The sequence below is a fragment of the Chenopodium album genome, chromosome 19 (assembly GCF_948465745.1).
Source record: "Chenopodium album chromosome 19, dcCheAlbu1.1, whole genome shotgun sequence".
Taxonomy (NCBI): domain Eukaryota; kingdom Viridiplantae; phylum Streptophyta; class Magnoliopsida; order Caryophyllales; family Amaranthaceae; genus Chenopodium; species Chenopodium album.
This window is the reverse complement of record NC_137852.1, coordinates 19,240,842-19,312,930: the sequence shown is the minus strand read 5'-3', so window position 1 is coordinate 19,312,930 and position 72,089 is coordinate 19,240,842. Positions and strand designations below refer to the sequence as shown.

General features: G+C 34.9%; 4 protein-coding genes and 1 non-coding gene across 8 annotated transcripts; all 5 read right to left on the bottom strand.

The window, feature by feature from the left end:
• Positions 1–459: 459 nt before the first annotated feature.
• Positions 460–4,789, bottom strand: LOC145595055 (uncharacterized). Its single transcript, XM_081651411.1, has 3 exons — positions 4,643–4,789; positions 1,513–1,882; positions 460–875 (listed from the first exon to the last, which is right to left on the bottom strand). The coding sequence occupies exons 1-3, from the start codon at positions 4,703–4,705 to the stop codon at positions 691–693; spliced, it is 618 nt and encodes a 205-aa protein (XP_081507537.1). The 5' UTR covers positions 4,706–4,789; the 3' UTR covers positions 460–690.
• Positions 4,790–19,521: 14,732 nt separating this feature from the next.
• LOC145596239 (small nucleolar RNA R71) lies at positions 19,522–19,627 on the bottom strand. Its single transcript, XR_014103103.1, has one exon. It is a non-coding gene; the product is annotated as a small nucleolar RNA R71 (small nucleolar RNA).
• A 12,321-nt stretch (positions 19,628–31,948) lies between these two features.
• LOC145593509 (uncharacterized) lies at positions 31,949–38,586 on the bottom strand. Its single transcript, XM_081649763.1, has 4 exons — positions 38,184–38,586; positions 36,436–36,489; positions 32,668–32,727; positions 31,949–32,226 (listed from the first exon to the last, which is right to left on the bottom strand). The coding sequence occupies exons 1-4, from the start codon at positions 38,490–38,492 to the stop codon at positions 32,095–32,097; spliced, it is 555 nt and encodes a 184-aa protein (XP_081505889.1). The 5' UTR covers positions 38,493–38,586; the 3' UTR covers positions 31,949–32,094.
• A 12,325-nt stretch (positions 38,587–50,911) lies between these two features.
• Positions 50,912–61,895, bottom strand: LOC145595044 (uncharacterized). Of its 4 annotated transcripts, none has more exons than XM_081651396.1 (12): positions 61,758–61,895; positions 61,557–61,674; positions 59,557–59,715; positions 58,641–58,778; positions 58,326–58,463; positions 58,134–58,226; positions 57,397–57,495; positions 54,468–54,560; positions 53,867–54,010; positions 53,592–53,699; positions 51,367–51,418; positions 50,912–51,286 (listed from the first exon to the last, which is right to left on the bottom strand). In XM_081651396.1, the coding sequence occupies exons 2-12, from the start codon at positions 61,653–61,655 to the stop codon at positions 51,249–51,251; spliced, it is 1,161 nt and encodes a 386-aa protein (XP_081507522.1). In that variant the 5' UTR covers positions 61,656–61,674; positions 61,758–61,895; the 3' UTR covers positions 50,912–51,248. The 4 variants fall into 4 exon arrangements, with proteins under 4 accessions (XP_081507522.1, XP_081507523.1, XP_081507525.1 ...); XM_081651397.1 differs by having other exon boundaries at positions 58,380–58,463; XM_081651399.1 differs by having other exon boundaries at positions 50,913–51,286; positions 58,380–58,463; positions 58,695–58,778.
• A 3,823-nt stretch (positions 61,896–65,718) lies between these two features.
• LOC145594148 (uncharacterized) lies at positions 65,719–68,130 on the bottom strand. Its single transcript, XM_081650483.1, has 3 exons — positions 67,523–68,130; positions 66,550–67,059; positions 65,719–65,947 (listed from the first exon to the last, which is right to left on the bottom strand). The coding sequence occupies exons 1-3, from the start codon at positions 68,128–68,130 to the stop codon at positions 65,719–65,721; spliced, it is 1,347 nt and encodes a 448-aa protein (XP_081506609.1).
• Between the last annotated feature and the right edge of the window lie 3,959 nt (positions 68,131–72,089).

Sequence of the window (72,089 nt, the reverse complement as noted above, 5' to 3'; positions counted from 1 at the left end):
TTACATGCTACCCCATTTATCTTTTCATTCTCTATCACTCTCTCTCCTCTCCTTAATATATGTGCTTAAATCAAACGTGTCAACTAAATAAAAACAGAGGAAGTAACATATAATCCGTACTTCATTTTTTAACTTACAAATAGGACATTTGATGATTATCTAAGGATTATACATTTAATGCAAAATAAGGTATATAAAATCTTATTACAACATTTTTTTTTTCCTAGTAAAAGTAAGCTTGAGATATTAACCATCAAATTTTCGATTTTTTGACATAGTATCAAATTAAATCTAATGCAATAAAAAGGTCATGAATTCAATCTTCATCCATTCCACCCATCAAAACTAATCTTGGGAATTTAATCATCAGAGAATAGAAAACGTAATATAAATCTATCGTCTTGAATAATAAAACTAATAATTTTTCATCGCAATGCGAATCTAAGATCACAACCGACATACAAGAATAATTTCCTAGTACATCTTTTACAGTAAGATGGACCATACTGCTATTATATAGTAAGAGCAAAATAAAATCCAACCCACAATTATGCCTTGAAAATCATGCTAACATTAAATTATTTAAACCTTCTAGATTACTACTATATAATACTTATGTCTTATAATACTATATATAATATGATATGACACAACTATTAAGGGAAGATGTAACATCGACTGGCTTTCCATTTAAGGGCACTTAGGCTTGCCTCCATGGGTGGTCATATCTGTGTAACACCTACCACATTGTTCTTTGTTGCCGTACGTGCCCGGTGGTACGCATTTGCATCTTGAACAACAAGTCGAGCAAGCCCTCACACATAACCTCTTCCTCGAGTGCAATGAACACCTTTTCTCGCACAAGGGTACACAATCTGGACCACACACGATAAGAAAGAGTATGTTAAGACACGAATGTATAAGCAATGATAAAACTATCTCCGAGATTAGATGAATTTTTCAATCTCGTGGGGGCCCATATATTTGGATATGATGAGATTGATAACGTGACAAGTATATAAATGTATCCCAACGTGTTTCGAACTAGGTCTTTGCTCTAGATGTATTATTAATTAGCCCTGAGGGAGACATTTATACTAGACCCACACCCCAATACTAGATCTACACAAATCTGTCCATTTCATAATGTTTGTGTACTACTACCTTCAAGCTAATTAATTTGTGGTAAATGTTGCGAGATTACTTGGTAAAGAGCTAAACATTTAGTACTGTCGTGAAGTATTGAATTGAATTGAATACTACAGAAGAAATAATTAAGTATATTAAAGGCAACTAATTAAATAACTTGAAGAGTTTAAGACTTTTTCAGATTTTACTTGGTATATAAGAGGGAATGGAAGAAAAAGAAGAAAAAAAAAAAGTTGTTCAATTTCGGCCACGTCTAAGATGGGATTATCATGACTAAACAAAAACATTAGTGCAAATTAAGCAACTAAAAAATATGCAAGAGTAGTAAAGGTGTGGGAGATAGAAAATATGGGAAAATAGTACCTTCTTTTTTAACTGGTGGCAGACTGCCATAGTAAGGTGAAGGGGAAGGTGGCTTGACAAGTGGGGGAGTAGGAGCAACGACGGGTGCCTTTGGTGGGTATGGAGCAACGACGGGTGCCTTAGGTGGGTTTGGTGCAACGACGGGTGCCTTAGGTGGTGCAACTATGGGTGCCTTAGGTGGTGCAACGACAGGTGCCTTAGGTGGTGCAACCACGGGTGCCTTAGGTGGGTATGGAGCAACCACAGGTGCCTTTGGAGAAGGCGCTGTAGATGGGTATGGGGCAATAACCGTTACTGGTGGCGACGCCTTTGGGGCAGCAGCTGGTGTTGGTGTTGCTGAACCCGGGAGTGGTGCAACATACACCGCATCCTAAAAACCAAACCAAACAAAAGACACATACATAAATCATCCAGAATTCAAAGATTAATAAGTACATTAGTCATAACATTCTGTTTTTTCTATTAACTAAAGTAATTCTAACGTATCTAATGTACTACGGAGTACAAAAGTTACTCCATCTTTAAAACCAAAGTTGCGTCTATTTCGGCATGCCATTACATTATACGCCTGCTGTTACTCCATTCTGAATTATCCTTACAGAAAAATAAATTTAAGAAATCAATTACCTATGATTTCTTTTCAAATTTCTGCACAGATACTCACTTGTTAAAAAGCTACTGTAATAGAGTTGTTAACTTGTTACTCCGTATTAAAGCGATCAATGTAAAATAATACGGAGTAAATGTGAAATTAGTACAGATAATTGTAAATGTATTTTCACTAAAAAGGAAACTGATTACAGGTGAACCCATACTTGTACATTAATTATCAAATCTAATATCTTGATAGGTGGTACCAAAAAACTCGAATTAATTCCATTTATGCATTACTAAAATAATGTTATGCATCTTTCGTCTAGCAATTATCAAACACTTGAAACAGAAACTAAAGTTCCTTTTAAATTTCACAAATCTAGATGCCTTTTCATTTTTAGACAACAGAGATTAAAAAACTTGACAAACTTTTAAATAAAACGGGTGTTCAGTATACTGACCATTCGTTATAAAGTGACAATAAAATGCAAGTTACACAAAAATGCACAAAAGTTATTCTGACATATATTCTGACATATATAAGAGTTATTTTATGCTTAATTGATAAATTTGATAAAAGTGACACTAAATTTGACAGAAGTAAACCCGTTATTCAGTATATTACTGAAAATCGGTGTATACAAAACTTTTCCATAAAACTTTCACTACGGAGTAACATTTTGCGTAACGAATACTCCATAGACCATAGTTATGTGTCGAAACACTGAATTTAAACACACTAAAAAATTAGCTTATGTAGGTGCACAAGATATTCTGTTTTAGTACGATCTCGTTATAAATTATTACAGTAAAATGTAAGAGAATACAATATACATGAAGCTAATTACCCCGCACAAGTCTTCTATTCTTTGTACGAGTTCGATGCATAAATCAAGTACCATGTCTCTTAATTTAAATCACAATCTAAGTCAACTTACAACAACGTACCATTTTTCTAACCTTTTGTGTCTTGTTATGAGAATACTCGTAAAACTATACTTCGACAAAATAAAAGGATAACTATAAGGAAGTACTCCTCCCGAGGGGAATTCTTATTGAATTGTCGATAAGGCAACTAAAAAGTGAATATACAAAGTATGTAATAATGTATTTTAAATTAGTAGAGTCATAGATTATAGATATATTCATACAAAAGGAAAATGGAATAATTGCACTCACAAGTTACTTTCATTTTTTTGATAACATGTGAAGTACATACCGATAATAACTTGATTATTTACCATCATTCTCTTTTTTTTCCAGCCTATTATTACATTCGTGACTCAAGTATTACTATCCTATATTCCTATTATACTTTATAAAGTTGTCTTAAGTTTCATTTGATTAATTAAACTAACTAAAACTCTAAAAGCAATTAGTAATCGATTAATAATTAAGCCAAATGTCACCAAGACTTACATGTGTTATAATATTTGGAGTGACACATCAAAGTTTGATGATGCACTATCACCTTACACCAGGGAATGTTGCTCACCGACTAGCTTAATGAGCAATAAATAAAAAGTCCTACTTAAATCACCGACTTGGTTCTATCAAATTAATTCCCCAATTAACTTCAAAGCTTAAACTCACATTTCTAAAAAAAAAAAAAAAGAAAAAAGCTACTCCGTAATAAGCAACTTTTAGTTTTGATTTATTTCTACCTACTCCCTCCATTTTTTTATTACTTGACCCGCTTTGACTTTTACACTATTCTGCATCATTTGACCGTCTTTTGTGAATATTAGGTAAGAAAAAATATATTCACGTAGGATATTTTTGAATTCGTCCTAATAAGTACTATCATAATATATATCTTTTATAATTATTACTTATAGAGAATTAAAATTATTTATCGTTAAAGTTTTGTGTTGACAAACATGATAAAAGAAACAGGTCATAGGAAGTACTATCCATGAAAATGGCCACAATAATTTGTAGATCTAACTTATTTTTTCACTACTTTGGTTTATTTTTATTACAGCAACTCCAATTTCACACTTGTCAATTCACATTTTATACTATTATAATACTTTAAAGAAAAAAAGGGTTGACTATTACGCAGTAAAAAAATACGGAGTATGTCAAGACTATTTTACCAAAATCTCACCTGACTGTTTTTTCGGAGTTCATAAATCACAAAAAATACTTTGTAATTGACTAAGGAATACTCCTATGTGTGAATGTGTTTTAACCACGGTGATAAAAAAGAGTGGAGGAAGAATACTCCATACTTTTTTTTTTTTTTGGTTAATGTATACTCCATACTAAACAAACAAAAAGACAATAATCTAGGAGTTAGATTCTTGTAAATATAATACGCCAAAAAAAGAGGCCACAATTCAAAAAAAAAAAACATATCTAAACCAAATCACATATTTTTGATAATCTTTTTTATTAAGAAGCAAATTTGTCATTTACTCCGTACCAATTAATCCAAAAAAACAGTCAAAACAAGGTAATAACACAAACACAAAAAAATCAAACGAACATACAAAAACTAAATAAAGAGAGAATAAGAGAGAAAATGACATACTGTGGTAGCAAATACAAGGAGGGAGATGAGGAGGAAACAATAAGCATGGTTTGAAGTTCCCATAATTTAAGCTAAAAAGAGAGAGAGTAACAGTAGAAGAAAACAAAGGCAACTCCAAAGGAGTTGGGAGAAAGTGAAGTTAAGAGTGTTATGTGTGTGGAGTAATGGATGAATCCTAGTGACAACACAAGGTATAAATAGAAGGAATAGGTGGGAAGATATAAGGGATGACAGTAAATTGCAAGCTGTAAGTTTGTCAGACGTCTATAGTACTACAAGTTACTAGTAATATCTCCACATTTTTAAAATTAGTGAACTCTTACGTTGAAATTCAGTTCACTTCAATTCAGCTGAGTTTAGTTATGTTCTGTTCAGTTTAGCTCCTAATTTCCTTTTCTTATAAAATATTCATTTCTGTTCTGTTCAGTTCCGTTCAGTTTAATTTAGTTCAGTTCCGTTCAGTTCAGTTCAGCTGAGTTCAATTCAGTTCAGCTGAGTTCAGTCAATGAAAACAGGCCCTACGTACTACTCCTTCCGTCCCTAATTTGTTGTTTCATACGAATACTTTATTTGCATTTTGTTACTTGTTTTATTTTTTATTAAGAAATATGATAAATATAGTTTTAAGGGTTGTGTATAAGAAGTTAAAAAAGGAAATGTTGAGGAAAAATTGACATTGATTACACTGATTTACGCGTGATTTTTTCATATATTCCTTATTTGATTTCATTTTAAAAAGTATATATTTAATACTTATATATATCGCTAAAGGTTACATATATTATTACCCTTTTATTAATTAACTAGATTGATAAATAAAAAAGACTCATAGCGATAATTTAATAAAATATTAAAAAAAAAAATTTAAAAAACCTTGTCAGAAATCACCTTTAATAACATTTTTTTTGTGAAAAATCACCTTAGAAAAATTTTCTTGAAAAAGCACATCTAAAACCAGATTTTATTTGCAAGGTAACACTTTAGACCGATTTCAGAGCATTGAACTTATTTTCCGATTTTGACCCTCACGTGAGGGTCATGTGCTCAACCCTTCCCTGACTCCCTCCACAAAACACCAAAGCCATAGCCTAGCCAACCATAGTCGCCGACACCACCACCTAGCTGCCACTAGAATCACCTCTCAGTCGCTGACACCACCACCCATCAACCTAGCGGACATCACTGCCCACCCAAATCATTTTAGACCCCGCCCGCAAAAATCCTCACCCACATCCAAAACCACCCATGTCCCACTCAAATCCACCTAGAAAACTGTACTCTCCCTTAAAAACTAAAAGGGAGGAGAGAAGGGGGTAGGTAGTAGTTTCCTCGCCCCCCCCCCCCCCCCCTCCCTCCTTTTCTCCCGAATCAAAAACTCTAGATCTAAGGTAAATAAAAAAAATTTAAAAAAAAAACTAATGAAATTAACAACAATAATAAATAAATTTTATTAACTTTTACAACTTACCTACCTCAAAAGTAGATTAACTGAGGTTGTTCATATCATTGCAGCACTTCGAGCATAGCAATGGAATTTTCCCACTCAATTACAAAATTCGAGGTTGCTAGGAAGAATAGAGGAGTGTGAAAGTCTAATTGAAGGGATAAAAGGGGAAAAAAGAAAGAAAATAGATTTTTTTCGAGTGGGTTCAAAGTGATTGGTAAGCAGTGATAGCGGCTATGTTGATGGGTGGTGGTGCCGACGGCTGGAAGGTGGTTCTAGTGGCGTCTAGGCGGTGTCGGTGGTGGTTAAGGTTGCTAGGCTATACATGGTTCTGGTGGTTTTTAATATTTACCTTATAATGTAGAATTATCTCTCCTTAATCTTCAATGTAGAACAATCACAAGTGGGTTTACAATGGGCTTATTCCCCTTACTTTAGAGTGTCCTTAGAAATTCAAAACTAACTTGAAAAGCTAGATATATATTTCGCTTGGGGGCTAGTCATCCTATCGAGGTAAATCCTTATCTAGTAGCGATTATAAAGTACCCAATTCAGAAGAGACCCGCAACCCGAGCTTTGATACTATACCATGTTAAATAAAATTTTGAAAAATACGAAACTAAGCCTGGTCAACCCGAACGAGGAGGAGGAGAGTTTAGTCAACAAATAAGCCCGAGGAGATTCCATACTAAAACCAATTGACGATTCGTGGGTAGGTCTGGTGTTGTCAACGCCGAAAAACATAGTCAACACCAATTTTTTAGCATAAGGTATGACTTCGTAAACAAAATTGTTTAAGGTATGACTGAAGGATTTATGTCTTTGTCAAGTGCAATTACTAGATATATGATGGATCAAATTATGGAGATAATCAAGTTCGTTCTTTTGGGTCGTCATATTATCATAGCTAGAGGTACTTACGATCTTTAATTTAGGCTAGTAAAATAGCCAAAAGCCCAATTGAATATAATTGATCCTATAAGGTAACACAAAGGGCCTAAATTGAGAGAAAATTTAAAGATGCACCATGGTGCACCTAGAAATAGATGCACCATGCCCATACTTTTATACTTTTAGTAAAAAAATCTGAAAATTGCAAATTTTGAACATACAGTAAAAACATCTAAACATCGCAAATTTTGAACATTTAGTTTAAAAATCTGAACAATCGCAATGCATCACGCCTATACTTTTGAACATTTAATAAAAAAAAATCTGAACAATTGCGAATTTCGAACATTTAGTTAAAAAATCTGAACATCGTAAATTTTGAACATTTAGTAAAAAAAAAATATGAACAATCGCAATGCACCATGCCTATAATTTTGAACATTTAGTTAAAAAAAAAAAAACATGAACAATAACAAATTTTGAACATTTAGTAAAAAAAATCCGAACAATCGCAAATTTTGAATTATTACGAGTTAGAAAAATTTTGAAAGAAGTTTGACTGACTCGTATAATTCAACAATTTTGTAATATAAAATGAACATTTATTGGATACAAAATCGACATTTGTTTATAAAATATGAACATAAAAATTGCATGTTTATGTTCAGTGTTTGTGACGTGTTCATATTTTTTTACTAAACGTTCATTTTTTGTAAAATGTTCAATCTTTTTTACTAAATGTTCAAAATTATAGACAGATGCACCATGGTGCACATAATACTAATTGTAGATTGAGCATAAGAGGAAGAGGCCCATGATGGACCTTCTCTCTCTAGTGGCCAGCCATATGGAGGATTTTAGGTGGATTGGGCTTGCTTCCTAAATAAACTAGGTGCCTAGGGTTGAACATTAAAATCAGTGATCATAGATCAAAACCCTAATTAGCAAATACAAGCCAACCCCTCACTAACTCTCATTCACTCTCGTCTGTCCTCCTTGGTGTGCACCGATGGTGTGTGCATGGTGGTAGTGGTTTGTGGTGGTGGCTGGTTATCCGCAAAGGTGGTCATCGTGGTTTTCCTCTTTCACTTAACCAATCTAGTAATTGTGGACGACTCATTCGAATCTCGTGGACTAAGTAGAGGAGCAACGCTTGAGGCTCTATTCTCTCCCTTATTGATAGTCAATCGCATTGTGGAAATCACGCATCAAAGGTATGAATTATGTGATTCTTTATGTATTATGCTTGTAGATCTTTTTTAGGTGTGAACGAATATGATTCGTGAAATTCCACTTAGAGTACCTAAAGTCCTACAGTGGTATCAGTAAGCCTCTTGTATTCACACATATTAATCATAATTCTTTGATATCCACAAATTTAAATTCAGTTAAGAGGTAGAATAATCTAATTATGGTTCAATCTTTATTTTAAATGGAGATTTAAAGGTTTGAAATTTGTTTAAATGTGATTTAATTGCTTGAAAAGAGAACCAATGCCAGGTGGGCCACTGCGGCTGTCCAGGTGGTCGAAAAGAGAGGAAGGAAGGGTGGCGGCTAGTAGACAGGCGGCGACAGCAAAGTGCAACCGTGGCACTGCCGCCTGCTGTAGCCAGCATTCTGCTGGTGGCTGACCTTCGGCCTAGCTGTTACGGTAGCCCTCAGATGACGAAAGGAGGTTTAGGCGAGGAAGAAGGTGGCTTCGGCGATTAGAGCCCACAGAGAGTTGGCGGGATCTGTTCTGGTCAGGCTGCTTGTGCTGTGGATGGGTTCGTTTCCTAGCTGCGGTTAGGGGGCTGATGTTGCTACGTTGGTTGGGGGTTTTTATCCTGGCTAACGTGGCAACAAATGAAAAAAATAAATAAATTAATTGTTTTATTTTAATTATTTGTTTTATTTTAAGTTTAGATAAAATATGATTTTATCTAAGATAATTTCAAATTTTGAAAATTGTTTTAATATTTGAAAATTTTAAGGATTGTTGAGCAAGATCCAAAAGGATAAAGATTGACTTGGTAATGTGATTATCCATAATTAGTTAGGTAATTGATTTATAATTTTGAGATTGACTAGTAATTAGGATTTATCTTTTAAGATTAAAATAAGATTTGATTCTATCTCATGACTAAGTTAAAATATGTGATATTTTATTGATGGTCATGAATAATATATGATATTATTTACAGATTAAAATATGAGTTATTTTGGTACCGTGTTTCCTTAATTATGAACATTTTATGTTGTAGTTTAGGCAAACATGTTTACGTGATATTTATTACGTGGCAATTTTATAATATATGTTGCTATATAATGACAAGTATGGCCTAATAGATTACTAAATACGATATGCGCATCGTAATGTATTTTTGTAATCTAAGTACGGTCTGCGTACTGATAAAATTTTTTTATAATTTGATTAAATTATTTAAGTAGTAAATAGAATAGAGTAGAATTACAGATTACAGTTAATCCAAGAGGCTCATGAAGTAAAAGCCCAAAGGAGCGAGGTGGATGAGATCCATGAAGGTTCAAGTGGGAGCGTTTGCTTTATTAGTTTTCTTAGGATTAGAGGTCATGCTATGTCTTATTTATGCATTTAGTATATTATGCATGTTCCCGCTAAAAAAAAAACAAAAATTATTATGCATGTTAGATTTTATTGATGTTTTGTGATGATGCGCTAAGTTCACTAAATTAATCACACCATAATAAATCTAGATCCCATTAATATTGAGATTGCTTTTCCAATTGAAAACCCAACAATTCTATGATAATTATGATAGGTCATGCCAAAGCTGGGTGTCATTTTATATCTAAGGTGAGTTGGGGTAAATCAAGTTTTACAATTTTAATTGGTTTTACTCAACAGGGTAGAGTTTAGAAACTTGAAGCAAAGAGTAATAATTACACATGAGATGGTTAATTATTCAACCAAGAATTGCAATCTGTAAAGAGTTTACTCACCTTGAAAATGTAATTAATGGTTAGGGCCAAATTCCAGTCAGTTATTATATGAATAAAGGTTCTTGGAATCACTTAACTCGATCAATTGGGACAAATCAATATTGAATAAAGAGTTAAAGTAACCAATCATTTTTAATTTAGGTGCTTTAAAGATAAATATAATTGAATTTTGCGTTTATTTATAAGTAATATTTTGTTCTAATTTTTTAAAATATATATAATCTCCTCGAATGAAAATAAAGTTGAGAAACGCGCTCAAAAGTATTAAAAAATTATCCATAAACAAGATTCTTAGTGTATGGAGATGAATATAATTATAAAATTTAGAAGTTGCAAGATCCATGTTATGAGAATGTCTTACCAAATCTCTTCCATGACCAAGGTATAAGAGTCATCATACTAAGGTTCTTGGATTGAAGCAAGTTATGTAATTTTGAGTTGTATATATTTTAAAAATAAATATCACACAAGTAATACATCAATTTGCAAAATTATGCTTAATCAGAAATTATTATTTCTGTTAATTAATTATGGTTTTTGATGAAATTATATAAAATGTCCGAAGTAATTATGAACAGGTGAACAAAATTCATACATTATTTTAGTTCCTAGTTTGAAATCATTAAATTAGACATAAATGATTTCAATGAGTGGAGTGACATGTAAGATTGATTGAATATTGTAGACACCTAAAAATGTCTGCCCAAAACCAAACCCGATGATGAACTACCTTTCACCGCCATTATTCGTCAGGTTGAGTATTTAATCTTTGTAGTGCTTAAATCCATGTTCAATCTCAATACATTTCATAAACCAACGCAATTCCTAGCCCATTTTCCCCAAACCATAACTTATTGTCCTCTTTTCGTGCCTTTAAACCCAAAATAATTCATTTCGTGTCCTTTAAAATCATTCTTTTCGTGTCCTTAATATAACAACGTTTAGATCAGTTTATTTTGGTCCATAATCTGGGTCCAATTATTGAATATTTGAATGGGGTTTGAAAACAACTTTCCAACGATATATTATAAGCCCAAATCGAAGTTATAACGAATAAGTTATGGCCAAAATACTAAACTGAATCCAAACCGAACCTAAGTCCACCTTACCTACAACCCAATGATCATGAGGAGGGTCCAAAGGATTTAATCCCACTCCTAATACAATTAGGATTAATTAGATTCTTCTATAAGTTATTAAAATATCTTAATTATTCTTTTTGAAAAGATAATATAAAAGAGTTTAAAATTGAATAAAACTTTTCTTTTTGAAAGTCCTAATTCTATTTGAATTGAAAGACGCTCAAAGATAGTCAGATATTATTTTCGTGATTCATATTTTTTTATCTAAATCTTATATGGTTGGATAGCCCTTGAAATTATCTTTCCAATGATATATTATAATATTAATTCCGAGCTATAACGAAAAAGATATGAGCGAAATACGAAACTTTATCCAAAACTGTTATCGTTTCACTATTTCGGCCATATCTTTAATTCTACAATATATTTTAATCTTATTTTAATTGGTTTAGAAAGTAGACTTCAAGTTCTTTCCAACGATATCTTATTTATCTTATTTCGATTTCTAGATCAAAAAATATGATAAAAACAAAAACCGTAAAAACTGTTGTCTATCGCAAGAGTTTTATTCCGATTCGAACTCTATCTTTTCTTGATTTTTCGACCCTCTTTTTTCCTTATAAATAGAGGTCATATCACCCCTTTTTTAATCATTAACAAGCTTGATCACCAAATCATTCTCTCTTCCTCTCTTTTACACCAAAAATCATTCTCTTCCATCTCTCTCTCATATTCTAAGCCTTAAACCTATATTCTTAATCACACCATTCTTCCCCTAAGAACTCCAAGGAGTTTGTACTTAACCAGAGATTCCGTCCTTAAACCAAGGCATGAAAGGTAAAATTAACTGAGGGTTTGGACCAAATTAAATCTACATTTATTTAATTTAATTTTAATTTGATTTATATTTATTGAAGTTACTAACAATTTATTCATGATGTAGCAATTTAAAGGAACGCGCGGAATGTGAGTAATTATTAATCACTAAATTTCTCTTATTTTTTTTATTGCTTTTATCATGATTAGGGTTATTATTATTTGATTGGACTAGCTAACGTTATTATTGTTGAATTGCTTCCAATATTAATGTTGATTCTATTATTATTTATGATCACGATATTGCATGTTTAAAGAGAATATGTAATTGAAATTCACGACTAATAAGATAATTTGGACGACCGGTTTAGGTTCTTTTAATCTTGTTATTAAATCAAGTGGTCACGATATTATAGAATTATATGTTGCATTAATATTCAACCAATTTAGCTTAATGATAGTTTGGAGCAAATTGAATCTTTGTTTGCATGCCTTTGAGATCACAGGAATACTTTTCATAATAAAAATCGAGTAGAGACCATTACGGGCGAATGTGACTCCATGACTCATTTCGTACCATCATCCCCGATCCTCCTTTCGTGGTTCCGAACCATATGGATTTAGTAATCTCATTGATTATGAATAGGGTGTAACCTTCACGAGTCAATCGTTGCTGCTTTTCGTTGTCTCTTTTCGTGGTTGACTTTTATGATCCGTGAACAGTTTACAAGTTCCTTAAAAACTTGTTAGCGGCTCCCTAATTTCCTTTTTACTAATCGTATATGTCAATTTCCACTTCCTATGAGTGCCAAGCATATTCACACATGCTTTTACGTAGGCGCACTTCAAACGACGCCTATAGATATATAGCACAGTTTCATGGGCTATAGGGGCATAAAGATGCTCGGTCAATCACATGGGTATGCATAAATGATGCATGATCGAATTATTGACCTATTTTGAAGTTCAAGTATAGAGTTTTCGGTTATATAAGTGGATTCCTTGACATGAGTGGAACATTGATTTTATTCAATGATTGATTTAAATGTGGTACACCCAAACGTCATGCCGTAAAAGGTGGCTATAAAAGGTGTTTCCCGATTACTTCAAAAGTTGAGTGGGAGCTTTAGTTGCCACAAGATTGGATTGAGTCTACCTCTTTTTTAAGGATTGTGTCATGACCCCTTGAAAAGGGATAATTAAGAGAATGCGTGGCCGCGCTCAAATGTTTGCTCAAATGTTTGATCATTTGTTTTGTGACTCTAACTTAGATTTCAAGAAATGATTTGTAGATTAATATGATCTTAACATGTGATGCAATCATATTGTCAAATCGACACACATTGACTTAGGGTATATGAATAATATTGCACACTTGTCTTGGACAAGTGGGAGATTGAAGGATTTATGTCTTTGTCAAGTGAAATTACTAAATTAATATATATGATGGATCAAATTATAGAGATAATTAAGTTCGTTATTTTGAATCGTCGTACTATCATAGCTAGAGGTACTTATGATCTTTGGCTAGTAAAATAGCCTAAAACCCAATTGAACAGATCCTAGGTCACACAAAAGCCCTAGATTGAGCATAAGAGGAAGAGGCTCATGATGGACCTTCTTCCTCTAAATAGCCGACCATATGGAGGAGTTTAGGTGGATTTGGCTTGCTTCCTAGTCTAGTTATACTATGATTATAGATAGACTAGGTGCCTAGGGTTGAACATAACATTCAGTGATCATAAATCAAACCCTAATTAACAAACACAAGCCAACCCCTCACAAACTCTCTCACACTCTCGTCCATCCTTCTTGGTGTGTGCACGGTGGTGGTGGTTCGTGGTGGTGGCTGGTTGTCTGTAGAGGTGGTGATCGTGGCTTTTCTCTTTCACTAAACCAATCTAGTATTGATGGACGACTCATTGGAATCCCGTGGACTAAATAGAGGAGCAACGCTTGGGGCTCTATTCTCTCCCTAATTAATAGTCAATCGCATCATGAAAATCACACGCGTCAAAGGTATGAATTATGTGATTTTTTACGTGTTATGCTTGTAGATCCTGTTTAGGTGCGTAAGAATATGATTCGTGAGATCCCGCTTAAAGTACCTAAAGTCCTACAATGACCTCACATAAAAAATAAAAAATTATAAGGATGTTTCTTGCAAAAAAGTGATGTTATTAGGAAGTTTTTTCCTATTATGCTTCTTTAAAATTACTAATATTTATTGAAATGAAATTATCGCAAATTCTATGCTACTCCTGGTGTACCGTGTGCATGGTACTCCAGGTTTATAAATTTTATGTTATTTTAAGATGAACTTCTTGTTATTTCAATTTATATATATACTCCCTCCGTACCCTTTTGATAGTCCCTTATGGGCATTTTTCACGGGAACTAATAAACGCAAATAAGAATAGTAAAAGTAAATTGACATTGGGTATGCAATAAAGTAGAGAGAGAAAGTGATAAAAGTACATGGGAAAACAAAATTTACTTGGGAAATTTAAATTTGCACAAATGTTGTTGCAAATTGGAGGGAATTTTGGTAAAAAATTAATATTAATGGTTGTTGGAAAAAACAAATGGGGTGAACATTTTGGGACTAAAATTTGCCCATAAGGGACTATCAAAAGAGGACGGAGGGAGTATTATTTTAAAATAAGTACATGTTATTTTATATTTGCAAGTTGTTTTTTCCAACATTGATCCTTTCGCTGTTCTCCACATTTATAAAATTCTGTTATTTTGATGTGAACCTCGTATTATTTCAATTTATATATATGTTATTTTTTTACATAAATACATGTTATTTTAATAAATGCAATTTTTTTTATACATGATTTTAGTGTATAGTAGATAAGTGAATATCATATTATTTTAGCAAAATAACACAAGATTTTAAGCAAAATAACATAAGACTTAGGCAAAATAACTCAAGTATATTGGGTATGGAGTAGTGGAGTACCGTGATCCAGGAGTATATAATACTAATTGGAAATTATTAGTGAACAAGGTCTAATCTTAATTCTTTTTTGAAAGAAAAAAAGAAACTTAATTCTCATATACTCTGATATTTTATTTTAATTTATTTTTATGGTAAGGAGAATTCGTTTGCAAGTCGGACAGATTTAGGGATTCCACTTGATTGGAATGTGAATTGAACCCCTCTTACATGGATGGAATGAGGGTCTCTAACCACTAGACTAGGCTAACCTTAATTCTCCATATACTATAATAATGGTACCAACGAGACAATATATACTCTTATAGGTATACAAGTAGTCTGTATAATACATTCCTAATTTTTTTTTTTGGTGTTTAGAGAGCCACAAGGGTGGGGGTGAGAATCGATCCCAGGATCTCCTGGAATCGGGAAGGAAGCTCTAACCACTTGAGCTATCCCTCACTCTCATAATACATTCCTAAGGGTACACAAACAAACTTCCTCCGTTTTTGTTTTTTTTTTCTTTTCAGTTTGAATATTACAATGTGTCAATGTTCATGTGTTTCGCTTTGACTTATTTTGATGATTTATAGCTATACAAAAATATAGTCATATGAGATCTTGTTACTTTGTTAGATAATTCGTTTTGATTTATACTATTTTAATAATAAATGGTTATAAAAATTATAATTCTTACTTATTGATAATCAAAGATATTAATGATTGAAATCATACATTGACAAGCGTGAAAAAAGAAGTATTGCAACTATAAAGAAAAAGAGAAAGTATATGATTATAATCCTAAAATGACCATTAACTGGTGCACAAAGCCACAAATGACTAAAATGTCCCATTAAAATGAGTTGGGAAAGTATTGACAGGTGCAGATGTAAAATGGATATAAGACCCTCTCCAATGGTGAGACTTGAGTGAGTTTTTTTTAGGAGAAAGAGAGAGTATTTTTTTGCAAAGGATACCAGTAAGTTGGTATCTAAACTAACTTAGCAACTCCAAAAGAAAGTTGCTAAGTTTCGATATATACTTAACTTTGAGTCTCATTTGACAAAAAGTGTGGGCCGTTATCAATACTATAATATGCTTTGTAATTTATTTAAGTTTTAATTATATTTTTTTTTTATATTAAACTTAAAATATGATTTGGTGGGCCAGAAATTGAAAGCGACATTAGTATACTTTAGAAAGTCTCAACATTGGGAAATTAGATTTCATATGAGTTGTTAATTTGAGAAGTGGGTTGGGTATCACCATTGAAGATAGTAAACAACTCATTTTGTATTTCAATACTCAAAGTTGAGTCTCACCATTGAAGATTTGGAGATGGTCTAACATATAAATCGGGACGCGGTTTCACTAATTGGAAGCTGACCCCGCCACTGAAACACTGGCTTTGGTCGAAATGCGTTCCCCGATGCCTATCTATTTTCCTCAGAAACTGTGTTGTTTATGAACTGATCTTCTTGTCCAATTCCCATCTTTCTTTTCCTTGCTTGTTTTTCACTTCTCCCAGTAATTTTATCATATTCATATTCCTTCCAACAAAATGAGGACGCTTGGTAGATCATATCGTGTTGTCTACAACTCTACATGACTACATAATTACATTGTCTTTTAACGATGAAAGTGATAATGTACATTTTAAGAAACCTCTAACATTGGTTGTGTTTACACTCTTTTCCACCACAAAGAATTTTAGTTGTGTAGTACTTCCTCCGTTTTTTTGTACTTACAACACACTTTTTAGGCACGCAATTTTAGGAGATGATTAGTGAGGGTAAACAAGCGATTTTATCAATATAATGTTTACACGAAGATTAAAATAGGGTTAAGTATCATTTGTAAAAATTATAATGAATAATTTATCTGTTTACATTACATAAACCCGACCTCAAAACACGTGCCACAAGGCTGTGTTGCAAATAAAAAGAAACGAAGGAAGTATGTATTTTGCTATGAACAATAAATATAACAAAGTTAATCACATTTAAACATAAATTAGGCCATGTTTGTGAGAGTATCTGACTGTCTGTTATTTGCAAGCTGTGAGAGTTGGTATTAATTGTCAAATAAATACTCCATACTTCGTATTAGGTATGTAAGGCACTAAGGCGTGTTCAACGCTAACTTTTAAGTAGCTTTTAATGGTTTGACCAAATCAAACCACTACTTAACAAAAATATGAGTGTTTGACAATGTAATTGTTGGAGTAGCTTTTAATGGTTATTAGCTTTTGAAAATAGAGATAGCTGTTGAAAATTTAATCTCTAATATTTTTTTACAACAAGTGATTTTTATACGAAGTATGTAACAGATAGTCAATCGCTAATTTACCAAACAATTATACCAAATACTCATACAGATAGCTAACAACTATCTTCACAATTAACAGCTACATTCATAGTTATATTTTGGCAAACACGCCCGTAAATAGATAATTAAAAATATGGGTGTGATGAGTGACATTTTTGGCACTCATTTGGTTTCTTTTTGGATGATTTTTATTTCATTTTATCTCTCTTTTCTTTAGTTTTCCTTAGTTTTATTCTTGTTTTCCTCATTTTATGCCTTTTGTAGTTTATTTCTCTTTTTCATGTCTTTTTCTAGTTTACTTGTTATTTTTCTCTTTTACTTGCTTTTTATCTTTTGCTTTTAGGTGGTAATTGATTGTCCAAGAATTCCCGAGCCTCCTCTCTACGAGTTTTCATTGCTTTTATGCCTAAAGAAGGTGCAAGAAGTTTCAAGTCAAAGGTGGATCCAAGGGGCAAGCTTCAAGGCTTTGTTTATGCCTTATTCATGGCTTTCATTCTTCAAGAAGTTCAAGAAAGTTTCTGCCCACTTTGTCCTCCATCATCATCATCCTGGATGCGTGCACCACTTGAGCTAGGACGAAGAGAAGAAGGGAGTGTGCGGCCGCACATTGGTCGTGTGCGGCCGCACACCAGGTGCGTGCGGGCGCACATGCCTGGGTGTGTCCCGTGCGCGCCATTCTCCCTCCTCCGAGCGCCCGCACTTACGAGGGTCTATTTTTGGGCGTCTTTACCGACCTCCTCCTTGTATATATAGTTATTTCTACCTATTTTTAGAAAGGAAGTTTTTAGATTGAATTTGATAGTTAGTTTTTGGGAGAATTTTAGAGAGAGAAACTCAAGAACTAGAGAGAGAAACTCATGATTTTTGGTGTTTGTTCAAGAATTCATCATTGTATTTGATCTTTTGATCAAAGTTTTGTAAGGATCTTCTTCTTAATCTCAATTCAAGTTTGATTTTAGTTGATTTCATTAGTTTTTCATGTTGTTGATGATTGATTTGGTTATTGATTGAATTTTGATTGATTTTGATTGATTGTTGGTTTAATCTTTGATTTCAAGCATGTTGATGATGAATTTGATGAATGTTGTAGTTTTGATCTCCATTTCTATGGCTAGTGAGTAGTTCCCTAGCTAGGGAGATGGTGAAGCATGTATGAATGATGGAATAGTGTGATTTGGGGATAATTGATGGAGTTGATGATATGATTAAATTGGTTGATTTTTCATGTGCATGTGTGTGATTAATTGAGGTTTGACCATCTTTGATTAATACACTAGATTGCATTGTAAGCTTGCTATGATACGGACCATTGATTAGTAGACTTGCAATTTCACGATTGAGGTGCTTTGTGACGTTCCCTAGTTAGTGTTTAGCGTAGTTGACGCTAGTTAGACCTCTAGGTGAACCACCTTAGTATGCTCTTTTGGATACATGATAATTTTCCTTCATATCGATTGATTTAGTTGGTTTGACCTCCCAAATTACCGATTCCATTATGATTGCATGTGGATCCATTGCCCTAATGTCTTAGATTGATTTTATACAAGTTTGCATACCTAGTTTAGACCTAGTTCTACCTCAAACCCCTTTTGATTCCGAAATAGCTTGATCTAGACTTCGTGCACTTGACATCATTCCCTTGGGTTCGACCTTGACTTGCCGCTACGCTATATAGGGGTTAGTTAAGCTATAAATATTGTTTGATAGGGTGGGGTGGTAGCCCAACGACCTACCATTCTCCGCCACATCAAAATGGCGCCGTTGCCGGGGAATGGTGCTTGAGTGTATGTTGTTTTTGAGTCTATTTCATTTTGATAAAATACAAAAAGATTTTGTTTCTCTAGGCTACATTTTTAGCCGTGTTACTAACATTTTTTGTGTGAGTTTTGCATGCATAGAACCCGTGATCGTCCCCTTGTTCCCCTTGATCCGGAAATAGAAAGGACTATTTCAAGAAGAAGAGTGGATATTAGATCTTTGGCTTATAGCTCTTCGAGTGAAGAAGAAGTTCAAGAAGAACAAGGAATGGGTGAACATCCTAGAATAGCCTTGAAGGAGCTTGGAGTGCCCGGGGCATATAGATTTGAGAGTGGAATTGCTCCACCAACTACCCCGGCAAATGACTTCGAAATTCGTCCGGCAATGATCACCTTGATTGAGAGAAGGCAATATAGTGGGGCTAAGAATGAAAGCCCATTGAACCATTTGAAAGAATTTGAAAAATATTGCAACACTATCAAAGTCAATGGGGTCTCTCAAGAATTCATCCGCCTCAAGTTGTTCCCCTTCTCTCTAATAGGAAGATCTTTGGAGTGGCTAGGCAAGGAGGTAAAGCCCAACTCCTTGAGAACTTGGGATGATGTTACAAAGGCCTTCTTGTCCCGTTTCTATCCCCAAAAGAAGACGGCGGAGGCAAGAGCCTTGATTCAAGGGTTCAAGCAAAGGCCAAACGAAAGTCTCTATGAAGCATGGGAGAGATTTAAAGAGTATCAAAGGGAGTGCCCTCATCATGGAATCCCCACATACCAAGTGATCCAAATCTTCTATGGCGGTTTAAGTCCCCAAGGCAAGTCATGCCTTGATGGAGGGGCCGGGGGCCCTATCATGAACAAAACCGAGGAAGAAGTTGTGGACATCATTGAGGATGTGGTGACATATTATAGGGATTGGCAAGATGGGGAGAGAGACTCTTCAAGCAAACAATATTCATTGTATTCGGTGGACCATCTCAATGCAATCAACAACCTTTCCTCTCAAATGACAAATTTAGGAAAGGAGGTCACCGCAATCAAAGCTAAGTTGGAGAGCACTTCTACCTCTTCTCAAGCTTCTAATCTTCCCTCCCAATTTAAGGGGAGAGGTACTCCTTCTAACTCTCAACCCCCTCCCTCTTCACATAATATGCCTTTGGGTTGCTTGTTTTGTGATGCATGTGGATCGTATGATCATGACTCTAGTGCTTGTCCTAATGAATGTGTTGATGAGTTTGACAATGAATGTGAACATGTCAATTTTGTGTCAAACAACAATGTTCAAAGGTTTGATAATCAAAAAGGCCAATGGAATAGGAATTACCAAAACCAAGGCAATTTTGACAACTATAATCATAATGGTGGTTATAGGAACCAAGGGAATCAAGGTTCTCGTGGTAACAATAACCAAGGTTATAGTAGCCAAAATCAAGGCCAAAATTATGGTAATCAAAATCATAATTATGGTAATCAAAACCAAGGTTATGTAAATCATAACCAAGGTAATGGAAACCATAATCATGGTGGTGGTAACCATAATCAAGGTTATGGTTCAAATCAAAATAGGAGTAATTGGAACAACCAAGGAAGGGAAATTTTCAAAACAATGCTCAAAGAGGTCCCCCACCCGGTTTTGCTCCAAAGACTCAAAATGAAAATTCCTATTCACAACCTTCTTCTCCTAAGATAACCTTGGAAGAGTTGATTGATAATCAAACCAAGATCATTAACACCTATATGGCGGTTAGTGATAAGAAATTCAATGAGATGATGACTCACAATAAGATGCTTGAGACTCAAATTACTCAATTAGCAAGCACAATTAAGGATTTTGCTAGTCCTTCATCTTTGCCTTCCCAAGGTGTTGAACCAAAGAAACCCGTGTACTCTATAGCCACTAGTGGTGGACATGATTTTGATGAGGGAGTTTCTTGGTCAAAGGAGGAAAGAGATGAGTGTGGTGCTAAGGAGAAGGAAGAGGAAAGGATTGAGTCTAAGGAATTTTATTGTGAGGTTGACAAAAGAGAAGAGTGTGTTGATGAAAGGATGAGTGAGATAGAGAGAATTCCCGATCTTCCATATCCCCAAAAATACTTGAGATTCAAAATGGATGAGCAATTTGGGAAATTCCTTGAAGCTTTTAAGGATGTTCATGATTCTACACCCCCTACCGAACCAATTCCCGACATGCCTAAGTACTCCAAGTTTGTTAAGGAGATCTTAGAAGAAAGAGAGGATTTTGATGAGAGTAGTTCGGTGGATGGAGGGAAGTGCTTTAGTGCTCTTATCCATGGTGAACTCCCAAGGAAGATGGAAGATCCGGGGAATTTTTCAATCCCTTGTCAAATTAAGGAAATGCTTTTTGAAAATGCTTTGTGTGACCTTGGTGCTAGTGTTAGCATTATGCCTTTCTCGATTTTCAAGCGGCTTGATCTTGGTGAGCTTCAACCATCCAAGATAACACTTCAATTGGCCGACCGTTCTATTAAGCTTCCTAAGGGAAGAATTGATGATGTCCCCTTAAGGATTGGAGAGTTTGTTTTTCCGGTGGATTTTGTTGTTCTAGAGATTGAGGAAGATGAACATATTCCAATCATCTTAGGGAGGCCTTTCTTAGCTACCTCGGGAGCTTTAATAGATGTCAAAGGAGGTCAAATTACTTTGAGGTGTGGGAATTTAGAAGAGAGATTTAAGTTGAAACCTATGCATGAGTCTTTGTCTTGTATCCAAGATATTGCATGTGCTAGTCTTTCTCATTCCATCGATGATATGTGCATGGTTGATTCTTCCACTAACAATGTTTTTGAGTTTGTTGATGATGTTTGTGCAAGTATTGATGTTGTTAGTGAAGAAGAATTTGAGATTCAAAAGCCAAAGGATGAGAAAGATATTGGTTTCCCAAATTGGTTCAAGCTTAATTCTCATGAGGAAGAGAAAGCTTCCATAACAAAGGATGATGAAGTCAAGCCAAAGAAAAAGGCTCGTGACTCAAAGAAGGCAAGAAAAAGGAAGAAGTTGAGAAGTGAAAAAGAAGAGTTTGAAAAGAAGTTTGTGAGAGTTTCATCAAGCAACAATGAGAAGTTGCCAAAGGTTGAAGAAAAATTTGCTCTATCAACCACCTTGAAGAGGGTAGTGTTCTTTGATCCTCCGTGATTGGGAGGAAGGGTCGAGCTTAGGACCTTAAGCAAGCGCTTCCCGGGAGGCAACCCGGAGTTTCTAACCTTTCTCTTTGATTTTTGAATTTTCTCATTTTTGTTTCTTTTATTACTTTGTCTTTTCTTTTACTTTTCTCTTTATTTGGATTTTTAGGATGTTCGTTTGTGGGATTGGAATTCAACAAGCATGCATGATGGATGGAAGGTGTTCATGGCACAAATCATATTTTGTTCGATTCTAATCGAAATTTGAGGTAAAAGGGTAAGAATTTTTAGAGAGGTGAGATAGGAAATTCATATTTTGAATAATGGAAGAAATTGATACTTAGTGAATTTTTGAGGTGTGCACATGAATTTTCAACTTTGAGGACTTTGAAAATGATTTTAACTACTGCCTATGTTGTTCCTCATCACCATCATGATTCATGTGCCCACCCAAATAGGCAGTAAGTATCAAATTTTTGAGGAAAAAAAGAAGGAAGGAGAACGCACAGGATGTGCGGCCGCACACGAGGCATGTGCGGGCGCACAGCCTTCGTGTGCGGGCGCACATCAGTGCTGTGCGGCCGCACAAGAGCTGAACGTGCTCTTATGTTCTTCTTCCTCCTTCTTTCCCTTCATTCCTTCATTTCCCTCATTCAACACACGAGCAATCCCCTTCAAACCCTCCTCTTGTGCGCACCCTTACCTCCTCATTCACCATCTAAAATCACTCAAATCCTCACTAAAATCACTCCTTTTTCACTCAAAATCACTCACAAATCTTTCTACACTACAAATTCCTCACAATTTGACCCAAATTTCACTCACTCTCTCTCCTACTCTTGGTGGCCGAAATTGGGGGTTTTGTGTGGAGTTGGAATTGCTTGCTCAAACTTGGTTTATCTTGCTTCTTTTATGGTATAATCACTAATCCTTGCTTTAATTTTGTCAATTATATCATAAATTTGCATGAATTACAAATTTGTATGAGCATGAATAGTGTAGTATTGATTTTGTGATTTTTTATGCTTGTTCTTGATTTTGGTTGTGATTTAGTGATGTTTGTTGATTGATTTTGCATGACATTGTGTTGTTTGTTGATTTTGTAGCAATTTTCATCAATTTTGGTTGAATTCTTGTGAGTTGAAATTTTGGAAAGTTGGTAGTAAGTGGTGATTTTGGAATTGGCTTTATGTTTGCTCTTGGATTGATTGAAAAGGAATTTTTCTTGGTACATTGGTATTATTGATTGGTTTGGATTTGGTTTGGTTGAAAGAAATTGTGAAATTGGAAGTTTGGTGATTTTGGTAGTAAGCGTTGAATTTGGGTGTGGTGTTCTTGGTTCTTTGGTTGATTACTTGATTGGTTATTGGTGATTTTCTATACCTCTCACAATGTCTAAATACCTCAAGAAACTCACCAAAAAGCGAAAAACCGATGTTAGCATCGAGGAGCCTCCCCGCCCAAGTACCTCCTCTAGGCCTAGTACTTCCAACCTATCTTCCACTCAAACACGACCTCCAACCTCTCTTCCAAAAAAGAAAAATTTCACCGATAAACAAAAAACCTTTTACCAAAATCTCAAAGATGAAAGAACCCTCAAACAAACCCGCCATTACTTTCAACGCGATATGTTGAAGTTGGGGATCGATAATGATGTGCGGTCATTGCTTTTGAATTTGAGATTGGGGACTTTCATCGCCGTTGCTTACCGCACTTACAAGGAGCCTACTTTGGAATTCTTGGCTACCTTGGAGCTTGTACCCATTGGAGGGGTATATAGAGTGCGGTTCCAATTATTCAACCACATTTTTTACCAATCTTTGGAGGAGTTCAACGCTGCTTTGGACTTTGATCCCCATGGGGATATTATTAACGTTGAACACTTCATCTTCCCGGATTATGATCAAGATTCTTGGTGGGAAGACATCTCCGGTGGTAGTGAGTTCATTGCCAACAAGGCCAAGATCTCGGACGTGTACCAACCTTGTCTTAGGGTTGTACATCGTCTATTGGGCTATGTCTTGTTCCCCAAGCAAGAGATGGGGAAATTGAGTAAATTGGAGCTCAAGGTCCTTTGGCTTTCTACTCACCCGGAGTTTGTGGGCCGGTTGAACTTGGGCTACATCTTTGCCCAATATTGTTGGGACCTTCGCAAAAGAAGGACGGGAGAGATCCCTTGTGGGGGTATGGTGACTAGACTTGTGACTCGCCTTCGCCTCAATGATTATCTTCCATTTTGTAAGGAGATAGGGGATGCGGCTTCCATCTATCTTGATATGCAACAATTGGGCCAAATCCAATTTATCTCCAAGGGTTTTAGTGAAGGGAGATATGAGTGGCTAAGGAGCAACGAGCATTGGTGCTTCTTGCCTAACCCTAGCTTGACTTCTTTGGCTAGGATTGCCGACAATGTTTGGCATGTTCCAAGGTCCTTCCGGCATCCCAACTTTGATTCCGAGGAGGATGAAGAAGAAGAAGATGAGGAAGAACAACAAGATCAACAACAACAACAACATCAACAACAACAACATTTCTCTCCACCACAACAAGCTTCCCATGAGCAAGAGCAAGAGCAAGGGCAACATGCTTTTGCCAATGATGACTTGAGAGCTCTTAGTGAGCAAATGAGTGGATTGAAAATCCACATTGATGGTATGCATGATCAAGACTTTGGGGCACTCTATGACCAAATACGAGGTATTCAAGAAGTGCAACAAGGTATGTTTTCACAACAACAACAACTCTATGATATGGAAGTTAACCGTGGGAACATCACTCCCCCGGTTAACTATCCGTATTTCCCGCCCCAACAAGGTCCTCTACCTTCGTTTGGGCATCCTTATTGGTCGGGGCCTTCTAACCCCGACACCGAGCGTCACTATTACCCGAATGAGCATGGCAACTATGATTACAAAGCTCCGGGTAGTGGTGACTATAGGGGGGATCCTAACTACCCCCATGTACATCCCAACCACCCTTTTGAGCTCACTTTGCCTGATAACTACACCCCTCTTGCTCCTTGGCAACAAGATCTTTTCAAGGGGCATTATGGGTGGCCCGATGGGTACACCGGAGGATGGGAGCCTTACCCTCATCCCTTCGATGACCCCGAGCGCAACAGAGACCCCGATGGGGCCGGGCCTAGTGGGAGTGGTGGTGGTGATGGTAGTAGTTATTAGTTCCCTTTTAGCTTCTCATGCTTTTTACCTCCATCCCTTATATTTTTGATACTTGCTTTGTTTTGATTTGGGATGTTGAGATGTATTTTCTATCTAGCTTGGGGGAACTAGTAACTTGCTCGGTGACCTTGTTGTTGTTGTGTACATATCTTAGTTGCTTGCATGTTTATTTTCTTTCCTCTTTTTGGTTTCCTCATTTTCTTGATCTCTAGGCTACTTTCCTTGTAGCTAGCTTGTTTTCCCTATTCGCTTGGATGTTTGTTGTTTGTGGAGATGTTTTGCTTGACATGTTGTTGTTGATGATCCCTTAAATCCAAATCCCTCAATCCAAATCCCTTAAATCTAAATCTTGTAGTTTAGAGTAGTTCTTTAGTTAGTTTAGTTTTATTTCTTTTATTCTTTATTTTCTTTGGTTAGTTTAGCTTTTCTTTCCTTTAGTTGTATATATTACTTGCTTTGTTTATTTTCTTTTATTTGTTGTTTTCTTTTCTTTGTTTTGAAGTTACTAACCATTTTCTTTGTTCATAGTTTCTTTTATTTCTTTTTCTCACTTGGTTCCTTGAAGAGCTTATGGATATGGAATGCTACGAGGTGGTTTCTTATTGCTTCGTTTATTTTTGCTATGCTTGGAATCCCGGTGAGACCTTTCTTATTTTTCTCTTTATTTTCCTTGGTTGCATAGAATAAGATTAGTTTAGGAGAAGTTGAATGGTTCGAGGATGGATGCTTGTTAACACGTAATGTGTTTGGGATCGGTGACTTTGTTGTCTATCGATCACTTGTTTGTCGATTGGGATTTTTATGTGTTTAACATGCTTTCTAGACCTTTGCATGCTTTTCTCCTATGTTTTCCTTTCCTATGTCTCCATTTTCTTTTCTTTTACTTTCTTTTATTTTACCTTTTTCTCTTATTTTCTTTTATTTTTCTTTTTATTTTTGATGTGATTTTGAGGCATTGTTTTTCATTTCTTTTCTTTTGAGATGATCATTGTACATTGGACTTGTCTTTTGCATGACTTTCTTCCTAGGTTGTAAAGGTATGCACGGTTTGAGACTATGTTTGGTTGACTCTAGGATAGTGTATGCTAGGGTAGTTGGTTTGAACTAGGAGGATCATGAAGCCGGATTCTACTTGTTTGTGGTATGTTGTAGTTGCTTCCTATAGTTGATTTGACACCATTGGTGAGTTTTTGCCACAACCTTGTGAGGTTACTTGTTTTTCTAGCCTTCAACACTCCTTGTATGAGCGGCGTGGATCCTTGACTATGCAAACCTAATCTAATAAAGCTTGATGTATGATTCTCAAACACGAGACCGAACTATCTAGGAAGGACAAAGGCACATTTTTCGGGGTGGTATTTTTCATTTTTACTATATTTTGCTATTTTCTTTTATTTTGGGTTTACATTTGCCTTCTTGCAACCATTTGAGCCTTATCCCTTCTTTTCAAGCCACATCTTTAGTTATTTGACCTTTTGTTTCATTTTCTACCTTTCTTGATTTTTGTGAAGCAATATGATCATTTGAGATGAAATTTGTGGTGGTTAGGTTGGAAATTTGGTTTTTATGAAAGCAAGATTGTGTTATGATTTCTTTGTGAATAATGGCAAATGAGTTTAAGTAAAAGCCGTCCTATATTATAAAAGGCATGGACAAATAAGTGCAAAAGTTGTAAAAGCCGTCCAAAGTTAAAAAAAAAAGCAAGGACTTTGCAATTACAATATAAAACACAAAAAAAAAAAAAAAAAAAACGTGAAAAGTGAAAAATTCAAACATATTTTGATGTATTCTTTTCTCCTACTAAGCATTGAGGACAATGCTCCATTTTAGCTTGGGGGAGAAGCGTGTACGCTTCTTGTATATATTTTTGTGAGTATAGCTTCAAGTAAGCTTGGGGGTGTTGTTTTTGTTTGGTAATTTCTTGATTGTGGTGTTAAGGATTGATCACCCTTTTGCTTCATTTTTTTAGGAATATCACCAAATTTTTAAATTTTAGCCTACCTTCACCCTTTATGCCTTACGTTACAACCTTGGGGAAAGACCTTTCGACCTAGATAGTTGAGTCACTATTCGGGGGAGGGCATCATGGGTCATTGCCTAAGGAAAGGGGATGCATAGTCAAGATGTCGAGTAGCCTAAAATATTTCTTTTTCCGGTTCCTTCGAGGAATCATTGGGACACTCACTAAAGGGAGATTTGAGACTAGTGGGAAGAACGCAGTAAGATTGTTTGGGATGAAAGTGAATTGTGATAACTAGTTCCTATGCCTAGCATACCCTATGTTTCAATCAACCTTGGATATCTTGAAACGTGCATACCTTAACTACTTGAGAAAGATTGTCATTCATTTGCTTTATAGTCTTTATGTAGATTCATTTCGTAAAGGTTTGTTTTTATTTCATTTTCTTTCTTTTTCTTTGGTTTGCCTCATTGATGTTTGGTGGAGAGTTATGGGTCAAACTCTTAGGATACCCTTACGAGACCTCACTCGTCCTCATAGGCGACTTTGGGGTTTAAAGGGCTTGTTGTAGCTAAAAACAACCATGATTCCTACGACAATGAGTTTTAGTGTATATTCTTATCTTGAGTCTTTCTTTTTCGTTTTTAATAAAATTTTCATCCTCTCTTTTCCTTGCTTTGTTTTGCTCGAGGACGAGCAAAAGTTTAGCTTGGGGGAATTTGATGAGTGACATTTTTGGCACTCATTTGGTTTCTTTTTGGATGATTTTTATTTCATTTTATCTCTCTTTTCTTTAGTTTTCCTTAGTTTTATTCTTGTTTTCCTCATTTTATGCCTTTTGTAGTTTATTTCTCTTTTTCATGTCTTTTTCTAGTTTACTTGTTATTTTTCTCTTTTACTTGCTTTTTATCTTTTGCTTTTAGGTGGTAATTGATTGTCCAAGAATTCCCGAGCCTCCTCTCTACGAGTTTTCATTGCTTTTATGCCTAAAGAAGGTGCAAGAAGTTTCAAGTCAAAGGTGGATCCAAGGGGCAAGCTTCAAGGCTTTGTTTATGCCTTATTCATGGCTTTCATTCTTCAAGAAGTTCAAGAAAGTTTCTGCCCACTTTGTCCTCCATCATCATCATCCTGGATGCGTGCACCACTTGAGCTAGGACGAAGAGAAGAAGGGAGTGTGCGGCCGCACATTGGTCGTGTGCGGCCGCACACCAGGTGCGTGCGGGCGCACATGCCTGGGTGTGTCCCGTGCGCGCCATTCTCCCTCCTCCGAGCGCCCGCACTTACGAGGGTCTATTTTTGGGCGTCTTTACCGACCTCCTCCTTGTATATATAGTTATTTCTACCTATTTTTAGAAAGGAAGTTTTTAGATTGAATTTGATAGTTAGTTTTTGGGAGAATTTTAGAGAGAGAAACTCAAGAACTAGAGAGAGAAACTCATGATCTTTGGTGTTTGTTCAAGAATTCATCATTGTATTTGATCTTTTGATCAAAGTTTTGTAAGGATCTTCTTCTTAATCTCAATTCAAGTTTGATTTTAGTTGATTTCATTAGTTTTTCATGTTGTTGATGATTGATTTGGTTATTGATTGAATTTTGATTGATTTTGATTGATTGTTGGTTTAATCTTTGAATTCAAGCATGTTGATGATGAATTTGATGAATGTTGTAGTTTTGATCTCCATTTCTATGGCTAGTGAGTAGTTCCCTAGCTAGGGAGATGGTGAAGCATGTATGAATGATGGAATAGTGTGATTTGGGGATAATTGATGGAGTTGATGATATGATTAAATTGGTTGATTTTTCATGTGCATGTGTGTGATTAATTGAGGTTTGGCCATCTTTGATTAATACACTAGATTGCATTGTAAGCTTGCTATGATACGGACCATTGATTAGTAGACTTGCAATTTCACGATTGAGGTGCTTTGTGACGTTCCCTAGTTAGTGTTTAGCGTAGTTGACGCTAGTTAGACCTCTAGGTGAACCACCTTAGTATGCTCTTTTGGATACATGATAATTTTCCTTCATATCGATTGATTTAGTTGGTTTGACCTCCCAAATTACCGATTCCATTATGATTGCATGTGGATCCATTGCCCTAGTGTCTTAGATTGATTTTATACAAGTTTGCATACCTAGTTTAGACCAAGTTCTACCTCAAACCCCTTTTGATTCCGAAATAGCTTGATCTAGACTTCGTGCACTTGACATCATTCCCTTGGGTTCGACCTTGACTTGCCGCTACGCTATATAGGGGTTAGTTAAGCTATAAATATTGTTTGATAGGGTGGGGTGGTAGCCCAACGACCTACCATTCTCCGCCACATCAGGGTGTTTAGTTTATAAGTTGTTGACTAAAATTACTTAATTTTAGAAGAATAAATTTTAATTCAATCGAAAAAAAAAATTACTTCATTAAAATTATGGTGAAGAGTACATGTCTACAAAATATTGCTTTTGTATCATACGAATTATAAATCTAATTTTACTTGTATTAATGATTATTCACATAAACTTTGTTCACGCTGATTAATTTTTAAATGGGCAGATGTATTATTTGAATAAAAATCTTTATTTATTTCTTTAAATAGGGCCAATCACATAACTATATATATTGAGTTGTCAATTTGTAAATCGAGTTGCTGAACGATTTGAAAAAGAAACAGATTGCTAAAACCCCGTTTTTTAAAAATCGAAAACTAGTTCGACCCAATTTTTCTCATCCCAAAACCGTTAATGACCCGGTACACGTAATCAACCCAAAATCAAGAACAACCCGAACCGATTACGTCCGAACTCAATAGTAACCCAACCCATTTTAAACCGGTTTAAACTCGGCAACAACCTAATAAGCCCAAATCATTCCAATTAGTAATTCATTGTGGCCGAACATTTACACCCCGAATCATTCCAATTAATTACTCGTAAGCTCAATAATGAGGAGTGGGAGGTCAAAGCAGCTCATATCTATCGAGTAGGAAATCGAACGAGCGGCAGATTGGTTGATCAACCGCGAAGTTACTCCCGACACAGATTCGGAGTGGGCCGAGTGGCCCTTTCCACGCCTAGTACCTTCTTATAGTTTGCTTAATTTTCTTTTTTCCTGTTTTTCTTTGTGTAGTGTTCTGTGTTGCTTGTTCTTTCCTTGGCTTTAGCCTCATTTGAATCAAAAGAAAAAAAAAAAAAAAAAAAAAAAAAAAAAAAAAAAAAGAAAAAAAAGAAGAAGAAAATAGATAACTAATTTAGAACGTTAGGCAATCACAATCAGGCGATCAAAATGCTTCTTGTGTCATTAAATACACTTGGTAATTTTACAACTCTTCAAAATATTTCATACTTTTGATTAAGAAAAATGTTACAAAGAGCATATTGACCCTCAGATTTTGATGATCCATGGGTTCAAATTGATTCTTTGTTGATCGAGTACTAAAAAAATCGACCCTTTGCATCACTAGACACATAATAATTATCATTTAAAAAAGGAAAAGAGAAAGAAAGGCCCATGTCTTCTGCATTGAAGTCAATATCACATGTTTTCCACCAGTGTCAAATTTGATTTTCGTGTACTATCATGGACACCAAATTTCTTGCATGGATCCACCTGCAACTTTCATTCAATTATACTATTTGTCAACAACAATCGAATCTAAACTCTCCCAATATTTCCTTTGATTTACTCAATTACTTTTTTTTATAATTTTTTTCAACCAATTATAAGATGACACGTGTCTGGTAACTTGTAATAACAAGCTGGATGATAGGTTGAGACAGATTTGGATAGATGATGTTTAAAGTTGAGATTATTAGATAATAATTAAAAGTTGGAATTATTTTGGGCGAATGAACCAAAGTTGGGATTATTTTTGGCTATTTTTCCAATTAATTATTAAAATCAAATACGGTAGAAATCTTTTGTCGGGTTCTTTGGGTTTTGAAGTGAGGACAAACACATGAGTTGGTTGTTGTGCTTTGTATTATCAATTGTTTCTTATGTACAGTAACAACTATTTTGGGTTTTGGAGTGTTTTAGCATTCTTGATGAAGAACAAGAAGTGATTCCATGTTCAACCAAGGGAAGCTTCAAGAGTTTAAGAACGTGAAGATAACTATGATAAGGCTTTGTCTTAGTTAGTCTGAATGTTTATAAGTGTACATGAATGGTTAAGTACATTATATATTCGGTACTTTCTATTGTACAATTTGTGTGTTGAAAAGCATCTTCACTGAAAATATCATCTTCTTTATTGTTTTCTACCTTAGCTTCATAATTCGTGAGAAAAGCGTTAATGAGAGAGCTTGTGTGTTTGTTATTGAATCCCTATGATGTATTGATGTTATTGATTTATGAAATTCTGTGTGATTAACAGTTTTGCTAATCACTAAGAGAAACTTGTATTTATTTCGTGATGAAATAAACTCAAAGGAACACCCGAGGCAAAAAGAGATAGGAGCTTTTAAGAGTTGCCATCTACTACAGTTTGCAAACAGGCGGTAGATGTTCCCTTTGCAAGATGGGCATCATTCATTTTTCCGTACCCTTTCAACAAAAAAAAAAAAAGTATGTACAAAATGTAGAATAAGTCCCAAGTCATCTAACTCTACGGCAAGGGATTGAATCCAAAGAGTATCATGTTATTCATGTGTTGTGTATCCAATGACAGCATATTCTGCTTTTGTAGAAGACTTTGAACCATAGGTTATTTCTTGGACTGCCAGAAACTGAGTTTTAGTTTGATTAGTATTTGTTTTACTGTAATTTCTGTTTGTAAATAGCTAAATTCAGCCAGAACAGAAAACGAGCATATCTTTGCTTTAAAAAAATTCATTTAATCTACTTCTCTTAAGGAAAACAATGATTACAACCTTAAACCAAAGTGCCTCAGCATTCAATAGTTATAAAGATCACATAATCACATATGACAGGCAGAAAATACATTATGATATACAATTTCTTACACCCCAGCTAACAACTCTTCATCTTCAAAACTCAAATTCAATGTCTGCAACTTGAAACCGGCTCCTTGTATAGATTCTAGCAGACTAGATGCTACTCCAGTCGCTTGAATTGTTGTCTGCTTCGTAAGCTACAGAAGGATACCAATAGCATTATCATTAGAACTATTTAGAACTAAAAACAAGTTCCTTTTTCTTTTTATGGTGGCCGATAAGCATGCAAAGAATAAGCAACAAACATTTTGTTAATCGTTTAATCAATATACTGGTATGATTGCTAAAAAGATAAACTGAAAAGTTTCAAGAAAAAACATACAAACAACATGAACTTTCACAACAGTAGGAGAGGGCACACAAGGATATAGTTGTTCGAAATGATCAATCATATAGAAATTAGAGCCATAATGAACTTGATCGAGTTAAATATAGTAAAAAAAAAAAATATCTTTTAAACATAAACTAATGTTAGGTGCTATCATAATAGATGCATTGCACTGAGATAGTTTCAAAACAGGTAGACAACACAGTAGCCAACAGACAAATTTTTGTAAGATCAAACTGTTCTTTCTCACCTCAACACTTGCAATGCCCTCGGAAATCTGAACCTTCAAATTAGAAACACCTTCTGTTCCCTGGAAAAATTAAAATTGTAACAATAATAAGACAATAAATTTCTGATTTAAAGCAAGCACAAAATGATGAGATTGAAAACGCCAACTTCTTGACATTCATAGCCCAATGTACCCAACTATGGAACTATATATGAAATCAATTTTTATAAATTCTGCATGTTAACTATGATAGTCCATTATCCTGAACCGCTACATCTACCCCAGCTATTAAATTGCACCTGGTGCTAAGTTAATCGAATTTCTTATATACTTTCAATTCGAGATACAACAAAATTTAACATTTGTCAGATATTCCATCTATCCTATCTATCCTGTCTACAATGGGCTTTGGGGTTGCCAATGGGCTGCCAAGGAGCAACACTCCCTCTATAACGCCTTATTTTGGCATCGGCATATAAAAAGTCAGTTCAAGACAAGCTTCAAATGGGCTCAATGTTGAAAGTCACCTGTAGTTTGGATGATAGGTCAAGCTAATTTTTGAGAAAATGCGCGAAAATTATATTCTAGCAAGAAAAATCTCTATAAACACCTTGCTCCTTTGAACAAATTATGCGGAAGTGTGTATAACCTTCTTGTGTAGAAAGTTCCTTAAAGAGGTGGAAAAATTTTAGAATTAAGAAAATTCTAGGCATAGGTGCATAAGGGGTTATAAATAGGCATTCCTCTCATTAGTAAAATCAACCAACACATGGTACTCTCATTCATAGCAAACAAGAGCGTTTTTTCATGTTCACACTTCCCTGCGAATTTCGTAGCTCTTTCATTTGGACAGGTTCAAATATGATAGAATTTCCAAACCTTGTCCCTAAATAACAAAAGCTATATTTCGTTTTTATGTAATTCTGTATTCATTTTATTTTTCTTTACTATAAATCAACCCAACTTTATTCAACTTAACCTTATTATTTCACTTTTTGTAAGTCTCTCTCCTATCAATCAGACTTCTATTTTGGGAAGAAAAATTGTAGGGAAGCCTAATACTATATTATTTTCATATCTATATAAATAGTTTTTGTTGGACTAATTCGTTGAAAATGTTGGGAAGAAGAAATAATGTTACTGCTAGATATTAGAATAAGAGGAAAATATAAAGGCTATGACTAGCTTGTCTTTTTTACTGATTTCATTCTTCTTGCTTTTCATCAAGTTACAAGGAGCATATATACATAGAGCAAACCAAAATATAACTGAAGGAAATGCCAACAGTTTGGCACATGAAAAGTTTTAACCAGTGGACTAATATAATGTCCACTTATTACACACACTAATTACATTAAGTTGTGACCTTTAGAATTACTTTATTCAATAGAAAATACATGTAAACACAACATTACATAATTTATTTATTTATTGGATGTTCCATAGTAGTCCTATCCAAATAAAACCTTATGGCAAAACTTCAACAAAAGTATTCGGTAACAAAAGTAATTATAAATAAACTTATATATAAGGGGCAAAGGCCTATATATAATAAAAACTTTTTTAAAAAAATATAATAAAATAAGTGATCTCGACTAATCGATACATTCTAATATTAAAATACAAATGAGCAAATACTTTCAAATGATAAAAAGAAAACAATAAATAATAATAATAATAATAATAATAATAATAATAATAATAATAATAATAATAATAATAATTCAATTGAAACAAAAAAAAATTGAGAATTTTGTTTCGGATATGAAAAAAAAGGTGTTTTTTTTTTTTTTTTTTTTTTTTTTTTATGTGATCAATATATTTTTTAAAAAACTATTAATTATCTAATAATTGAATTATTTGTACAATATTTGCCCGAGAAATCAATGATAATAATACATTCAAATTTAAATTTATTGATATATTTACATGATGTGACATTATTTTAACAAATTATTTGTTGGGGATTTTGTGTTTACAAGGGTCAAAAAGAAAAACAAACGAAAATAAACGGAATAATCTTCGAGGCATGAACGGAATCACTTTCCCAAAAGTATAATTCCGACCCTATATTACAACCGGGTATCACGGAAATTTACTCGGGAGATACAACGAAGAACAATTGCAATCACAAGTAGGATGATTACAATACAATGCAAATAAGTGTATGTGATTTGTGATTAAGGGTGATAATGAGACTGAGCTATTCATGAACTGTTCAAGCTCGGTTCGATCAAAATATATGTATATCCTTTAGATTGTTAGTGGGGTACAGCTCAATATTTTTTTTTTAACCCTAACTAAAACGACGCACAGCCGTCATGGCGTTATCCCATTCATATCCAACACTAAAGCAAGCACGACTTTACCTTCTCCATCGTTCCATGGCTGATGATTAGTGCTCACTGTCTACTCACCATCGATTATTAGTGCTCAGTTTCTCACCGTCATTTTTTAAAGTCATATCAGAAATCAAGCTTGAGCCTTGAGTAAGCTCAAAACCTTCAAGTTTGAGCCTTGAGTAAACTCAAAACCTTCGAGCTCGAGCCGAGCTTCGAGCTTGGGTTTGGAGTCTCGAACTCGAGCCGAGCCTAAGTTTCTGAAGCTCGTTTGACGGCCTCGAGCCCCCATTGTGAGAATCGAGCTCGAGCCGAGCCGAGCCTACCACTGTTCGGGCTCAGCTTGAAGGTTTAGCACCCCTATTTGTGATGATGATAATCAAAGAACCTTTGCAAAAATAATTACAAGAAGAAAATAAGGAAATTACTTACTTCTCAAAGTCACTGTCAACACATGTTAATACATATATATATTAAACGCAAATAACAAAGCAAAACCACTCAATTCTCACGAAAAAAACTGACGTTAACCGTCAAACCCAAACACCCAAGACCCGCGCCCGATCAGGCCGGCCACCGCCCGACCGGGCGATTATGGGCGTCGATCTCTGCAGCCTCTGCACCCTTGTGCGAAAACCCATCAGAATTTGTATCTCGTTCTTGCGCCCGGTAGGGCGGCGGCTGCCCGACCGGGCGGTGGAGCAAGATACCAGAAGCAGCCTCGCGCCCGATAGGGGGCCTACCGCCCAAACTGGGCAGCTGAGAGGGTGGCAGAATTCCAGCCCTTTTTGCTTCCTATTAATTGAGCTTTCTCCCTTTAAAATTCAACCTTTTTACCAAGGTTAATTACTCTAATTATTTGCTTTAATAATCTTATTTAATTAATTTACAACACCATTGCCTAAGTAAATTAATTATTAACTTGAAATTTGTCTAAATTCTCAAAATTATTCAACATTAGTGATGTATGGTCATGGATTCATGAATATTAGTATAATAATAAAATTATAACGTATGGCTATAACATCTACAAAAATTTAAAATTCAACATAACAAGTTACTCCTCCGTGCTTTGAAGCTCTTCTCATTTTGACTGTGTGGGTTTTTCAATGCGTTACTTCAACTATAAATATTCTTATTTGCATATTAATAAAAAACTATAACAATATATTATGCTCTAAATATTGAGAATAATTTAAAAGATTTTTTTATTTTATAGATGGTGCCAAAATTCCTAATGAGAAAACAAAACGTAACGGAGAGAGTATAAAAGCTATGATTTAGTTCTCGCAATTAGGACTGCAACTATATTTTTATTCCATACTAGATTCTATAGAATTTGAATAACTATTATAATTTTATTAACAGCATTTTTGGATGAAAATACAAATACCTATCTATTGGGATGAACCTATCCAAAATGTATTTAAAGAGAGATATCAAGAGATACCTCTAATGCTTGAGTCACGTTTGGGATAGCTGAATCTGTCAACGTTCCTTCTGCCTACAGTAGTAGTAGAATTAGTAAAGCAGAAATGAAAGTTTACAAAATTGAAAATATCAAGATGGACATCAAGAGTAAGGAACAATCGAAAGTATAATGATGCATTTAAATCACAGGCAAGTATTCAATTACAAAGTTCCACCATAAGTCTAAAAGATGCCAACACTTAAAAAGATGAACAATTTCATGATATTGATGGAAAGCTCAAATTGAGATGAAAACAAACCCATCTGAATCTATTGCCAATGACTGTCACATATTGATATTAGATTAATTATATACAATCCATCTTTTGCCAAAACGAAGGAAAATTAATGGAAAAATCACAACAATGAATTTTTGTGGTCGAATCATATTTTATAAACTCTTATTGTATTATGTGAGAACCATCAATTCAAGTATCCAACTTACATACTAGTAAAAAATTCTAAAACAACCAAAATATTATGTTTTGAACCATAATTTCAGACAGAAATAAGTCTGATATCAGCACATCAGTGCATGAGTTTTTTCATCTAGATTGTAATTATTCCATTTCTTACCTCTAGAGCATGAAATGAGAAAATTGCTTCAGACCTCAATTGTTCTATCATCTTGAATACACATTTGGACACACATCTAATAGTTTATTAAAACATTACAAGTAGAATCCTTCAAATATGATAGAGTAGCTTACAGAAATTTGCTCTATGCCAAAACTAATCCTACAAAACAATGTGTTACGTATCATACAAACATTACTATTGTACACAAAAACCAAACTTTAAGGGCTTGTTTGGTATCACTTTTGGTTTTCTGTTTCCTGTTTTTTTGAAAACTAAAAACCAAAAACAGGAAACAAGAAAAAGGTGTTTTCACTTTTCTGTTGTCAGTTTTCAAAATTATCATGATTTTAATAAGCTTAAATATTTTTTGATTCATTATGTGACATATATAATATACTTTTAAAAAACGAAAAACCAAAAAACAGAAAACTACAACGATGCCAAACGAACCCTAAGTTTTCCTTGCATTGTTAACACTAACACTAAGCCTATAATATAAGCCACTGAAAAATCCTATCACTAAGCTATAGTTGCAATATTAGTCCACAATTTACCCATTCCCAAAGAGTTGCTGCTCAATCCGGGTTCGAGGCATGTTCTCCCATCTCCTCCCTGTGCTAGAAACTAGCCTTATAGCATAATATTTCCACATCTCTATTCTGGAAAACTTTATAGTATATGAATTTCAACTAGATTTTGCAAAATATAATCAAGAACAGTAACACATCATCAATAACTCCCCCTCCCCCCTCCCCCCCCCCCCCCCCCAAAAAAAAAAAAAAAAAAAAAAAAAAAAAAAAAAAAAAAAAAAACCCCAAATTAGCAAAAAAACACACACACAAGAACCCAATTGCCGCAACAACATAAACAATCTAATTATGTCCCCCAATTTAACCAAAATTGTATACATAATTCTAGAAAATTGTACATAAGATTCTCGTCCTAGTTTTTGCAAAATATAATCAAGAACAGCAACACATCATCAATAAAATCCCAAATTCACTCAAATTAGCCAAAAAAAAAAAAGAGCGCAATTGCCACAACAACATTAACACTGTAACTAAGTCACCCAATTCAAACAAAACAGCTAAAATTAAATTATTCATTAAAATAAACCATGAAAAAAATAATAAAAAAATTTGAATGTACCTGAAAAAACATTATCAGCTTATCAGAGGGGGAAACTGGGATGGCTACAGTTTGCTCAGGAGAAGCTTCCTCTTCCGCAACAGCCGCCGTCTCAGTTGTTTCTGCTTCTGGAATTTGAGCTTCTTCCTCAGCTGATTTTACCCTCCTTAATTTGGAATTATGGGTCATTCTCAAATGCTGGAAATTATGGGAAGAAATTGCATTTTTGTGGAATTGAATTGCAGAACAATGGTTTATGGAAGAAGATTTCAGATAGTTGGTTCTGTGAAGTGGAGAAGTGAGTGGTCGGAATGCTGAGATTGTTGACATTGTTACAAAGTTTCGGAGTGTGTACGAAGTTTGAGTGTGGAGTGTTGGATGGAAGAGGGGTTATCCTGTGTTTATCCACCAACAGGTTTGGGTATATTTGATTTTATCGTTACGCCTTCCGTTTCGTAATAATTACAACACTATAGTATGCATTAAAATTTAGGAAAATTACTAGTATAATATCCGTGCAAATTGCCCAGTTTTGAAAGTTTATACATTATATATGCTGAAATTTGAAACTAAAATTAATTTAATGTTAGCTATGGTTTTTATCATGTTAGTACCCATGCAATTTCACATTGATATGTACCCATTTTATCATGATATTGTTTATCAGAACTTTAATTAAATGTTGCATAAATAAACCTAAATACGGATGACTCATGCTCATTTATATATATTATATATTACCTTCAGCAACTTTTGTAAGTGACCAACTAACACGTAATGACACAAGTAACCTATGAGTCTATGACCACGACCGAGTAACCCCAACCCTAACCAAGTAAACCCTGACCGACCGAGTAACCCCTGACTAAGTAATCTATGACTAACCAATAAGTAACTCTTGCCTGAGCGAGTAACCCCTAACCAAGTAACCCCTCACTGATCGAATAACCCTAGACTAAGTGAGTAACCCGTGACCATTTTTTTAAAATGTGGCTTAATTGATTTTGTAGCGCCTAACATATAAAAGTTCCACATTGTGGCCTAGGATAGCGAGAAAGTGTTATAATCAGGCCACAATGTGGTCACAAAATTATATAAGATCAATTATCTCATCATTTCTAATATATCTAATAAAATTTTCCTGCTTTTAGAAAAATTAATTGCATTGTTTTAAAAATTCTTATATTGTATATATTTTAGGAAATTTTGACATTTGCTACCAGGGAAAACACCTGTCTTCACATTTGCTACCGATTTAATTTTTTTTTTTTTTTTTTTTTTTTTTTTACTTTTCTACCACCTAAATCAGAGTTTGTTAAATATCACTACCCAATTCCTTACAACGTTACCATTTCCGTTAGTGGAGTCTTACCACCGTTCAGCCGCCTTCCAGCCACCCTCTGGCTGGCGGCGGCAAACCCACCCCCTTCCCTTTTCCCCTCCTTCCAGCCACCCACTAAACCTTCACAGCATGCATTCGCAACCACCTTCCCTCCCAGCCACCAATTCGCAGCCACCTTCCCTCCCAGCCACCCTCCTTCGCAGCCACCAATTTGCGAAAGCCCGCAAGGTCGCAACACAACCACCACCATCAATTTCGGAGACCACCAATTTCGCAGGCCACCACCATCAATTTCGCAGACCCACCTCATCCCACTGCCGCCACCCCTATTCTCTCCCTCGACACCCAATCAGCCGCAAATCAGCCACCAACCCTCACGCCCATCAATAAGCCACAAATTGACCTCGAAAAGACGCAGAGTTCTCTAGCCACCCAAAACCACCAATCAGCCACAAATCGACCTCAAATCGGCCACAAATCGACCACGGCGCAAAGGAGTCAGCCACAAATTAAATCGCAAACCGCTCACGCGAAGGAGTTCCCTAGGCCCCTAGCCACCCAAAACCACCATAAACGAAACACTAAAACCCGTTTGGGTGGTTTCGGCTGGTGGTTTAGGGTTAGGGGTGTCGGGTTTAGGGTGGGGGAAGGGGAGGGGTTTGATTCTAGTTAGGACACCGGCGCATGCCGCATCTTTGATCGCCGGCCGCCAGCAGGGGGAGGGGGAGGGTGGCTGACGGGAGGGGCTGGGCTTTTAAGGGTGGCTGATTTTTTTTTTTTTGTTTTTCTTTTTTAATTTTTGATTTTGTTAAATATTAACTTAACGGAACCCGTTAAGTGGTAGTGATTTTTAACAAAGTCTGATTTAGGTGGTAGCAAAGTAAAAAAAAAAAAAAAACTTTAAAACTGTAGCAAATGTGAAAACAAGAGTTTTCCTGGTAGCAAATATCAAAATTTCCTATATTTTAAAAATACATCATCAATAATGATGAAGTGCAAACCCATGGCCCATTGTTAAAAAATACATGCTCGTAGTGCAATTAAGAATTTTCACGGCTTAAGATCATGAATCTTAACATCAAATATTGCTATTAAAAAAAATATTTAGATCAAATATTAATTAAGATCAAGATAATAAAAAAATTTATGTGTATAATATTATAAATAATAAGAAGGAAGTAGTTATATTATGGTAATAGGTAAATGAGTATAAAATATTTATATTATTTTATAATATATAATATTTGATTTAGTTACTATATTTAGGAGTGAAAAATGAAGCGGGAAATTTTTTAACGATAGCTCGACACGTGTCAAAGTAAACTTAGAGTGGAGCTTCGAGTGCCTCTGTTTCAGTATATATATAGGTATGAAGTGATATAAAATAAGGAGAAATATGAGAGAGATCGAGAGTCGATCAATGTATTTTTATTCCATATAATGGGGTCTATATACCTACAATATAATTAGGGTTTGCTAATATTAGATAACAATAAACCCTAGAACTAGAATATTCTGGATGGTATAAAGAGTATAATGGGCATCCACACAATATTTCATAACACTCCTACTTGGATGTCCATTATCGAAGATTGTGCCTCGTTAATACTTAAATAGGAAAAACCATGTAGGATAAAAATCTAATTAAGGAAAAAGAGTACAACATTCTTCGTAATACGCTTCGAATGCTGCCTCGTTATAAACCTTACCAGGAAAACCCAATGTGGGACAAAACTATGGTTAAGAAAAAAAGAGTGCAACGCGTATTTTCTCCCCCTGATGAATACATAACGTGAAATCTTCTAGTGCAGTAAATCCGACGTGATATGGTTCGTTGGATTACTTCTCCCATGTAGCAGAATACCATTTCTTGATAATTAATTTTTTCAAATCGAACTTGAATATTAAAATATTCACATGAACTTATAGAGGCGTCTTCATTTCTTCATACTTGAAGAAATAATACAAGTGTTTATCACTATTTCATTCTATAATTTTAGTTTGAATTGTCATAACAATTAGATGTATGCCTTCTTCTATAGGTCATATATACTACAAAATGATGATCAATAATTGATCACATTATCCAAACACAATTTCATGGAAACACTTGATATCATCATATGTATTTCATTTTCCAATATCATATGAAGTAAGAAATTAAACGAATTACATATTTTGCTCATGGCTCTTCGGGACCATAAGAATATTATTCTGACTGAATGGTATCTTAATGTTATTGTTTAATTAGACATTTCATGTTTTATACTATCTCCGTTAATTGTTATGTGCAACCTTGGGTATTATTTGTGAGATATAAAATATTCCAAAGTTGCACATAACTTTTAACAGAGGTAGTATGAGAATTCACCAATAAATACAAAGACTTGTTGAAACTCACATACTCAAACTTCATCTTGAGATGTCGATGATGTAGTCATATTGACTTTTCAGGAGTTTGATAATAATTACAATATTCAAGATGTAAAATATGTAGGGTTGGGTATTTATATACGTTTTATATAAGTTCTCCAGGAACTCTTCTTACATGATTTATAACATGCTATTATTAAATCGACGTTATCAATAATTTCATCTTTAGTGTAAGTCCATTGGAATAAATATTTCTTTGTAATTTCTCATTAACGTTGTAAATATGTCTTACTATACTTTAGAAAAATTATTCACACATACCACAATTATTATATAGAAACTAACTAGTGCATGCAATATGAGATATATGAATCATGATAAGATAATGAACAAAATATACAATGAGTAATGCATGTAACAACTTCATAAACATGCAATAAGTAATCCATTAACCTTTGACTCACGCATGAACATGGATATAAGATTCTATTTATGTAAGACACTGTACATTGTGGATTAGAAAATCCATATTTTATTGGACTTCTGGTCCATGATGAACTTTTGATGACTATCATTATGTCGACATCATACATAATGGACAAATATTTTAGATCCCTTATTCACTAGTCCATTTTATCATGCATATGCATATTATTCATCGGTTCGATTGTGTACTGGTATCATGAAATTACCTTAATGTACATCGCATGCTATTTTACAATTATATCTGAATACATTTTCAGTTGTTACCATTATGATTTTCTTACATCATAGGTCATCTATTGTGATAATTTAGATATCTATAGCACTTTTTCGGGTATTTCATACACTTTAGTATTTATATACTATTACATACACTATTTAAAGTATTAACTGCACATTGCAATATCTTGCCATATATCATATCCTTATTTTGGTAACCGGACATATAGCCTAAACTTCAGGTGTAGCTAGTGATTCAAGTATAATTGACAAGATTTTATCTCAATGTATACACATAATTAATATGACCAAAATGTATCTTCAACGCTATGCAATGTGAGTCATAACTGAATACAAATCAAATCATAAATGTGCAACATATCTTGATAATGTGTAGACAAAAGTTGACATATTACTTTTCAAACTACCATTATAAGGATCATGATTATTATTTATTTAAATTTTTCCAACCTTTGTTAATTCATTCATTTCCCCTTTAGTTGGTAAAATATCTCATTTATAGGAGCTTTCAATGAAGAATCATTTCTTCATTAACTTTACATTGAAAGTTTATACATTATTACCCTTTTCATAATATGTTCTCTTTTAGAAAGACAATGTCAATAGGGAGACACGTATTGTGCAGTTGTACGTTTTTTCTTCTTTTCCAATTTCTTATGTGCCGACATATAATAATCCCCAATCAAAAGAATTGTTATACAAGCATAAATCACTTGCTTGCAATTCTACTTGGTGGTGATCTTTTGGATCTTTAAAGACTTAAATAGTGTATTTGGTGAGCTTTTGGTCACCTAATAGTTGACAATAATATGTAAGTTATTTTAGTGAACTTCTGATCACCCATTACTCTTTTTTATAAGAAATTGAAACCTATTAACTCTTGAAATTATCATCAATATAAATTGTTATGAATCACAATCCAAATATAGCTCAATCTCATTCAATTCATTTCATATATCTAACATTGAGAGAGCGTCGGCACATTATCAAATGAAACTTCGCCTTCAGGTTTTCGTCATAACGGGTAATTATTCAACCTAGATGGCCTAATTTAATTATCGCATCCAATCACTTCTCTAAATTTGAACTCTAGTTAGTTTTCCACACTAGTGATCACTTTATTAAACTTACTTTATGCATGTCCATGAATTTGATGTGATATTTGAACACTAACATGTGTTTCTTTTTCAATTGTCAAGATAGTCAATTAATATTGTATCCAATAACTTACTCATACTCTGCTGGACTTTTGACTATAATCTTGATACATGTTAATTTGGTTGGATATTTCATACTCATCTGGAGTCTTTTATATAATCATGAAACATATGAATTTTACTAAAAGTGATTTCTTCTAGAAATGTAATGGAATTATCACTTCCTCAAATTGGCATTGTCAATAATGTTCCTTTCCTTTTCGTAGATACTTAATTATCTTTAGAACCTATTGATCTATCAGGCTTTAGGGGTGCTACGCATTCATCATCAATTGATGTTGTCCTTCAAGGACATCAATTTTAAATTGAAGCATTTACAACTAATATATGTTCACTGACATTTATTTATATCCATCTTCAGGATGGTATCATTTCAAAATATTTAATTAACATGTGTCTACATCTATGAAATAAATCGTTGATATTTAAGTTAATGTATGTACCAAACTGACCATCAATATATTTTATTATTTATGTGCAAGCATTACAAAAATAATGGAATAAATACAATCTCCCTCTAATCCTTGCATGTAGGGCATGAAATGAATCCAACAACCTTTAAATCTCTTCCACCTTCCAAGGCATGAATTCTTTTAGCAATGCATGTATATCAAGCATAATAAAATTATTCTTATAATCTCTTACTTAATCCTTGCCCAATTATCTATATTAATCCAGGCCAAAACCCTTTTATAAAACATGAGAAATCTTCTACTGTTGCTTAAAGAACAGCAACCGAAAACACTATTGAAAATGAATAGTGTATTACCAACTTTGCCCTGCCATGTGCTTTTTGCTATTAGGGCCTTTTGTTCTTACCCACTGGTTTTTCTTGTCTTTTACTTTTTGTTGATTTAATTGTTTTGTTTTCTTTTTTATTTTTGTTTTCTAGCTATAGGCCCTTTCATGCTTTTCCTTGATTTTTTTTTTTTTTGTTATTTTGCTTTTTCCTTTTTATTGATTTTATTTTTTTGTTTTATTTTTTTATTTTTTTCCTATAGCGCCCCATAAGCCAAATCTGACAAAAAAAATAATAAAAATTTATAACGTTACACAAATAGGTGGCGCGCACATCAAAATCAGTTGTGCGCGCCACCCGTGCGCATCCTAAAAGATTGCGCTGGTCAGACCAGCACAACTTCAAGACTTGCGTTGCAATACGATGAAAAAAACATACGTGTAATAGGAGTGGACTTCTCGTGAAACCATTCTCGTTAGGGTCTCCTCTAAGGCGATTCAAGCACAGAACGGTTTCCGCCAAAGCTAAAGGAGTGGGTGAATGACACCCCTTTATTTGCTCTACTATGGACACCATGGAATAATCTCCGTACTCTTTACCTGTCCTAAGTAAACAATTGACAACAAGACAAAAACATAAAGCACGAATTTTAAAGCGTTGTTTAGTTAAGTTGTCACGAGGGGCGACGAAGTGTTCAATAAATTGAATTAAATTCACGCCTTCTTCTGTTCCAATATTAGCCATATATATCATTGTCGTTCAAGCCAAAGAATCTCTGAAATATAGGTTTGGAATCCGACAAGTTAGGGGTATATGTCATAGGGAGAGTTTTTGCAGGGAAACCTAGTAGAGCCCCAAACTCGCCAGGTAACGGGACAATTTCATACCCTTTAAAGAGAAAAAGATGATGGTTTGAATCCCAATGATTAACAGGAGCATGGAAGAAATCAAAATTTATAACTAGTTGCATATAACTCAATAGAGGGTCGAGGTGGTATATTTTGAAAGCTAGTTTGTCCTCGGTTGAAAGGGAAGTGACCCATTGTTTCAAACGTTGTTCAAAGGTTTTCACCATTGTTCAAAACAAAAAAGGAGAGGAGATTAGAGAGATTAACTCTTTTTCTCTATAGTATTACTAACGAATGAATGCAAGATGATCGGAAGCCTACACGAAACCGCGTTTAAATAGACCTAAAAGGGGCAAAATTTTGGCAATTTTCGCTCAAAGGAAAGTACAATCGCAGGTGGCGCGCGCAACTCACGAGTTGCGCTCACCTGCCGTGCACATCCAACTTACATGCGCGCGACTGCCGCGCACAACACACCCAGTTCCACGTGTCTTGTCTATCGCGACATGTTGTTAGGTTTATTTCCGTATTTTGAACCAAAAATAATGGAATACTAACGAAATCTTATGACTAATCATACGCTTAAGCCTTATTTCCTTCTTTCTTTTCATCTTTTTTTTTTATTCCATCTCTTTGCTTTTTATTTATTCTTTTTTACTTTTTTATTTTTTCTTTATTTTCCATTCTCTTTCTTTTTCCTTCTTCCTTTTTTCCTTTCTTTTCTTTTTTTTGTTATTTTTTCGTGGGGGTAACTCGGGAACCCTTTCCCTTCCTCGGAATTTTTTTTTTTTTTTAATTTTTTTTTCTTTTCAAAAAAAAAAAAAAACTAAAACTCATGGAAACGAAAAATATATGATATATATACAAAATATGTGTGTCATATGTACAACAAAAAAAATATAAATGTACATATGTTTTCCATAAAAAAAAAGATATATATACATAATAAAAAAAAAGAGGAAGTTAGGGTGCTCGGCGACTCCCGGAAGGCTGCTGTACATCTGGCAAAATCCAAGACAAAGATTAATACACAAAAATGTGTAACTTTGACAAAAAAAGAAAAAGAAATAAACTTACCGCGACAATCCGATGATCATGGCACGACAAAGCCACGAGGGCTCTCCGATAAGCGGTTCGGAAAGCACGCATAGTCCTCACTATGTCGTTCACGGTCTCTCGCGGAACCTATTCCAAAATACAAGGACAGTTATCAAATAAATGTATATGAAAGAAAAAAAATAATAAATACATATACAAAATAAACATACCAACTCAACCGTCTTGGGAACAAACGGTGTGTCCTTATTTATTTTGATTCTTACTTTAGTACGCAAAACCCATATATTTGTTTGGTCGATTGGAATTCTTTGTCTAGGACTTTAAACTTGATATTTCTAAGTTGTGCTCCATTTGTGAAAATAACACAACACAAGTAAGCATTATTGCATGTTGGATTGCTATGTATTGAACCATAAAAGTTGACAAGTTTTGGCATCTATTTTAAAATATGGGCCATCGTAGTGGTGTTTGTTTTGTTAATCTAGAGTAACATAGGAGTCCAAGACGATCATCACTTCTTTTCAATTCATGTTTGTAACACCTTAGAAATTCTTTTCGTTTAATACACCTGTTTTACTCTTTTTAAAATACGAAATAGGAAATTCTAAGACATTACCGCCACCGTGAATACGGCTAACGCAATTATCAAAGACACACAACCTAAACTAATTTCAAAACCATTCAAAACAAGTCAACTTAAGAAGTCAACCAAACGAAAGTAAAGTCAACGAAAGTCAAATAAAAATCAACCTACAACTTGGAACCATTGTAGGCCCTTATTAAAACCAAACCAAATCCAAACTTTGCGTTAGTCCACATATAAATAATATCATAAATAATTAAAGCATAAAACACATCATTACTAATGGGAACTGGTAACATTCGCTCTTCATTCATGCCCCGTCATAAATTTGCTTCAATACCTGAAAAGCTTATCTCTACTTGTTTCCACTACTCTCCATTAAAAATGGGTCACCATAGGGCCACAGTAAAGATATGGCCAAAACACACAATTAGCAAAGCTGAGTACATAAGCATAATTAAACACACTAACATGCTTTCACCTATCAACATACACTTAGCTCAATGCACCTGTTTACAAGCACACACAACATTCAACAGGACCTTTCAACTAAACACCATATTATTTATTTAGCATTGATTACGCATCGAACGGGTTTCAACCTCTACCTCCCCCAAATTAATTGAGGTTAACTGATACGGGGGCTAACCGTGCCAGCACAAAAGCACACATAAGTGGCGGAATTCCAGCGCATAATAATAATAATAAAAAGGAATGTACAGCGTCATGTACTCCGTTAGAAGTTATAATCAAATATAAAGTCACATAACTCCCCCTATATGTTCATACTCAAGGTATATACGTTCCAAGAGTTTTGGTGCGTAATCTTTTTCACTTTACGTTATTTACAAATTATTATACTTGGTGATGACTCTCAAACCATAATCATTTAATCATCAATAATCATTCAATCAATTAAACACACCAATTTAATTCTTGAATAATTAGTGATCACATAATATTTAATGTTGAACCCTTTTTAAATCTAACTCAGTGTCAAAGACACCTCAAACGCATAAAGCGCCACAATATCTATCCCTCGGTGTTAAAAACACCTTAAGTGCACTAAGACACCAAAATATAGTTTAACCTCGTGTACAAGGACACTTAAATAGCTCTTTTCTCATGCTTATAGCATCAACAAAAATTATATGAACAATAAATAAATTACTTTTTAATATCCCAAACATAATAAAACATGTAGTTTAATTAACCATGCATTCTAACATGCCATAAATAAAAGTATGGTTCATACACAATAACATAACATGCCAAACAATAATTTTCCAATCATTAATCCATCACAAATAAATCATGCTTTCCAATTTAATCACCAATATCAATAATAATCCAAAATTTCCAATCATAATCTTAGCATGATACTACTTGTAATTCAATTTACCAAAACTAACATGCTACTACGCGAGCGTACCTCAATTAAGCCCTTAAAGTAGCCAAATACACTATAACACATCTCGAACTAAGTCTCCTACATAAAGGGACAATAACACCATTAAAACTTCATCAGAACTCCATACTGAATTAATCATTAAGCTCTATTATCACTTACAATCAATGGGTATATAAAACCCCCAAATCAATTGTAAGTTAGAACCCTAAAAATCAACATTTTAATAATTAAAACCCTAACTTTTAATACTTTATAAAATCTGAAAATTAAACACTTTATAATCTAAAATTTACAACATTTAATCATCAAAACATAACTATAAAATATACTGTTTAGACAATTAAAATCAATACCCAAAATATATAATTATATATCAATAGTTTAGAACAAGGAGGAGAAAGAGGAGATGGTGGCTCACGGTGGTTGATGTGGCGGCTGGATGGACTGGTCGCCGATGGGAGGTGGCCAGTGACGTGGGCTCTGGCGGTATAAGGTGGCAGCAGCATGGCTGCATGGCCTACCATTCATGGGAATGAAATCCACGCATGAAGTTCCGATAGCAAAGAAAGTAAGGCCTTGTTCTCTTACGTTTATCTGTTTAGTTCAGTTCAGTTCAGCTCAGTTCAGTTCAGTTCAGTTCCTAATTTCCTTCTCTTATAAAATATTCATTTCATTTCAGTTCAGTTCAGCTGAGTTCAGTTCAGTTCAATTCAGTTCAGCTGAGTTCAGTTCAGCTGAGTTCAGTCAATGAGAACAGGCCCTAAGAAGGAAGGAAAGAAAAGGAAAGAAAAAGAAAAGAAAATAGGAAAAAAAATAAGGAAAAAGGAAAAAGTTTACTTACCCCCAAAAATATGATTCTTGAGCCTCTTTGTGTGGGAAAATTTTGGAATTTTGAGGGATATTTATATAGTATGAGTATAGGGTTAATTTTGGGCTTATTAAAAATGTGGGCTTAAGTTATGGAATATTTGACCACAAGGGTTCAAATAAGTAATTGAGCTTAGTAAAATGAACTAGGTAGGTCTAACAAGAGTATGTAGGAAGAGTATACATACGATTATTTAAATGGGCTCATATAATTAATAAACGTTTGACCCAAAATATAATTTACTTTTATGAACTTTATAATTAAAATACTTTAGCCTTTACAGTACATTTTATAAATACTTAAATACTTTGTAAAAATACATTAATATACGGGGTATTACAATGTTGAAGTAAAACATAATGCAATCTACGTTATGGATTCTCTTTATAGCACATGAGAAAGACAACAAAGATGATCACCTGAATGATAAGATTGTCCAAGGTTGTAAGGTCCTCCAGTATATAGGATTTATATAGTTAAATGGGATGGAACATTGGATGGAAATATATCAGCTCACATGATCAAAGCAAGTTAGTTGAAGTGGAAGAGTGCTAAGGAAGTTTTATGTGATCTTGACATGCCTTATAGATTGAAGGATATATTCTACTGAAGGATAATTAGGTATGTATTGTTATATGATACTGAATGTTGGGCTGTGAAGAATTATCACATGCATAAGATAAAATGTGGTACAGATGTGTAAATCACGGTAGTTGTGTTGCCATACAAGAAAATGATCAATTGAGGAATGAGATGAATAAGAAGATTGTAAGGATTACTACCATTGAATAAAAGATGAGGGAAAATTGCCTAATGTGATTTGGCCATGTACAATAGTGGAAAAAAGTATTTGTAATTTGCAAAACTTTGTTGGTTACAATAAACCTATTTGTAACAAGCATTACAAGATTCAGTAACAATAAAGCAGCGTAGTTAGTAGAATATAGATGGTCTTTGAAACGAACAAACTGTGAGTTACAAATACTATACTACTCCTTTACAAATATTGTAGTTTTTGTAATGACACCTTTTCCCAATACAAATTGCTCGGTCAAGGAAAATATAAATTTTCTATTCGTGATTTACATTTTGACCGTTACAAAAAACTGTTCAATTTTTTTTTATTTATTTTTTTATTTTTTATTTTATTTTTTTTATTTTATTTTATTTTTTTGTTAGTCTCAAGTCAATCTTCACTTCTTCATTTTGACGCTAGCCTTGATCACCTTTTTAATTGTTTCCTCTTAGCTTCCACCCTCTATCTCTCGTCTCCACCACTGAACGACCGTCCCAGCCATGTTCTCATTAATTTGTTTCCAAAATTATGAAGAAATGCTTACATATTGTCCACTAATCAATGTACAATCAAAGTGATCAATTCGAAAGTCCTATTGCTTAAGCTTTGCTTTGAGTTTAATTACTAAGAAAGAAAAGACACCAATACGCTATTGAAATCAAATATCTATGAGTTTGTCTTAACTCACTCCGCTGCAGCTTTACTTTGAGTTAAGTTTTTGTAAAAAAACATACTGTTGTTCTAAAAGTTGTCACTAAGAAAAAACCGATAATATTATTGGCAGTTTTATACACGGCGAAAAAGGAGGAGAGGACAGTGGATGGAACTAGCTTGTATATGCTTAGTTGGTCACTTGTCTGAGTGAACTTACCATAAACTAGCAGCATCTGTTTACCAGTACACAACTTCAAGAGTTAGCTATGTCTAGTAGTAAAAGTTCTACTTCTAGTACGTATAATAGTAGTTTTCTAGCATTTACACAAACACATATTCTAGTTTCAACAACCTTTCAACCTAAATTAAGCATCTCCACCTAAGGCCCTAAACCGAGTTCAATCAAGAACCATTTTACTTTACAGCTTAAGGATCAAGAATCGAGCAGCTACCCCATTAAAGCATTCACATAATTATGCTCGAGATGTCATCTCAATTTCAAATTGTCCATCTGCACAACATAGGACATACTAGTATGAGAAATGTACATAACAGCGCACTCAAAAACAATGATGCAGTTAAGGTACTCACCTCTCAGATTAATGGCTCGATTTGCTTGAGCATCAGCAGCGGAATTGAACTCCTGCAGACGACATAATGTCAATCAGATAGCATCACCTAGGTTTGGGAATGTATCATTCCACTGGCCCTAATGTTGTGTACAGATTTTATCACCTTCCCTCGACTAGGAACTTCAGTCAATAGTTTTTGTTAAAAGTAATCATAATCCCCTAATTTGGCATATTATAGATGGGGCTAGTTACCATGACCAACGATATCAAGATCAAGATTTTGCGTTGGACAAAAGACTCACAAGATCAAATTTGGGGATCATTGTAGAATCATAAAAATCCTACAAATTAGCTAAAATATGATACAAACACTCTGACATAATAAGTATTATTAATAACAATCATCAATACTTATAAGTGATATACATCTCAACAATAATACCTTCTGGCCGATCATTCAAAAATAAAATGACACCTCCAAGGAGTTCGCTTTAAATAGATTTAACAAATATATATGTTAACCAGATTTTTTTTTTTTTTTTTTTTTAATTCCTCCCCATTCTCCACCGTCACCATTATATCCCTTTTTGACAATCACACCCATTAACCTAATCTTTACATCAGCCCTAACTCCCTATCCGGTCACCCACATACAAACCAAACCAACACCGTTAACCCCACCTCCCTTATCCCACCCAGCATCTCCACTTCCCACCCCGCACGCGACTGGATCAACCACACTCTCCACCAACACCGCCACAAACAACCAATGCCTCATCATCGACATCTAGTCATTCCAACAATGAATTGCAAACCTAGCCCATGAACCCAACCATCCCGTCCTTTCCTCCCTGCCATAGCCCCCACAAACCTGTTACGAGGTTAGGTACTAGGGAAGAAGGATAGAGTGAAGGGTAATGGAAGAGGGAGGGGAGAGAGAGAGAGAGGGGTTTTATTCCAAAAACAATAAATTTATTTTTTATAAAATTAATATTAAACTTTAATAATCCAAACAAATTAGGATGGGTGACCTCCTGGGAAGTCCTCATGTTGGTTCATGTAGCCGACCCCACTAATGGAATTAAGGCGTTCAAGGTGAAAAAGAAGAAGAAGAATCCAAACAAATTAAATAGGGACACATGTCATATAACTAGCTAAACCGGTGATTAATTTAGGATAATCAAAACTTGTTATTTTTGAAAGACCGACCATATGTGGTATTATCTTTACAATTTTTTTATATGTTGCACAATGGAGGATTTATGCATCATAATGAACATATTTAACCTTAATAACGTTAAATATGCTGAATATAGCAATTATAATTTTAAAATCTTGATATTATGAAATTATATATCAAGAAGAATTTAACATAACATCACATTACTAGCTTTACGTGTCGATCACGATATATGGTTGTAGGAAGTGTGAATAGTGTCAAAAATGCAAATGGTGCAATTGCAATATGTAGGGAACAGAGGAAGCATAAATTTTATGTTTTTATTTTTTTATGAATTTAAACATCCATGAGAGGGTACAAATGTAATATTTATAGCATAGAAGAAAAGGGCAAAAAAAAAAAAGTTCTTTACACTAATTTTGTGTGATTTTGTACAATCCTATACCGATCCTATGTGATTTTGTACAATCATATGTTGTCCTATTACGATCCTACGGTCCTACCTACTTAATGATTCTACAAATGATCAAGATCGTTTTTGACATTTTTGGATTGTGAGATCCTACAACCTTTCAATCCAAACATGATGTGATCCTCTTTTTTTTTTTTCTTAATCTTTTTTCTTCTTTCACCCACTTACTTTTTTAATAAAGAAGTCTATAGTGATTAGGCACATTTGAAAGGAAGGGGGTGGGGAGGAGTAGAAAAGATATAAATAGGGGGCAATATCCCTTGCTTTGCAACACTTAGATAGCAATAGCTATTAGCATTGCAATAGGAATACCCCTCATGATGATGGTTTTCTAATATTTCCTTCTTCTTTCCTTATCTAAAAAAAGAGAAGGCTATCAGACATGAACAGCTTTCTCAACCCACGTGATGCACAATTTGGCACAGTTTAAACTCTAACAAAAATAAATCACCATAGTCAATGGTTCAATCCTTCAATCAGAAAGTGCACACAATGTAAACAACTTTTATAACATTATAGTCACTTTAAATATAAAATATAGACTGCATGAAATCTGAAAGCAATCAAAATATCCCTGAGATCAAGCACTCACCCTAGGAACTTGTTCAATAGTAAATGACTGAAACTGTTTCTTCAGTTGTAATGCTTCCTTGCACAGGTTGGCCATGTTTTCATTTTTAGTTTTCCATTTACCCTGAATCTGTTCAATTCAATATGGTTGTCATTAGAGAGTGAGAGAGAGGCACATTTTATGAATAAAAGGTGTACTATATCATGACCACAGCATTTCACATTGATATACAACTGCATAATTTGGTCTTTGAAATTGGAAAGGAAGATAACATTAGTACAAATGCAATTTAATACCTGATTGCAAACCAGCAGAGAGTCCCCTCGGACATTAACATGTTTAAATCCTTTCTCGAGAGCTATTCTCAAACCTAAAATCACTGATCGATACTCAGCAACATTGTTAGTAGCAATTCCAACACCTTCACGCAAAAGCCAAACCTGCCAAAACATTGTTATGAAATATAAAAATCTAAGGATGGAAATCATAAAATACATGAGGGCCCTGTTTGGTTTAATGGAAAAGGTTTTCATGGAAAATGATTTTTCCATTTTTTACCCATTTTCCTTTGTTTGGTTTGCTAAGGGGTGGAAAACAATTTTTCCAAGGGTGGAAAATTCCATCCTTAATGATGGAAAACATTTTCCTTCCAAAAACAAGGGAAGCCACATTTTCCTCTCTCCTTTTTACCTTCTTTTTTACTTCCCTCTCATTCATCCTTACATTTCCAATCCTATTTTTTATTTTTCTTGAACTTTTCTTGTATGCAACCAAGCAAAGGAAAACTAATTTGTAATTGTGTTTTTCCTTGAAAATATGTTTTTCGTGAAAACTAATTTTCCACTGAAAATGTTTTCCATTAAACCAAACAGGGCCTAGATGCTCCATACACCATACCTGAGTTCCACCGTTAGCACGCAAAATAGCTCCGGCACCAGAAAGTCCAGGATTTCCTTTTGAAGCTCCATCAAATTCAATTGTACAAGATTGCTGCACATATATAACAAAAACTATCTCTGGTTACAGCATAAATGAAGACACCCTCATTTGGTCATAAAGCATCCATTCTATGTGGCAAATTTTACTTGAGATAACATAAATCACCAAGAGGCCAAAGAGAAAGACAATTATATTGTGAGGGCCTTTACAATACAAAGGGCCTCTATTTCAAGCCCAATAAGCAGAGTAATCTATTAACAGCCAGATATCATCTCTAGTTTATGTAAAACGTTCACAATGTACTAGTTTTATTGCAAATGCAACAGAGTTTATACTAACTATTTACATTATTTTAATAGCACGTCCATAGTATCCATTACTTGACAATACTTGGCACAATTTTCCTAACAGTATTTTTGCTTGCATCACTCTGCATATGTATATATTTATCATGTTTTCATATTAGTTCAGGAGAGTATTCTTATCTCCTTACTCTCGCCAAAACTAAGACTTTTAGGCTTTTAGCCCATGTATCACTTTCCTAATTTCTTTTACCTTTTCTTATCTACTCTCCTTTACTTGACTACTCTTCAGTGAATTTTGGACAAAAACAACCCTTGGACTAATAAGAACTTCTTTTTTTCAGTCGTGCTCCTTTAATCAGCTACTAAATAGTTGGCTCCTAAGTCCTAACTATTTCAAGACTATCAGCCACCTTTTCATTTGAGGGTTCAATCACTGAAGTCAATGACAGATCCCAATAAACTAGTTCAGTCTCTATAGTGTCTGCAATTTTCAAAGCATCAGAAGCTCACCTAACAAGTGCTTTGAAAATGTTATGAGAAGCTGACCTACTTGAACATACTAAATTTCTTCAGAAAACATGCAGCTGGTTTCAAATTGATGCTATACGCTAAATCATAGGCTGAAACTTTCAGATCTTCCTCCTGATTGTGAGGAAAGTAAGGAACTTGGATGCCACTCCATAATTTCCATAGACTATAGCTTACTCAAACTTCCCGTTCTTGAAATAAATAAATTCCATCCTTCTTGAAAGATGTAATATGATCTAAGAAACCTCTAGGACTTACCAAGTTTGAGATTTATTTCACTAAGTTATCATCCTGATCATCCAGATACCCTCATATGAGAGTAGGAAACTGAGATTCCCCTTAGTTGATTCACATGCATCTACGAAATCCATGACTAGGTTCCCAATAAATAAAGCCCACTCTACACAATGCAAGAGTTCTAAGGAAAAGACACACAACCACAAAGACACCAATCACAGATTCACGAAATTAACAGTAAATTCAGTATACCTCATCCAATCAAGCATACCCTATTCAGGTTATTAAGGAAAGTAGTAGAAGCATGAATCAATTTCTGAACCTGACAGCCAAAACTGGAAGTTAAATATAGCAGAGCAACAGTGTCCGAAAGAAAGAAGGAAAAGAGATGATAATGTTAAAATACTGGTCTACAGTTGAAATAGTGATTTGCCAGAGACCAGAAAGGTTAACTGGCCCTTGCCTATCTCCTATGAATTCGAACAGGAAAAAGGGAGGGTGTTTTGAAAGATTATTCAAAAGAGGTTTTTCAAGGGAGAATAATGTTCCTCAATTTCTTAACAAATAAAATGACACGAAGAGGCTATTGGAGAGACAACACCTTTTTGATAACATAGAATACATTTCCTTAGTCAATACTCTCTCCAAATAGCTTTATACTAAAAATTTTAGATTCACCTAGTCTTGAGCAAGTGTTGAGGTGGCTGAGTGCCAAACAGACAAAAATATTCAGGAGCTTAAAAAAAAATCTACAGGATACAAAGGATGAGAAATTTTAGAAGACATGAGTGCTAAGACTGCTAACCATGCTGACTGCTTGTCTGCTTTAGCTTATGCAATCGAGATTCGAGAAATGACGCTTTGAGAGTAGAATGATACTTGTCCTGGCGTAACTTTCAGAAGGATCAGCGCTAAACTCATGATTATATCTTATTGTGTAATGCCTCAAAAGACTTTGAGGATTGATAGAGCATGATCTGTTCTTAGTATTAAAGTGTTGTTTTGTAAGGTTTGGAGGTCTAGATGAAGGAACCCTTCCTACAAAGCCTAGAAGCTGACCTTTTCCTTCGATTCCTTGACTTTCCCTAATGAATAGTAATATCTAGCCATATTTAGAATCATTAAATACCCTTCCGGCCATTTCCCAAAGGAGGCTTATATAGTATTCCTTTTCGAAATGAAATGTAAATAGCTAGTCAAATTCTGAATCATTTACTACCCTTTCCTCACAGCAAACATGATCACCATCCCTCTCCTCACAAAATGTAATAGAAGGTCAAATTCAAAATCAATTAGTACCCTTCCCCCAAAGGAGGCATATATGATAACCAAGTATTTCCAAATAAATTGCAATAGCTAGTCACATATTATTTTAAAAAAGCAAACTACCCTTTTCCAAAAGGACCATAGCTTAACTAGTGGCTCAAAATTGATTAGAATTCTACAGGAGAGACTGGGATAGTATGAAAGTTTGTGATGTCCCCATAGTTTAGAATAACGAAACTTCCCTAAACAAAATCAATGATAGCAGTACTAATTATGTTTCATATAAATATTTCTTAAGAAAATCTACTTTATTACAAGCTAAGTGCTCCATGTTATATATGGTAAAAGTTTAGAAAGAAATGGTGTAGTAAACTATCCTCTTGCTGATTGTACCTCAAGAGAAGTGAAGCATTAGTGAATTGCAACTTTGATGTTAAACTGGCTGAAAAACCTATAATGTATTTGACTTGCCAAATACAACTAGAAATTTACCAAAGTTCAAATAGTTAGCAAGTCGAGCATTTTAGAAATTTGGTAGCTAAAAAACTTACACTAGCTGGGTTAATCACTTGTTGTGATTCTGTGTAATCTTTTAGCTCGCAAATTCTCTTCTGAGGATTGGTTAAGAAGGAACTCGTTTCAGCAGAAACCTGGACACAAGAGGTAGTTTATTTATGAGCCTATTACTAACACTATACTCCATTGTTTATGAGTTTACTGCTAACATCATACAAACAGGTTAAAATCTTGTTACTTTGTTAATCATTGCAACAGAAATTACAATGGTATAGTAAAAATTGCAATATAATATGGAATAAGAAAGGTTCATACTAAGTCACTAACCCATTGCCACTACTCACACAACACTTCACATAATACTTTTATATTTCTTAGTGCATACCACATTGCATTGCATAGTGGGAATTGGCACCATTTCAAGAGATGTTTGTGGGTGGGCCATTTTTACTTGGTAGAGTAAAATGTGTGGTGGGTACAATTTATTTAGGAGAGAGAAAAAGTAAATTCAATCGGAGACATGAAGGACTCTTATATTGAGGGACAAAAAGTAGATGTATTGGAGATGGTAGTTGTATACTAAGGTGAGAGTAAGTTTGTGGTACCATGTCACGTGCCAAATTAGACAGTGCAGAATAATTACGGACGGCTCAAAAAGAAAACTGTGCAAGTAATGTGGAGCGCAAGGAGTAATAGCCAAACATCACTTCTCCAAGTTGGAATTGCCAGAGCAAATTCACATATATAAAGCAACTGTCTTGAAGGAACTTACGCGTGCAGAACGAGTCAAGTCTGCAGAATCTGTGTAGTTGTTCAACTCATCACAATTTTGCTTTGCTGAGGATATATTCAATCCTGTATCAACCTTCAATGAGAAATAACAATATGATAATTTCAGGCTTAAATTGAAATATCTCTGCGGATCACTCGATAATAAATGATTTAAATAGTTCTAGAGCCACACATTTTTCCGAACACTTCCATTTAGTCCAGGAATAGCAACACAAGCAGGACTCACAGAGGCTTGGAATTCACCATAATGCTCCAACTTGACAGGTTTGTAGGGAGGAATTCTTGCCGAGCTGCCTGAACAACCAGCATCCTGATAAACAAATGAAGTAATCAGTTAGCGAACTTCTACTGAATGATCTAGCGGCAGTCACAGCAACCAAAGGAGATTCAAATTCTTCAAGTTATGAAATTTTAAGCAGCTCTAAAATTGAAATATCACTATGGATCACTTGATAACTAAATGATTGTAATAGTTCTAGAACCACACATTTTTCCGAACACTTCCATTTAGTCCTGGAATAGCAGCACAGGCAGGACTCACAGAGGCTTGAAATTCACCACAATGCTCCAACTTGACAGGTTTGTTTGGAGGATTTCTTGTCGAGCTGCCTGAACAACCAGCATCCTGATAAACATATTAAGTTATCAGTTAGAAACTTCTACTGAATGATCTAGTGGCAGTCACAGCAATTAGAGGAGAATCAAATTCTTTTAAGTTTTAAAATTTTCAACAGCTCTAAAACCTCTTCATTTTTCCAAATCAGCTAAAAGCCATAAATTAATCTTATTACCCAAGGTTTCAATAGCTAAAGGATAGAGAAGGATTTCCTACTATTACCAAAAATGCCCATCATTACTAAAATAAAAATGTTAGTAATAACAGTTGCTCCCTTAGTTTCAAATTGATGTTCCTAGAACAAGAGGAGCCTAGGTCATGAAAAGCACCACACCTATACCATCTTTGATGATAACTAAAAGGGCCAAGAATAAAAGCTTCCAGTAAAGCTTTAGAAAATCCAGCTCTACCTGAAACAAGATGTTTAATACTTATACTGTTTTACAGACTAGAATTGTTTAATGGGCTGGCACAAAAATTGATCTTTCAACAGAGATATCTTAAGATGTTTGAAGATTTGCCCGCTATAATAAACTAAATTACAACTTACAAGTCAACATTACGCCGCCCTTGAAGATCTAGAAAATTATATACCTCTAAAGATCCACTATGGCAAAGAAAGGAAAAAAAAGGCATAATGTCTACACAGTTTATCATACCATCCTTAATCTAGTTCTGAGGGCCAACTAACAACATGAAACAGATATCTGATAGAAAAGAGAAGTTAATTAGCTACAAAAAATAACACAACTTTCTCAATTAAATAACAGTTTTTCTCAATTCTTACCTGAAATGGACAAACAGAGAGGTTCCCAAAAAGTCCATCTTGTACATCACATGCACTGATTGAAAAACCTGCTTGCTGAAGGCCACGCGAAACAAGATATGCTTCTGTCTGCTTAGATAATCCATATCCTTTATATACTGAGATAGAAGGGTCCAGTGGCTGCAATGAGGAGAGGGATAAGAAATTTTTTCCATGTTTGATTCGTAATGTTTTTCCGTAATATCCAATCATTCAATACAAGACCACAATAATAACATAAAAAACAAGGAAATGAATGTATTACTCATCAGTATTAAATGAGATGGTACAATATTGCTAGCATGTCAGCATAGAAACATGTTTGAGAATCAGACAATAATTTAATTTATTAACACTATAGCTGAGAAACATTCTATATTTCTATGAAAGCTACAATAAGTTATACAACAAGAGGCTTTTTATGGGATATTGATACAATATAACATCAATAGCACAATTGCACAAAAGATACAAATTGTATATAAAAAAATAATAATAATAATAATAATAATTAAATTCTACTTGGCAAACAAGTACCAAACCAAACTAATATTGAAAAATCTGATGTAGCATAGAGACCCAGCAGGACATTTCAGAATGGATGAACTTCAAGGTAAATCTTTAGAGCAAAGGCAGCTCTTGTAGTGACTTGTGACACACTGACACAAGGTCACATACCTTCACTTTAAAAATCAAGGACCCAACAAATATAGCTTGAAGAACATAACAATGGCATAAATACATATTGGTTATTTCCGCTACTAACTTTTCTGACATGTTCCTAATAATTGAAATTATCAGTTGTTCTACATACATATCATTTCTCTTTAGAAACCATCTAAAATTGAGGTCCTTTAATCTCTCTTGTTATTGAAAATGAGAAAAGGGCATTTCTTTTACAAATTCACCTTAGTCACCTCAAAGGCTCATGTTAACTAAAAACCCATCCAGTTCCTAAATACAAGTTTTTTAGCTTTTAATTCCCAATTTCCAAACACCCAAAATCAAAATTCCTCTCTCCAATGGGAGAATCGATTTGATCACCATGCTAGTAATTCAAGTCCCAAGTTTCAAAGAAGCCATCAATACCCACAAATTTCACAATGCATTTGAAGGGGAAGATAACAAGAATCGTGGTTAGACCAAAGACCAAAGAAAAAATAGTGTAAATTGAGGTTGATTGATGAATTGCTCAAATGAACATGGTTGAATTCTCATGAAAGGACAAGTCTGTATAGGCATATGAGGCATATCAGACTATTTCAAGCAAATCCTATAGAGTTTAAAATAAACGCGAAAGGGTAGGGCCATTGAACCGTGAAGCTATTGAAGCATCATTGGTTTTACATTCCACATTTGTAAAATATATCAGATGGTATGTGTAGACTCCGATAGTCAGTCACTTCATCAATCATCAAGTAAAAAGCTAAAATTATAGCAATATTTTCATATTTTGATGAGACCCCTTAACAGGTTCTAGCCAACAACAATTGGAAGCTTGAACATAAAATCCCCAGATTCTGCCGGAAGTTCACTCCTTAAAAAAGATTTTGCAAAGGGAAACACAAATAACTTGCTCCATCCTAACTCTCAAGGCTGATAACTCTAACAAAGCATTGCATATGCATTTTTCTCAGGTTTTTCAGAAAAATTGGTTACATAAAAACAAGGAACAAAGAAATAATCAGATTATCATCTTCAGCAGGAAAACAATAATCAGTTAGTCTGACTAAGCAACAAAGCAGACAGTAATACTTTAAACAGTTAAGCCACAATATATATCATAAAAACAAGGAATAGTATATCAAATTATCAGTACATGTCTCCTTTGTTAAAATTGAATATGTTTCATAATTCTTCCGAATTACAACAAACTATCCAAGCACAATTTTAGAAACAATCAAATAAAATACCAAAGGCAGATTAATAATGAGAAATTGTCAAGAAATTGAAAAGGGTTATTGAAAAAAAGAGTAAATTACAGAAAAACCGGCTTGAGCTTGACAATCGGAGAAGTTTTTGTAAATTCCGACGATGTCGCCTTTCCTTACAACATAGAATGCATCTTTTTCGTCCCCCATTAATTATACTTGTATCAAACTGCACCCACCAACAAAAATTAAGATTATGAACAAATTGTAAGGAACAATTATACTCACAAGCAACAACAGTATAACAGTAACCTTTCAGATAATCAAGCAGAAGATGGGGATGAAGCGAGTCGCAGGGGTCAAAGAAGGGTCTGTTCAAATTCAAAATTTTGCAGGAAAAACTTGCTGTCGAGTCGACTATAATGTCTCAGTTTTTGGCACGTATGTCTAGGTAAATATTACTCTACACGTTAAATAAGTACTCCCTTCATTTTTAAATAATTCTACATTTCTCAATGTGCGGAGTTTTACGAGATATTGGGGGAAAATAAAGAGAGTAATGAAGATAGGAATGACCGATTACATAGGAGGGTTGCTAGCTTGCTGTTAGTTATGCCTTAACAGCGCGTTTTCTGTGTGGCTGACTAACACACACCAAAACAATGATCGGGTAACTCCTGATTGCGTATAGTAACCCCTGAATTGAGTAACCCTTGACCGACTTAGTAACCCCTTATCAATCGAGTAACCCTGGCCTTCCCCTAATCAAGTAACCTTGTCCATACGTTGTTACCAACCACATATAAAACTAACCCAAATGATTCACATTAAAAAGGAAAAAGAAATTTATTGTTCAAGACTTCAAGCTCGTAAAGACTTCCAAGTCAATATTTTAGCCACTTTAGGAATTAGAATTGAAGTTTAGTCATTCGGGTAAATAGTTTTTGTTAATGTAGTCATTTTAGTATCGATCCCATATTTGCTTTCCTACTCTTTGTTATTTCGTATACATTATATTCAAATATTCTATTATCAAATCTTTCATATGTTTACATTAATAATATGGAAAATTGACATTTACTACTACTAAAAACACCATGTTTGACATTTGCTACCTGTCTAAATTTTTTTTTCTTATACTCTTTACTACCACCCAAATCCCAAAATTTTAAATTAAACTACCTAATGTCTTATGCCGTTACTATTTCCATTAGTGGGGCCCAACCACCGTCTATCCACCCCTCCCTCCTTCCAGCCACCTTTCCTCCCTGCTCACACCAACAATCAACCAACAACGACCACCCAATCACACGCACAACAACTCCCTTGTCTCACCACCACGCACAACACCTCCCTCCACCGTCACTTAGCTTCCATCACCACCAACAATCAACAAAGTAGGAGCATCGTCACTTCCATCACCACCGCTAAACCTTGCAGTATTGTCACTTCCATCTCTAAAAAGCAAAAAAATTAGAAGCAAAAATAAACCCTAACTCACTTTCTCAGTTTCTCTTCTCAGTAATACTATTACTTCTTACAAATTCTCCCCCTTTTTCTTTCCCGTTACTTTCAAAGTTTCAACCTCTTTGCTTAAATTTCCAATCTTTTTCAATTTTAGGGTATTAATTTATCTGGTTGTTCTTCAATTCTCTTCAATTTTAATATTTTTCTTTTGGGATTGAAAATGTATCCAAGATTTATTCAATCCCATCACCATAATCCTCAGCATCAGCAGCAACAACTCCATAAATCTTTAAGTGTAATGGCAAGTCCCATTGATGAGATTAATCAAGTGGGTCACACTTCCACTTCCGCTGCCGCAACAAGGAACCCACTGTCGATCCAAAGCCACGTCTCCGGTGAACTGCCGAAGCAGCAAATTGTGGCAGTAGCGGCCAAACTCGGCCAATCACCGTCACCAAACGTGGCCAATCGCGATAGTAGCATCGACAATTGTTGGTTTTTTGGTGAGGGAAAGGGAGGGGCGTGGGGTCGTCGGCGCCGAGGGATAGACATCCGACACGGAGGTGGGAGGGGGAGGGATGGCTGACAGGCTACAAGCAGCCGGCGACGTAGGTGGGAGGGGTGGCTGACGGGCTGTTTTGGTTGCTGGGATTTTTTTTTTTTGATTTTTTAAAATAAATTAAATTATTATTTAATGAAATATTGGGCACCACTTAACGAAATCTTAACGAATTCTGTTAGGTGGTAGCAATATATAAGAATCTTGGATTTGAGTGGTAGTAAAGTAAAAAAAAAAATTAAACAGGTAGCAAATGTCAAACATGGTGTTTTTAGTGGTAATAAATATCAAATTTTCCTAATGATATATGGGATTTTCCAAATGGTTCCACTAAATGTTTGGCTTTTCCAAATGGTACCTTTATTGTATCTCTTTTCCAACTAATACCATTGAAGTATCTAATGATATATGGGATTTTCCAAATGGTTCCACTAAACGTTTGGCTTTTCCAAATGGTACCTTTATTGTATCTCTTTTCCAACTAATACCATTGAAGTATTAATCTACTAGCTATAGTAAACTGAATATTAATTAGGTTTAGAGTTTAATTAATTTGTTAATTAAAGAATATATATTTACTGCTTTTTGTTGAAAAAAGATCAAACTTCCATTTGAGACTCTGCTTTCCTCATTCATTTATTCATGCTTCTCAATTTCTTTTAAAATCATAATTTGAAATACTACTTCAATTATTTTCATGACTTTGATTGCGGCAATCAAAGCCTTGCAAGTTGGATTCGTAAGCCAAGAAACATGAAGGAATTAAAATGAAGTAAATTAAGCAACAACAACAATATTATTAACCAACACAAGTTGGTTGCCACTCGACGTTGTCATGATATGGTGGACTTAGAGATAGCGAAACTAGAAGATCTGGTTGCAATTACCATTTAATTTTTAGTATAGATGAAACACACCACCGTGAAACCCAACCTCCAATCTCCAGCCTATCCACCATCATAAAATCCCCCAACCAACCTCGACCCCTTCTTTTCTCTTCTAATTCTATAAAACAATTTTTTTTTAAGAGATAAATTCTATATACCAATTACCTTAGCTGATTAGCTCAAAAATAAAAAAATACAAATAAAATAGCACAAGCATAATAAGAATATTTGCAAGAAAAGTACTCAGAGCATCTACATTGGTTGGAAAGTTAGCTCCCCATTTGACAAAAATAAAAGTGGGGATCTTCCCACCATTAGTACTAGCTTCCCATCCTTCACTTTAATTTGGGGAGGTTAACAATATTGGATGGAAACCCTTCCAATATCAAAGAGTGAGATCCTTATTTGTTTTTATCTGCCAGTATCATCAAGCTATGCAATTTTCCTTTTTTTTTGTTAATGGGTATGGAAAAATAGGAGAGATAAAGTAACTAGGGAGGTAAATGAATATAGGTATGAAAATGTAAAATGGAAAAGGTATGTGAAGAAGTAAGTGAAAAGTGATGTGGACTAATGAGGTGAGGAGAGAGAAACTATGAGGAGCCAAATGAATGTGGATGCTCTCAAGTTCTTCAACTAGCTCAAGAAAGACAAGAATATTTAATAGTGGTAGAAGGAAGCTAAATATTGATGTAAGAATTGGAAAAAGAAGAAGATGAAAATAGGGGAATGTGCCTTCAACGCAGGGAACAAAAGTTTAATTGGTAGGGAGTTAAATATATTATTTAATTAATGAATCTATACTTATTATTATTATTATTATTATTATTATTATTATTATTATTATTATACATTATAAAGCGTTCCTAAAATTGTTTATGTGCAATGTAGTACATTAGCATTGTGCCACATCACCACTAGCATTGTAGCAATTATTCCATGTCATTACTTACTTGAAAAGAACATCCTACAAGTTTCAAACACTAAACCTCATGGATGTAAGATTAAATTCCTTACCATCTCTAATAGGGGTGAGCATAACAGGGTACCCTGTTAAAATTCCTAGAAACGGAACCGGAACCTGTTGCAACAGGTTCCTCAAATTGGGAATTGGAACCGAAACGGAAATTAGGAACTGGAACCTATAGGTTTCGGTTCTAATTCAGGGTACCCTGTTTTGTAATATATATATAATTTTTTTTTTTGCAAATTTTCTTATAAAAAACTAGATGGTCACTCTTTTATAATGTTTATAACTCGCAATTAAAATAAACTAATAGTAATTGTTAAAAAAAATATACATGTATTCATAATTGTAGGTTTTTTTTTTTTTTTTTTTTTACGGGGAGCAAAACTTTCATTAAAGAGCTAAAGCATCCATAAGTACCAAAGGGGAAACATCAGTAGGAACACAATGATCCCAGAATTGCTCAACATTAAAAGGTATAAACTTTTCAAGGTTGTGCGCCACTATGTTGCCTTCTTGCTTGACATGAATCCACTGCAGGCTAGTGAAGTGAACAACTTGAGACATCACATCGCATAACACTGAATCGAGATCAATAAGGTAGGTTGAGCTCCTCGTAAGTCTGTTCACCACAATTTGGCAATCAAATTCAATGATCACACTTGCACAACCATAACTCCTTCCTGACTTAAGAGCCCACTCAACAGCCTTAGTTTCATTAACTTCAACAGGCCACCAAGCACGAGTTCACTTCACAGCAGCAAAAAGTACCTCTCCACTGCTATCACGTGCAACGACACCCAAACCCACCTAACCTTCATCAGACTTCGATGCATTAGTGTTAATTTTATAGTACCTCGAGGGAGAGGGATTCACTGTTTCGGGCTGGAGTAGAAGCTAGTAGCAGCAGCATGTGAGTTCCTGAAGCTTGCGAGATTGGTGCTTTCTTCGGTCCATCTTAGCACACGCACAACTAGATGTTCAATGGGAGGATCTTTCCCTTGAAATACTTTCATGTTCCTATCCTGCCACAAACCCCACATTAGGTATATGCCTTTAACTTTTATTATATTCCCCGAATCCTTCCAGTTTTCAAAGCAATCACAGGAAGATAAAGAACCAGCATTAAATCTCATAACATCACAGCCCAATTTCCACCAAAGATCCTTTACCCTCCCACACTCAAAAAAGGCGTGCTGCTAAGTTTTTGGTTCACAGTTGCACCTCAGGCACAAATCATCTTCAGTGAGATGTCTATGCTTCAACAGACCACGGACTGGAAGAGTTTCAGAACAAAAACGCCACGAAAAATTGCGAGCCTTTGGGATTACATTCACTTTCCATATCTCAACCCAAGCACGATGAAAATCATCAAGGTTGCAACCCTTACCCAACATATAGGCAGTCTTCACATAATATATGCCATTCTTTGAGAAGGCCCGCGTTTTCTCATTATTTGGGGCTCTTGAGCTCAAAGGGATTACAAGTATGCATTTCTTATCACGCTCATTAAAATGTGCCTGCACCAAATCATAATCCCATTCCATATTCTCACAATCAATCAAGTCACTGACCTTTGTTATGTCCTCCGAAGGAGTGCTAGTAGCAAAACACCCCTCGTCATCACAAAGCCACGGATCAGTCCAGATGTTAATATCTCTTCCATTCCCGACCCTCCACAAGACACCTTCCTTTGCTAGGGCCTTTGAGCCCCAAATACTTCTCCACGAGAAGCTACCACCCAAACCGAAAAGAGCCTAAGAAATCAGAATTTTTTTTTAATATTTAGCCTTCATTACTCGGCTTAATTAAGAGAGAACTTGTATTACTTAGGAGTCTCCATGCTCATGTACCAAGAAGTGCCTTGTTAAAAATTGTTAAATCACGAAAACCCATATCTCCGAGACATTTGAGAGTGCATAAAGAATCCAAACTCCTCCAATGAATACGTTTTCTCCCTTCCTTTTGCCCCCACCAAAAATTTGCCATAGCCGAATCGATCTTTCGAATTACCTCACTAGGAAACTTATACACCCCCATAAGATAAGTCGAAATGGCTTGAATTATTGATTTCAGAAGGATCTCTTTGCTGGCTTGAGACAGTAACTTTTCCTTCCAACCTTGTAATTTTTCCAAATTCTATCAAGAAAAGCTTCAAAAACTCCCCGTTTTGACATCCCCAAAATATTCAGAATACCAAGGTATTTCATGACGTTCAACCTGCTTCATATTTAAAACACCCAAAATCTCTTCCTTTTGCTCAGTTCTAACACCTTTACTAAAGGACACCTCCGATTTCTCATAATTAATTTTCTGACCGGATGCTGCTTTGTACTGGTTGAGAATATCAACAATGTGTGAACATTCCTTTCGGTTTGTGCTATTAAAGAGGAGACTGTCATCTGCAAAAAAAAGGTGTGAAATTTTCGAGCCCGTGCGACTAGCTTTCGCGCCATGAATTTCACCCCTCACCACCGAACTCTGAATCATATGAGAAAAAGCATCAGCCACGATGATAAACAAGTAAGGAGAGAGGGGGTCACCTTGATGAAGACCTCTAGAGGGAGTTACCGCACCACAACCTTCACCATTAATCATAAAGGAGTACTTGACCGAAGATACCAACGTCATCACCAAGTTCACCCATCTACCATCAAATCCCATCTTCAAAAGCAATTGCCGGAGAAAACCCCACTCAACCCTGTCATAAGCTTTACTCATGTCTAGCTTCATAGCAATGTGGCCCTTTCGACCCTTACTTCTATTCTTCATAGAGTGAAGTAATTCCATAGCAATCATAAACATTATCAGTGATTAGTCTACCGGGAACTAGAGCTGATCATCGACGGACAAACTCGCTAGGCCCGGCCCGACCCATTTGCCCCACTTATAAACGGGCTTGGACAACTATTTTTAGAAAAAAAATTTGGGAGGGCCAAGCCCGACCCGCTAGCGTTAACGGGCGGAATATGGCAAGCGTAAAATTATTTCGAGCCAGCCCGTCCAGCCCATTAAGATATTTTATGCAAATAAATTACACTTAACATGTAGTTATGTACAGTTTAATTCAGAACAAGGCCAAAATTAAAAAAAAAATACCATTGTTGTAGATAACTTTTGAAAAGTAAAAAAGTATAAAATAAATAACCCTAAACCCTAAAGTTCTAAACTCTTTAGTCATTACTAGCCGTCAAATTACCACAACACTACTCATTTTCCCATTTTTCTATTTCTCTCTCCTCCTCTTATCTTCTTTCACAATTTTGAAACTTGAAATCTAAAGTATATAATCTTCTTCAATATTTCAACAATCAAGAGCTATAAGAGATTGTTTTAGCTTTGTTACGGAGTATTTTTTTCTTTCAATTCTTAAAAATAAAAATCTAGTTTGAAATCTTCTAAATATGCTTTGAGTTGAAATGAAAACCGGAAAAGGATTTTGGTTAACTGGTGTTATTGCTTGTACTTGTTAGTGTACTCATATCTGCAGATCTAAAAGAAAGAAATCAACTCAATTTATGTTGTTGAGACTTGAGAGTAGCATTTTCTATTAATTCGGGTGTAGGGAATATTTCAAGCATTTTCCCAAACTTGAACCCCACTGTGTTCATACACTTAAGCATGGTGGCGTCCAAAGAGAAGGAAACGAGAGCAAAAGAGTCGCCAACAAATTTTAGGAACTTGTAAACCGTTCACAGGGTGAAGGTTACACCCCTTAACGATCCATGAGATCGTCAACTCCAATAGGTCTGGAACCAATCAGGGTTCGGGGATGAGGGTACGAATCTAATCTATAAGAGAAAGAACCCGCCCTATAAAATAGGCCTCTACTTTATTCTACTCGTATTCATGTGCGCTTTCTAACTAACATGCAATCATTAGGTTAACCCTAAACCTGTTTAATCTATGTTGGTTGAATATTAATGCACAAATAAATCTATTATTGGCGATCACTTGAATTAAAATCATAGCCTAAACCAAATTATTAATTATCTTATTAGGCGTGATCGATTTCAAGTAAAATTCCCTTTAAACATGCATAAAAGGCGTGATCAAGCAATAACAATAAGTATAGATATCAAGCAACATAAAAATAATTATCATAATAACAATAATAATCATATTAACGCTAAAGCATAATAATAATAGCAAGATCCTAGGTATGATACTAACAAGATTAATAACAAATCCTAGCATGTCACTAAGCAATAAAGATCAAAGCTTTAGCCCTAACATGATACTAACATTATACTAACATGATATTTAGAAAGAAGAAAGCATAAAAAGCAACCTCAAACATGATACTAGAAAGCAATAAAATCATCCTAACATGATACTAGGAATTAAACGAATATAAGCATGCTTTTTACATCGAAATAAATAGGGAGTAAGCTAATTACTTACTTTGAAGCCTCGTACCTCTTTCTAATAACAAAATACACGCGTTAGTAAACTTCAATAAAATTAATAAATCAAACAATTAAATTAAATAATTGAAAGAAAGAGTTAAAAAGTTTAGACTGGATTTGGGACCAAACCCTCAGAAATTATCAATCTTTCATGTGTAGGGCGAAGGCAACTTCAAACTTAGCTAGGTGTGTCTAGATCTTGTGAATGCGAAATTGTGTTTGCAAAAGGGGTAGGTTTAGAAAGAGAGAGGGAAAATCAAGTAATTCTTGATGAGAGTTGATGATTGAAAACGGAGGTCCAGGGACCCTATAAGAAAATAGCCTGGAATCGAAAGAAAAGAGTTAGAGTAAGAAAAGGAATACAACTGCATCCAGTAGCCAACGACAGGGCTCGTCGCCAGGCGACGAACTTGTCGCCAGCGCTGCATTGCAGCGCCAGGCGACGAACCTGTCGTTTGGCGGTGCAATCAAGACTCACACGTTTTCCACACGGAATCCTCTTCTTCATATAATTCAGTCATAATTCCGTGTTTAAGGGTAAAATCGTATTTTCGTATAAAACACTTATTTTGCTCCAAGTAAACTCTAAAACATAATTATCAATCCAAATTCCACTAGGATTTAAGAGAACCTTCTAGATAGTTCCAAAAGACTATAATCAATCCTAATAGCTTTAGGAATGATAATTGACAATAGGCCCTCCTCTAGATCAAATGGACTGCATGTAAGAGCTAAACCAGGCCCAATTTAGTATTTTGGCCATAACTTTCTCAATATTCATCGAAATTGGGCTTATAATATATGTTGGAAAGCTCATTTCGAACCCCATCCAACTACATCATTATTGGACCCTTATCATTGACCAAACCAAACTGGAATGACTATTTTCATAAAACATAGTAGGTTTTCGAAAACAGAGAGATGGATTTTTAATAAAAACTAACCACAACACTAGACTTTTCACACTTTCACTTCATTTGATTACGGTTCGACACGAAAGGTATTCATCACTAGGTTTGGTTTTGGGGAGACACAAATGGGTGTCTACATCGGGGTGATTTCCTTACTATTCGGGGTAAGAGTAACATTTTTTTTTGTGACAAAGGAGTAACATTTTATCAATTGCAAGTTATATATATAGATATACTGTAATTAAGATAGATATATGAAAAAATAGTAAACAAGCCCGTTAGCCCGTGGGCAGCGCGCCCTTTTTAAAAGGGCGCGTAAGAATATCATTGTAAGGCCGGTTTTTAGGGACGAGCTTCTATCTATCTAGCCCGTTGGACAAATTTTGTAACTTAGGCCCGACCCGTGTCCGGCCCAGACCCGTAAATGATCAGCTCTACCGGGAACAAAAGCACTTTAATTTTTGGAAATGATATCACCCAAAATCTCCTTCTAACGGATAATAAGACATTTTGAGGCAAGAGTATAAATGACATTGCAAAGACTAATAGGGCGGAATTTAACCACTCTTTGAGGCTCTTTAGCTTTCTGGATAAGGGCAATATCAGTCTTGTTAACATTCTCCGGAAAACAATTTTCGTGCATAATATGAGTGACAAAATTGCTACATCATTACCAACAATATGCCAAAAACTTTGGTAAAAAATAACATGCATACCATCCGAGCTGGGGGCCTTTCTTGGGTGCATTTGCTTAAGAGCCACATGAACCTCCTCTTTTGAATACGGCCTCATAAGCATAGCATTCATTGAGCTTGTAACTGAGGTTGGCAACTTTTGAAGAACCCGATCAAAGTCAAAATTAGTGGGATTGGAAGAAGCAAAAATGATGTCAAAATAGGCACTAATAACAACAACAATATCTTCATCCTCAGTCTTCCACACGCCACTATCATCCCATAATTCACTAATTGTGTTCTTCCTTTGACGCTGAAAGGCTTTATGATGAAAATATTTTGTATTTATGTCGCGCTCTTGAATCTCCGCAACATGAGACCGCAAGTGCCAATATGATTCATGTTTCTCTTGTAATTCGTCAAGTCGTTACACTCACGACAGCTATCTTAATTTATTGGGCGCTCTTGAGCATCTTTTAGAGCTATCTTTACTGCAGCAATTTGTTTCTCCAATTTATGATAATGCTTGTCGCTCCACTTTGTCAAACTCCTTCCCACAACAGCCACTCTCCCAGTAACATGTAAACCCGCAGACCCCTCCCACGCTCCTTTTATCACCTCCTCACAATTTTCATCAATGAGCCAAAAAGTTTCAAACTTACTCTTTTTTCTTTTTCTTCTTCTTTTTTTGATTTATGTGCCTCATAGTTGAGAAAAATAGGAGCATGATTGGATTTTATTCTCACAATGTGATCCATTGTTGCCTCCCT

Bases quoted from the DNA above. Each gene is read 5' to 3' on its own strand.
- LOC145593509 (XM_081649763.1), bottom strand. From the start codon at position 38,492: ATGTCAACAATCTCAGCATTCCGACCACTCACTTCTCCACTTCACAGA. The intron at 36,490-38,183 runs GTACATTCAAAT...CTACTACTGTAG, and splicing joins AGCTGATAATGTTTTTTCAG to GCAGAAGGAACGTTGACAGA. The intron at 32,227-32,667 runs GTGAGAAAGAAC...ATCCTTCTGTAG, and splicing joins AGGGCATTGCAAGTGTTGAG to CTTACGAAGCAGACAACAAT.
- LOC145595055 (XM_081651411.1), bottom strand. From the start codon at position 4,705: ATGGGAACTTCAAACCATGCTTATTGTTTCCTCCTCATCTCCCTCCTT. The intron at 1,883-4,642 runs GTATGTCATTTT...TTTGGTTTTTAG, and splicing joins TCCTTGTATTTGCTACCACA to GATGCGGTGTATGTTGCACC. The intron at 876-1,512 runs GTACTATTTTCC...TGTGTGGTCCAG, and splicing joins GCCACCAGTTAAAAAAGAAG to ATTGTGTACCCTTGTGCGAG.
- LOC145595044 (XM_081651396.1), bottom strand. From the start codon at position 61,655: ATGGGGGACGAAAAAGATGCATTCTATGTTGTAAGGAAAGGCGACATC. The intron at 57,496-58,133 runs GTAAGTTCCTTC...TCTTGTGTCCAG, and splicing joins ACTTGACTCGTTCTGCACGC to GTTTCTGCTGAAACGAGTTC. The intron at 51,287-51,366 runs GTGAGTACCTTA...TATGTTGTGCAG, and splicing joins TCGAGCCATTAATCTGAGAG to ATGGACAATTTGAAATTGAG.
- LOC145594148 (XM_081650483.1), bottom strand. From the start codon at position 68,130: ATGTTTATGATTGCTATGGAATTACTTCACTCTATGAAGAATAGAAGT. The intron at 67,060-67,522 runs GTATTCTGAATA...TTTGGGTGGTAG, and splicing joins GAACGTCATGAAATACCTTG to CTTCTCGTGGAGAAGTATTT. The intron at 65,948-66,549 runs GTGCAACTGTGA...TGTGGTGAACAG, and splicing joins GAAGATGATTTGTGCCTGAG to ACTTACGAGGAGCTCAACCT.